This window comes from Nanorana parkeri, unplaced genomic scaffold (genome assembly GCF_000935625.1).
Source record: "Nanorana parkeri isolate BGI_ZX_2015 unplaced genomic scaffold, ASM93562v1 scaffold316, whole genome shotgun sequence".
Lineage (NCBI taxonomy): Eukaryota > Metazoa > Chordata > Amphibia > Anura > Dicroglossidae > Nanorana > Nanorana parkeri.
Genome location: NW_017306584.1, coordinates 773,018 through 844,403, shown reverse-complemented (window position 1 = coordinate 844,403; position 71,386 = coordinate 773,018). Strand labels below are relative to the sequence as shown.

The window sequence follows — 71,386 nt, the reverse complement described above, 5'->3', positions numbered from 1 at the left end:
CAGTGTGCGCTTGCGCACACTGGCCCGTCCGGCTTTTATCGTACGAACATGCTCCACACCTGCCGAACATGGTACGATGCTCGGCGGGTTTTCGAACATACCTTACGATAATCGTACGATCGCGGGATTTCCCGTGATTATCGTACGATTATCGTAAGGTATGTTCGAAAACCCGTAGTGCATCGTACGATGTTCGGCGGGTGTGTAGCATGTTCGTACAATAAAAGCCGGACGGGCCGGTGTGCGCAAGCGCACACTGCCCGTTCGGCATTGCGGCCATCGGAAGCCCGCCCCTCAGGGGGGCGGGCTTGCGATGATCGCAAGTACGATCTGCCTGTCCAAGATAGGCAGATTGTACATTTTTTTAAGTACCTTACAACCATCGCAAGACAAAAGTCTTGCGTTGGTTGTAAGGTGTGTGCCCAGCATAAGGTGGAATTTCAGTTGGACAGGTTAGAAGGGAAAGCTTTCCTGAGATTAACAGCACCAGTGTGGTCTTCCTGCTGCACACTACTTCTTATAACTCTCTTCTCCATTGACATGAACATCCATGTACAGTATATGGAATGACCTGTCTGCATGACATCATGTGACACCTGCAACATATTATAGTTTTAATCTGAAGGGTCACATTGATTATTTATGGGCAACTTTGCAGATTTTTTTGTAGAAAGCTAGATCCTCCACACATGGGAGAGAATGTGAAAGCATCAAATGAAAGAGTAGGGGGGATTGAAGAGCAAATTATTTTCCTCATCATCAAACTCCCACAGAGCAATCCATTACTGGTGGCTTTTTAATCCCTGCCTTGGCTACAGCAGTGCTAGAATATGATGCTAACCAGAATTATGCATCTAGGCAGCTGCACCTCCTCTACCTTCAAAAGGTCTACCAGTGTTTACAATGATCTTATCCTTCAAGAATGATTCTCTATAGAAATGCATGTGAAACACACCCTAACCATTTTGTATTACAGAAAATATGTCTTTCTCTTTATCAGCAAATATAGAAAGGTGAAGAATTTAAAGCTTCGAATCACACATTAATTTACTATTATAGAAGCAGCATGGAAGGGGGCAAAAACACAGGGAGAAATAGGGTCCATTTAAACTTCGGCGATTTCTGTATGTGTTTTTCAAGGTTAGGGTGTACAGAACCATATAATAAAATGCATCTAACATGGATGGATATACACGATTATTCGTGTATTTCACATGTTCCCCAGTTCATATACAGGTGAAACCTGTATATGCCAGGAAAGCTGTCACTCATTTACATCTTTAAGGCCTTATGTCAACCACACTTGACATGTGTTTGGAATGCACATCAAATGCAGATCAGCAAAATCCCACTGACTTTAAAAGGAGTATAACATATGGCAGTTCAGAGGTGTTTAACCTGTTTTGTTTTGTGCTGCATTTTTTTTAGATGTAGCATGTCCTATTGAGGTGCATTTGAACTGTAGGCAAAGCAGGTTAAATTCAGACTTTTCTTGTAAAATGCTGTATTTTCCACTCAAACACGGCTGCATGCAGGGGCGTCCCGAGGCCGGGTGTCAGATACCGGGTGACACCCCACCGCGACGTCATCGTGCATGTGCGTGACATCACCATGTGCCTGCGTGATGATGTCATCCTGCATGCGCAATCACCTTTTTTATACCTGCCGGCGGCCATCTTGGTGATGGACGCCGGCAGAGAGAGGTGGGGAAGTTCACCCGGCGGGATAAGGTATGCCGCCGGGTCCCCTCTTCTCCTGCAGCTTTTGGGCTCTCGGTCCATGACCGAGTACCTAACTTTTCAGGGGGTGACACCAAAATGAGTGTCAGTCATTTTGGTGTCACCCCTCCAATGGTGTCACCTGGGTGCGGGCCGCACCCCCCTTGTGACGCCACTGGCTGCATGCATTCAACTTTTAAAAAAAGTAGTATTTGACAAGAACGCCCATCAACTTTAACCATAGGTCTGAGGAAAAAAACCTATAATATTGTCTGGGTTTCGCAAGAGGGGATGAACAATTGACAAATTTCTTGCACAGGAGGCTCCCAGTGTCTAACTTTTTTGATATGGGGTTTGCTCAAAATGGCTTTCTTTACCTAGTTTAAAAAGTGGTACACTAAGAATATACTGTATTCCAACTTACAGCACCAAACCCCTGTGCAAATGTATGTGTGATGCTGTATAATAGATAAATAGAAACAAGTGCTTTGTTCTACAATCCCCATTCTCACATGTGTAAATGTATATGTACTAAAGTTGAAATATAATCTATGTTTATATAACAAATACATTTGTAATTAAGGATTGGGGTGTCTTCTCAAATTATTACTGCACTTGTTAGGTACTTATTTGACAGTAGTAGGCTTGTTGCATTCCATTGTGTTGTTAGTGCAATTTGAAGACAATATTTCTATAATTATGCATATTTAAATGGTGTTTATTAGGTCTCTTGCAGAGCAGCATAAATTCTATGCAAAAGAGAATTAACAGATATTGTTAATATATTATTAGATATATTGTTTGCACATATTTTTACAAATCTAGAAAAAAAAATGTTGTGCTATTCAATACTATTGCCGTACTTGTAAGTCAGCCAAGGACATTACACAGCAAAAATTAGTCCAGCAATATATTGCTTTTGTAATCATTGCAGGTCTAAATGTCCTCTTGTACTGCAAGTCCAATTGTTCCATTATACTTTGATAAATGTGATTACTAGCCATAAAAGTATTTATGTAACACTGTCATAAAATATTCTGTTGGACTTTTAAATCCAACTCAGGGTAAAGCTCTACTCCAGCCAAGTTCCTCCCCCACACACGCATTAGAATCATTTTTCAGCAGCACCAAATAGTTATTGAAGAGTGGGGGTATTTGTGTGTGTTTGACAAATACCCCCACTCTCCACTGACTCTTTGGTGCTGCTGAAAAACTAGTCTAAAAGCCCCTTTATGTACCTAAATCCATGGTCACATGACACAAAGGGTCCCAAGTTATCTCTCTTCCTTACTACAGAGTCAGTGAGTGCTTTGTTAGGGTACCCATGTTGCTGCCTGATGGATCTGAAATCTTCTTTGCTCCAGAAGACTACATGGACTACATGGATGACTTCCCAACTAGGGAACAGGTCAGCAAGCCCACAGACTGTACTGTTGAATCGATGTTCCTCGCTGCCAGAAAAGGCACCAGAAAGGGACAAGCGATGACGAACTTAAGTGAGAGAAACAATTTTGGTTTTTAAAACAATTTACCAATTTATGGGAAGGATAGGTAGGGGATGACATTTCCACAGGGATGGAATTCCTTACTCCTTCAGAGCTGTATCCTAACTAAGCACATTCGAGTTTACTGTATTTTCTGGAAACCAGCAATTTGTAATAACTTTTTTGCTTGGCTCATACAATCAATACTACAGGCATTCTAGTTTTTATTAAAAAGCATTGATGCTACCGTGTTTCCCCGAAAATAAGACACTGTCTTATATTTTTTTTGCCCCCAAAAACCACACTAGGTCTTATTGTCAGGGGATGTCTTTTTTTTAATGTGCAGCAAAATCTACAACAATCTAAAGTTATCTTTATCACTCCGCCTGTCACAGTAACTGGCGCTCTAGAGGAATATCGGCTAATGCGGCTCTGCTCCCGCCGCAGCCTTGCATTCTACAGCGCCGGCTTCCTTTGCCACCAGGGACAGCGGTACCAGCGGTGCAGCAGTGGGGACATCAGACAGTGGACAGCATGGTAAAGTACAGTACCATCTACCGGTACACATTACAGTACCATTACATTAAGCAGTGTCTTCGGGGGACAGCAGTTTGTGAAGAAAGGTACTGGAGTGCTCCCTGTCACTGCGCTGGCTGGGGGGAGTCCCTTGTCATCCCCTTAATACAGTATGTCCCTGCAGGCTGATACCATCTCTCCTGCAAGTTCCCCTTCACATGCTACCGCCGAACTAGGTCTTATTTTCAGGGTAGGTCTTATATTACAGGAATCTTGAAAAATAGTGCTAGGTCTTACTTTCAGGGTAGGTCTTATTTTCGGGGAAACAGGGTATATAAATGTATTTGCACATTTTACTGGGTATAACATTCTCCCATTAGATGTTTTTGTTTTTTGCTTTATTATCTATTAGGTCAATATATATATTTTGGCAGGATTGTGAAAAATGTATGTGTCACCTAGAATTCTCACCCACACATGGTGAGGGGGCTTCAGAATTTGTGTCTGCTAATGAGGAATCAGATGTTCTTGTTTTCTCAGATCTTCATGGTTTCAGTTTCTTGCCTCAAGTCCTTAAAGCCTCCAGTCCTAGGTCCAGATTCACATATTACCTGTTAGCTGGACCTCACTAATTTGTCAGCTGTCCACAAGTTTTTTTTATTTCTGAGCTGATTTATGCTAGAGGCTCTCTCTCTGCTGTGAGAGCCTGCTGCTGGGTGAAAAGCCTGACTGCTGACAGAACACTAAAAAAGTACATGTGCTGCCTGTTTGTCTTGGGGAACCCATTAGGGAGCATCCTGCTAGTCATTAACTGACATAAGTTACTGGCTTGGATGAGCAAGTGTTTTGTTTGTTTTACACTGTGGACGTGCTGTATAAAGATCTCCTGCATTGAGCTGTGATTTTGTACTACCTTGATAAATAAAAGTGCAGGACAAATGTTAATGGCCTGTCCTGGTCTCATCTCGTGCACGGTTTACCACTGCCAATACTTTTTGAGCCTGTCCCACACATAAATACACCACTGAGTTTTTAGTTTTTATTTAAAATGTTTTATTCCCCAATATTTAGAAGTGTTATGCCCGCATGTTTGAATGAATACATTTATAAATATAAGTACATTGGTGTGTTACCATATAGCTATTAAAAACAAGGGGTCTATTTATAAATGTTTTCACACCAGAGTCACCCAGGATTCACATATTTTTCCTACAGAATCCACTCAGAGAATGCATGAATCTTGTGTGAAAATATTTATAACTAAATCCCTAAGTGTTTTTATTTATATGTTACTGTCTATAAAAAAAAAAAAGGACCAAGTGTCATGTGAATTTATATTGAATGAGTACAGTACCTTTAATTATAATTTTTATAATTACTATACTTGAGGCCATACCATGTAATGTTACTGAGCGGTTGTGCTATTACCTGGACAGGATCGCAGCTGCAGGGGTCATTACACACGTAAACTGCTTAGGAGCAATAGTAACTCAGGAAGTCTCTCTAGTTTAGGATTACAACATAATTTCGTAAAATGCCACGCAGTGAAATTCCAGATGAAACAAATAAACATTGCCCAGCAAAGCACTGCTTTACATTTTTGCCCAAACACTTGCAATCATCATGTTTCTGAACAGCTGCTTCCAGTTCTCTCAGCTCAGCTTCCCTGAACTCACTGTCCAGTACAAGATGACAAAGGATAAAACAGACTCTAGCAGCTATCGATTACTAGCTTTGAGAAGGGAGGATGGAGGAGAGGGGGCCAGGAGGAGGGAAGTAGCTTGATTTGTTGTATCTGTGTGTTTGTGGAGACACATACAGCTCCATAGCACACACAAGGTGACTACATAGCACTCTGCTTGAGAAAGGAGTCACTCTAAAACAGGAAGTCAGGACCAGTGCTCAGGGGACCAGCTGATTCTGCAGGAAACTAAAACGTTTACACATCAAGAAGCAGCATCCATTGTAAATTATTTCATCAGCATTTGAAATAGCCTAAAATCCTTTTGACTTTAACATAACTTTTATAACTACTGAGTAATGCAAATCATCAACATCAGAAAAAAAAGTATGAACTAGATCTCACATATTTTTCCAAGAGAACCTCAAATGCACTCTTGCTTTTGTGAGTGTTTAAAAGGGAATCAGTCATCAACAGTGATTTACAATAATCTGAAACTGCACTCTTCAAATGTTAAAATAAATCAGCCTTGCTTCTCAGGGATTCTTCATTTTTTATTACTTACTTGTATTCTCTCCCCGCCAGAGCCAAAGTGTCAGGATGGTTGACTGGCTGTAATGCCATTCTATCTCCTAAATTAGCTGATCACAGCCACACAACTTTTGTAAGAGAAGTGCTGCCAGGATTGGCTGAAAGAAAACTAAAAAGTGGCTATATTGACAATAATACCCACAGGGCAGCCATCAGAAATTTCGGGGCCCCTTACACAGTTTTAGGCCTGCCCCACCCCCGCACTGCCGCCACACTGAGCCAGTCACATTAGTCTCTGCACAGAGGAGCTTACACTCTAATGTCCTCCCACAGTCACATCAGTCTCTGTACAGAGGAGCTTACACTCTAAAATGTTTGATATTGTAGTTTTTTGAGGTTATGCACACACGCAATTTTAAGGCTTAACATGTTTGCTGCCTATTTACCCAACGTGACCCCGCCTTTTATATTTAAAAATTGGGTAATAATAAATGTTCTATAGCCGCGTGATTTTTTCGAGTGCCGCCGATTTTTCGAGTGCCGCCCCCCCCCTCGCATGTGCAATTTTAAGGCTTGACATGTTTGGTGTCTTTTTACCCGACATGACCCCGTCTTTTATATTTTACCAAAAAATTGGATAATAATAAATGTTTTAGAATTTAATATATGGGAAACAGTTTTGTTTTTTTTAATTTCTGTAGTTTTTCCTTAATATATTAAAAAATTAAAACCCCAGTAGTGATTAAATACCACCAAAAGAAAGTTCTATCTGTCAACAAAAAAAGGGTATAAAATTAATTTCAGTACAGCGTTGCATGAGAGAATAAATGTCAGTCAAAGTACAGCAGCGCTGAATACTGAAAATGGCCTGAATGGGAACGGGGTTTAACACCGCGGACTTCAAGTGGTTAATATAGTAAATATTAAACACCACCAAACGAAAGCTCTATGAGTCCCCCAAAAAATGGTACGAAATTAGTTTCAGTACAGCGTTGCATGACGGAATAAATGTCATTCAAAATGGCCGGGACAGGAAGGGGGTGTAACACCGCGGACTTCAAGTGGTTAAAAAAATGTTTTTTAAATTTTTTTTGTTACTTTAATTTTTACATTTTTTTTCACACTCAGCTTTATTGCTATCACATAGGGGGCTAACAAGTCCCCTATTTAATAGCAAATATAATGTGACAGGTCCTCTTTATGGAGACATCAGGGGGTCTTGCAGACCCCTAGTGTCACCTAGGGATCCCAAAGAAGCTGATGAAGCCGATATCTGCTTCCCCAGCTTCTTCGGGCTCTAGGTGCCGGAGAATGTGCCCAGTGAAAGCAGAAGTGATGAAATGCACCTCACTTCCGATGTCCAGTGATCGGAGGAGAGATCCGTGGCTAGAAGCTGCTGATCTCTCCTCCGATCTCTGAGGGGAGACCCTCCACACCGGTCCCGGGCTCACACGAGGGACAGATGAGCCCGGGAAGCTGACGGCAGCACTGGCAGCTGCAGAGGGGGACACGGCGCCGTATTGTACAATACGCCGTATCTATACAGATGCCGGATCGCTTGTATTTAAACAGCAATCATGGTTAAAAAAAATACACACACGTAATCAAACACACATATCACACACATATCACACACATATCACACACACTCATTAAAAAACACACAATAAAACACACTCTCACAACTAATAATAGTTCATTAAAAATGTCCCCCACTCCTGCTTACCTGTTTTGCCGGAAGGGGGGGCTGCATCCCTGGGCTTCAGTGAAGAATCAGTGTGCTCTGCACTCTGTCTGGTGCACACCATACTAATAGCTCCCTGCATGTTAGCAGAGGCCCCACGAGGGAGCGATCAGTATGGTCTGCATCAGCAAGAGATGCAGATCACACTGATTCTCCACCAGGGAATGATTTTCATTTAATATATTGCCGTTTTGGCAATATATTAAATGGCATGAGGGCACTTGCCAGGTTTAAAAACCTAATGTGCAGTGGACCCAGGGGGGACAACGGAGGCTCACACAGCACCCGAGGTTACGATGTGGAGTGTGTGCGGGCCCCGGCTTCCTCCGGTGCTGCGGGGGCCCAGCCACCTTCAGTCACCTGTACGGCCGTTACCCAGGTAAAGGTTCGCAGGCCCCTGAGGCTGGCCGGGCCCCTTACTTGAGTGTCGGCCGTACCCCCTGACGGCGGCCCTGAATACCCACCACCAACATCTTGAAGTACTGTCAGTTATCAGCTTTGCACTTAGGCAGAAGAAGGTCAATCTCCATGGAGGCTTACAGCATGACACTGACTTGACATTTCCACTCTGACAGGAAAATAACACTGTATTACGGCGTACATGTATTCTTTAAAGGTTAAAGTTTTTAATTTTAAAATGTTAAGAGCAGAGATTCATATTTCAAGTGCCCATTTATGACTAGTTTTCTTTTTAACATTTTTGAAATCGTGCCGAGAAAACCATTCTCATTTATCTTGAAAAAAGAGAAAAAATGGTGCTTGTAAGTAAAAATGCAAGGAAGCTTTATGCTTAGGTAGATTTGCCACCACCAACATACAAAAGGGGCATTTATCATGGGTAGGGGCATAAGTCTACCACTGTTTCTACTGTACTGATGTGAAAGGTCCTGTTGTTAGTGGGGACCTGAAAAGCTGCCATTCACCACCAATATAAAGCAACTATTATCAGTGGTGCAGTATGAGCCTCTGGCTGCCAATGCAAAATGCTGGGTATTGGAAAATAGAGAGGTTACTGGGTGAGCATAATAACCTGGGTGGAAGGGGCATCAATATTTTTGCTATGGAGTGTTAAGATTTTTAGTTTCTGCATATAAATGCCACATAAAGTATCGGTAATATAATTCAAAAATTAAATTCTTATATAAATCTGCAGGCCCTCTTTTGCTTTTGTCCTACAAATATTTTTTTTTTAAAGCATATAATAAATGTTTTTAAAACAACAGTAATCCATAGTTAAATTACATTATTACTGATGTCTTTGTTTATGTATTAGTGAATCAGCTTTAGGGATTCAGTTAAATAAGGTAGGGCTAGCAGCTAGCAGCCTAAGGAACACCCAGTTTTACAATGGAAGGTAAAAGAAGTAAAACATGTCAGACATAATGTTTGGGAACTGTGCATACTGGGTCAACTTGCTTTAATTACAGCTGGGCTGGGAATAGAAGATGAGAGAACAATTAATTTGCTAAAAAAAAACAATAATACGTTGACTGAGATGCACAACTGTCTGATCACCTAGAGACAATGATTTTGTAAAATGAACTGCAGAAAAACAAGAATTAAGACTGTTTTCACACTTTTGAGTTTCTGGCACAGTAAAATGCACGTGAAACTGTATGCAGAATGCAAGATAATATCTGTGCCATTATAGTCATTAGCACTGGAACTGCATGAGTAAAATGCAAAAGTGAACAGTGTCATTTGTAATAATGGTATTCGTCTTACCTACATTGTGACTGCATTTTCACATGGATTTACCTGCAGAAATGCAGCCTTGTAAACAGGACTGAAGTGACTGATGGCACCTGTCTTGGCGTTTTCTACTTGGTGCTGTCCTTAGTGTATGCAAATGTTTCCATATAATGCTAGTCTTGGAGGACAGTTTAACTCCTTCTGTCTAGCTCTACAGCAACTAACATTACAATGTTCCAGGGCAAATAGTAAGATTTTACAGAAAAGAATTGTGGGGGACATCAAGCAAATTAGTGACATAATAAGTTGCATATTATGTTGCCTCTCCTTCAGAAAAGTCTCTGCATGAGGTTCCTGTGTGTCTATATTGCTGGGCAGCCATGTGCCACAGTTTGCACAGTTCTCATACAGATGTATTACTAAAGATTTTCATTCTATACAGCAACTAAACAGAAGTGGATGGGGTCAGGTTTTATTCTGCTGCAAGGCTACTTAAAAATATATATCTACTTTTGTAGTCAAAATTGAGAAACAAACCCTCTATATGTTTGGTATGTGTTCCTATTGACAGAGCTTACATAAAAAAAAAAATTTTTAAATCCTACCTTTCTTTCTATTAGCTCAGTTTCCTGTTACTGAAATTTAGAGAGAAGCTTGCAGAGGCCTGAAAAATAGACACCCCTACAATGTCTGCAGTGCTTTAACCCTTTGTGAGGACAGACATTCCTGCTCATCTAATTTAAATTGATAATGAAATCTGCCAGCATAGTATAGACAGGGTTAATTTGTTTAAATAAAACTCCCCCAAACCCCTCAAGACAGTGGGAACTAAGCAGGATTTTGCATTCCTTGAGATATCGTAAAGAACATCTAAAAAAAGTAAGCTGCAATTTTTTTATATTTATTTTTTTTAAGTTATGCTATGTGTTTGGGAACATGCAACAAATATAAAGTGGGTGCTACCCCAATTTGGCTGCAAAAGTGGAATTACACTTTAAGAGCAGCTGAGGAAGGAATGTATGACTGTATGACTATAACCTTGTAATAAATCTGTCTTACAAATTGTCTCATCACACTTAACAAGATAAAAACATACAAATGGGATCATAGACTTATGGAATAGCAGATATTCCTTGTGGCTGATCTTTGCACCATAGCCTAAAGGAAGCGCATTTCTAGTCATCACCAGTGATATATTAACATTTATGCCATATTCAATAATTAGCTCAAAGAGCAAGTTGTAACAACCCAGAGCATTCAATGTACCTTTTTTAGTTGGTCCAGTATGGATGTCCATCAAGTTCAATCCTTTACAACTACAGTTTTTTGTCAAGAGGACAGTAAGGGCCTATTCACACCTTCACATTCTGGTGTGGCGCATTAAGTTGCACTATAGAATAGGAATGTAACTTGCTGCACTCCTTACCGGATCTCCCATACAATCAAAGTTGGTGTTTGCAGTGAAAGCGGATGGCACGGAGGACAGTAAACGTAATGAAGGCGTCACCAGCACGCCAGGATATTGTGTTGAAGCAAAAGAGTGTCCATTTATTGACGCATATTGTCACTCAAAACAAGCAGTTTCGGGGTCGCACAGTGTCTCCATCAGGCTCAGAAAAGTAATTTCTGAGCCTGATGAAGGGTACTCTGCGTGGCCCTTAATACACTTGTTTTGATTAACAATATGCATCAATAAATGGACACTCTTTTGCTTTGACACAATATCCTGGTGTGCTGGTGACGAACCATGATCACACTGTTTTACTTAAATAGAATATCTGCAAACATATATCCTGAGTCCAAATGGTTTTTTTTAACACTTTCACTCTTTAGTTATTGTCATTGCCTGGTCCATAGTGTTTTAGAACTAATCAATCAAACAGCCAACAACATAAATCTATATTATATGTGCTCAATGTCCACAAAAAATCCCCTAAAAGAGTAAACCGGCACATACTGGCACATACTGGCACATACTTTTCCCTACAGTATATTTATCTTCATCGTCATTATCTTGGAAATGAAGTAAGAGAAACCCACCCTGGATTGGACAGTAAAAGAAGAAGTAGCTGGTTCAATCAGCATGCTTCTTGTATACCAGCACGTCTAATTGGGTTTTCAACAAAGCATTGTGTTTCTTAATTCTCTCATTAGTAGCCATGGTCAGGAGTAGCACTAGAAAAAATACCCTGGGACCTAATTGCTATTTATTAACACCACTTTATTGCAACATTCTATAGCAGCTTTTCTTAAACTTTTTGAGGTGCCCTTGAAATAAATTCCAGGTCTCAGGGATACCCTGCTAAAATTAATTTATCTGGGTTTAGTGGGAAGAGCGCTCCTTACATTGGTGGCCAATGGGGAAATGCTCTTCTTACACTGGTGGTCAGAATGCAACACTTACAGACAGCTACAAAGATCATTGGTGACATTCTGTTGACTCTGCTAAGTAGCGTTGGACTAAGAGCCATGCTGGCAACATCTGGGGGAACCCTAAGGTCCCTCCTGAACACTGCTTTAGAATGGCTGTTCTATAGCTTAGATGCACGTTCAAAACTTCAGGCTTAGTCAACCCTCTATCAGGTGGAGTTGATAAAGGGCTGACTAACTTTTCCAAAAAATGATCCATAGATGGTAGCATACCCCTTACAAATTATCCAAATTCTCTGCCTCCAATTCACCACTTTGCTGGAGACTGTGCGGCTGCATTGGTTCAATTTCTCACATCTTTTGGCACTGCAGGTCCCTCAGTGTGTTCTGGAATGGAGTCTTCCATATTATCTCCCATTTTTCCCCCTCACCTCTCTCTCCATCCCCAGAACTCGCCCTACTGCATATTAATATTGATATTGTCCCACCGGCAACTCGCACTATTGTTGTGCATATTTTCTATGCAGCTAAATTGTTGATTACCCGTAGATGGTTACAAACAACTCCTCCTAACATCATTGACCTGATTTCATTAGTTAACGCCCAATATTCCTATGAAAAGATGTTTGCAATGAAAAATAACTCATATCCTATATTCCTCTCAGCTTGGAGAAAATGTATCGTACATCCATACAGCATTGTTTGATCTCTAATATGGCCTGACGCATAACTGGTCCATACCTTGTCTTCCCTCCTTCCTCCCCACCTCTCTTTCCACTTGTTTTGTCATCCTCCCCTTCCTCCTAACCTCCCTATAAATATTAATTATATTGTGATATTCTCCATTGCAAAGCATACTGTATCCTGAATGTTAATTCTGACTGATTGACGTTTTCCACACCTTTAAGTTGGTTATGTTATATGCATTTTGTTATGTATGCTTCACTTGACTTCAATAAAGAACTATTGAAAGTGATAAAGGGCTGACTAAGCTAGAAACATACTGAGTGTAAGCTGTGCAATGTTCCTATACACATGTGCTGAATTTGTGGGTTTGTCCTGGGATTATCTATTCTGTATGCAATGATGTTCTAGGACAGTGGTGGCGAACATATGGCACGCGTGCCAGGGAGTTGGGGGGGGAGATTTGAGAGGACGGGAGGAGCCGGGGGACTAAGCGGCATGAGACGGCCGGAAACAGAGTGAGATCGAGGCAGAGATGAGAGGACGTGAGGAGACGAGGACGGAGCGGCATGAGACAGGGGGCTGAGACTTGGGAGATGGAAGAGGCCTGTGAAGACTGAAGCAACGGCAGAGACCGCGATGTAGGAGGCGTCGCCAAGAGGCCAGTCGAGCGGCGAAGCTGAGACGATTGGGCGCCGAGGCAGCAGTGAAGGCTGGGTTTCCCGTGTAAGAATTACCAAACTTATTTTCAGTGCTGGCACTTTGAGATAAATAAATTGATTTTGCGTCGCAGTTTGGGCACTCGGGTTCAAAAAGGTTCGCCATCACTGTTCTAGGATGTGCTACCCTTTCCGCACTATCACTATGTGACTGCAAAGTGAACTTAGAAGAAAATTGATGAGCTCATCTTGGTCACCCTGCTTGTTCCTCCTATCAGCATGCTCCTTGCACTGCAGCAAATCTGATTGACTCCTTGTGCTTGTTCTCCCTTTTCCAGTCTGAACTCTGCTGTACAGGGACTGCAAGTGGCTAATAGCAAGTCACATTCAGTGACATATAGTGTGTGTCATATTTGTGTCTTTTATATCTGCCTGGAGTTTACTCAAAAAGAATGCACACAGAATACTGGGATTTTTAAGCACCCACAAAAACCAATTAATTCAAATTACATTCATTTTTATTAAACATATACTCTGGTAATCTTTAAAACCATAGAAAGAGACAATACATCAATCAACTCAGCTCTTTCGGATAAATCCGCTTCATCAGGAGCAAAGAATGAGCTAGAAAAACATACAATTGTGTATAAGTATCATCAAATCCAATACACAGTACAATACACAAATTCTGTATATAGCATGGTGATACAAAGTATCATCTTACTTAAAAAATCGTAGTTATACTTAACTATATATATTATACAGGGTGACCGACGGGAGTCGGACGTTTTTAGAACAGGTAGTACACAGTAAGTGGTGATGGGAGGGGGACGAGCTAGGTGTCAACCCCCCCGCTGGAATGCCAATTCAGTCACAATGATGCAATGGACATTACAACATCTTTTGTTTGCTTACGACAACTTTGTGGTGAGTCTATCACAGCACCGCAGCGGCTATTTTGTGGAGAATTCAATGTTGAAATCAATCTTCAATGTTGGTTGAGCCAATCCCAGTCGCAGCACGGTCCTCAGGTTTGTTGAGCATTTTAGAATAACCGGAAACATTATGAACAAGAAGCCACCAGGCCCCGCCGGTACTGCAGGGACGCCAGAAAACATTGCACAGGTGAGAGAGGTACTGGTTGGGACTCTGCAGACAGTTGGCGACTTCTGCGCACTGTGCGCTTGTAATGCGCCTGGTTCTAGGACAGGGGAATGGATCACAGCTGCGGACTCGAAACTATGATTTAAGGCTGGGTATGGCAATCAGGCTTGAACCCCGGTCGTCTCTCTCAATCTTAACGGAGAGTGAGGGGTTCTTGCATCATTTGCCACAAATGAGGTGAAGAGGTTTAGACCATGTAGTGGTTATTTAACTCATAACCAAACGGGTCAGTATACACAGAGGTAGATTCAATGAATAGGTAACAGTCCTAATCCAGATTAATGAAATAGGCACAAGTGGTATCAGGAAATTAACAAGCAAGCCAGTATTCGCAACAAATAGTATTGGATCCTTTGCCAAAGGGGTTTTGATTGTGAGACAGTTCAAATAAGCCAAGTACCAAATCCCCCTCTAGTTACAAATACTTGCGGTTTCTAGCAGACAGGAGTGAGGTATATGGAGGTCCAGAACTGGGAGGTCCGTGAGGCTCTTGGCATGTGTAGGGCATCAAGCACAATAGTGAACGCTTCCATAGCGTTCACAGGACCTTTATATAGTCCGCGAACCCGGAAGTGACACGGACCGTGACGTCACTTCAGCGTTCTACGGTGGAGAGCAGGGAAGCTCCCCCTCCGAGAGGGAAGCGGCCTGCGTGACGCGGCCGATGCGTTCCACGCTGGAACGCAGACGGCTTGCGGCAGGCAAGGACATTACAGCGCTTCAGCATGAGCTAACTCCGCTCTGTCATTTTACGTGGCCTACCACTTTGTGGCTGAGTTGCTGTTGTTCCCAGTTGCTTCCACTTGGTTATAATACCACTAACAGTTGATTGTGGAATATTCCACTCGCCCAGAGGATAAAATTCAAAATTTTAACAGTCACTTATAAAGTCATCCACAACTCTGCCCCTGGATATATCTCAGACCTTGTCTCTAAATATCACCCTAACCGTCCACTCCGCTCTTCCCAAGACCTCCTGCTTTCCAGCTCCCTTGTCAACTCCTTCCATACTCGCCTCCAGAACATCTCAAGAGTCTCTCCCATCCTCTGGAACTCTTTACCCCAACCTGTCCGTCTATCTCCCACCTTGACTGCCTTTAGGCGTTCCCTAAAGACTCATCTCTTCAGGAAGCCTATCCCACCTCAACCTAACCACTGAACCATCACATTCTCAAATAATTCATCCCCACACAGCTACCTCCTCATGTATCATTCCCCCCTCCTCTTTTAGATTGTAAGCCCTCAGGGGCAGGGCCCTCCTTACCATCTTGTCTTGAATTGTATTGTGATTGTAATGTCCTCCTTAAATTGTAAAGCGCTATATAAATACTATGTAATAATAATAATATTTAGTAGCAAGGAAATTTCATGGAACACCTAAATCCAATGATTTGGAGCAGTGTCCCAATAATTTTGGCAATATAGTGTATATAATGTGTATATGTATATATATATATCAAAATGTATACTAACTGAAAATATTTTATAGTTTCCCTTTACATCTACATCTTAGAATAGGGCCTAACATTTTTGCCTTTCATCTATGCAAAGTCCTATTAAAGCTGGCTCTCTTTATTCTTTTTTTTCTGTTTTATTTCATCTACTTTCATTTAAATTCCATTTCAACAGATAGCAAGACCTTTGTACTGACTTCAATGAGGTATTATTTTACTTTGATTATAGAGTACCAGTATTTTACAAAGCACTATAGACTTAGTAAAATGTGAAGAATGTTGCATACCAATCTAAATTATGTCAAAGCGGATGTTCATAAAAGAAGAATTAAAAAAAAAACAAATGTAAAAGGCTTTTAAAATAAAAAAAAATGGCTTTATTATGAGATTGTTCACTTGAATCCCTCATTTATATTGCCTAACAGGTTTTTATTTATTCAGTTTTTTTTGTTTATTTTTGTCATTTTGTGCCTTTTTTCTGCTCTCTTTTGTTAACTGAAGAAAAAACAAATTTCACAAAGAACAAAGGGTTAACTTAAAAGCAGTGTTCACTTAGGCAAGGTACTCTAGGTTTAAATGCAGTCAATAGGCTGATGTCAAATACAAACTAAACAAAAGTTGTAGCATCATACACATGAAAACACTTCTATTATACAGTATGTATATGTTTTCTCTTTTAAATAATTTTTTCTTATTTTCTAATGCCAGTTTAATGTCTTTCTGTTAATGGAACTCCAATTTCTGACATAAACAAGCCCAAAGCTACTCTATGCAGTGTCACACAGCACAGTATTTTGTAAAAACGAGCTATTAAAATATACAGCCATAAATAGGAAACTCTTATATTCATTGAAATATAGAGGATGCTATGGATTCTCTTTTGCAGTTTTTACAACATAGTTGCTACCCTGATTTTTTCAACTTCCAGTCAACATTAAGAAGGAAAACTTCCTTTCCAGTACTTTATTTGAATGCCTTTTATTCCTAGTCATACCTGTAAATCTTCTAGCCATACCTGTAATAACTATTCAGGAATGATAAATTACTTTCTTGTAATATTTCCCAACTTAACTTATTTATATTTTATATTTAACCCAACATATAATTGGCAAAGCCTTTTGACTAAATTATATCTCATAAGTGTGATTGTTATGTAATATAGCTTAAAGGTAAAGTTCAATTGTTATGCTTTTTAATTTAGAAGAGCTTTTTTCTTTTCAATGCAATGCGAACAGGAAAAAATAATGTTTACATAAATTGTTAGTGCGACATTAATATAAGATCAAGTAGGGGTTGCATGCACAAAAATTGACACAGCAACAATATTTTCACAAGTTTGTGATCACTAAAATTCCAAGTGCTGTGGCACATGCTTAACTAGGTGTTTGATGTTCAGTACGCGTAGTGATTAATGAGAACTTTTTATACCTTTTTTCCTTGATGTGAGGTCTGGATAAGGCCAGGTAAGACCGTATCCATCTTTCCCCATCCATCTATGCAGCAGCAGATCACTTATAATAGTGATCTATTGCTTGCTACTATCGGCATGCACTAGATCACCTATGCAGTGATCTTTTTTCTGCAGGGGTAGGCAGGGCAGAAGATCAGCTCTGCTTTATTTAAAGATGGCAGATGATGTCAAAGCATCTCCTCTTTAAATATAATGTGATGCACTGTGATGCTTTGTGTTGCAGTGTGCTACATAGCACTTTTACTGAATGCTCTATAGCCCGATTACAAGCAGTGGAGGCAATCAATTCAGCTCCAGTGGCTTTCTCTTACAGCCAATGGTTTCAGCATTTACACCACCAGGAGTTACTGAGGCCATTTTAAAAGGGCTCTGTAACAAACAACCCTTACATTATTACTTGTGATAGCTTGAGGGTGACGGGAGGACGCTAGTTTGTGTCCTCCTGTTACCCTAAGGAGAACTATGGGGAAAAGCCTTAACCCCATAACCCCATAGTTCTCCTTTAAGTGAAAAAAAGAGGATTTTTTTTTAAAATGCAAACATGTACATGCATGCACACAAAAGTGATGATTGCACCACACATACTCGATGTTTTTGCACAGACCAGAGTGACGGCAGTAATGCTAGGGCCATTATTCACTGTTAACACTAAATTGATAAGCTGTAAAGGTTTTTAAAGCATCACCTATTGACAATTTAGAGTACCATATTTCCATTTTACAAGCACACACAATTTTGAATTTTGACACGTTTAGTAAATATTTACTTGATGCAACCACATCTTTTATATTTTACCAAAAATTGGGTGTTATATGGTGTTTGTGTGCACTAAAATTATTTTTACTGAAAATATAGATCTGATAAATGGGCAATTATCATGTGACATAAAGTGTTGTAACTGTCACCTTTTTTACTACAGGGTCTCTGCTTTCAGAAAATATATCATTTTTGAAGGTTTTTTTAGTAATCTTCAGACCTAAAAATGTGCGTTTTTACTATGTGTGCAAAAAAAAATGATTCCTGCAGCAAAAAGGTTAAAGGGACTCTGTCATAAGAGTATAATGGAGACTGCCATTGCTTGACTCTCCTGTTGAGAATTCTAGTTTCCTGGCTGTCATGCTGATGTTTTGGCTTCAATAGTGTCTGGGTCACTGGCCAGGAACAGGTAAAGAGATGAGAAATTCTGACACTTTTCTGACACTCATGTTCTATGTCAGCGGCTGAAAAGTACTTAAGTCAGACACACAGGCAAAAGGAGACCAGCAATAGCAGTTTCCGAACTTCTTGTCAGGGTTTCTTACCCTTCCTTGTCCAGTCACTTGCAGCATGGCTTGTAGTGTTTTTGACACTGCTGTTCTTCTTTGGTGCCCTCTTATGTCCAAGACCGCAAACATCATCATTCTGCTGCTACTGGCAGAACACCTGGCTCAGAGTGATGATTCAAGCACCAGGTCACTATTTAACCTTCACCTTGTCTATTCAGTCTCTGCCCTTGTGTTTATTCTGATCTACCAAGTGCTCTGCAGTTCCTGTACTCCGTGTATGACCCTGGCTCTGGCTGACTAATCTCCTGTTTCCTGACTCCAGCTATTGTCTCTGTTCATCCTGCTCTCCGTGCTCCCTGACCTGGTTTGGCTGACTGCTAGACATGTGCACGGCAAAAAAAATTGTTTACAGATTAAACAAATGAAAACGAAAAACATTGTCATTCGTTTCGTCAGAGGAAACACATTTCTATGTTGTTTTGGATTCGGGGGCTAGGAGCCTCCAAATCCGAAACCGCACACTGAAACTGCAGAACGAGTAGTGGCCATATCGGCCACTACTCCCTACTCTATGTCTATCTAATCCAGCTGTTTGTGTGTCTGACAATTATACTGCCACCACTCTGAGCCCTCAAAAGAAAGGAAGCCAAATTAAAAAAGTAAGGATGCTCTGATACCGTTTTTTGTTTTTTTAGGAATCGAGTACGAGTACTGATATTTATCTTTCGGTACTCGCCGATACCAAATACCGATACCTGTACTTCTGGGAGCCCGCTGCCCAGCTTCCTGATTGGCCGGGAAGCCGCCTTCATGGTGTTTGTCCAGCTTAATGCTGATTGGCTGGGAAGTTGGCTTCCCAGCCAATTAGCATTAAGCCGGCCAAACAGCATGGGGCCGGCTTCCTGGCCAATCAGGAAGCCAGGCTGCGGGTGATAACCTGCCGACAAACTTCCTGATTGGCCCGGAAGTCGGCTCCTTGTTCACTCGCGGCAATGTCGGTCAGAGGAAATCTCCCTCTGACCCGAAGTTCCGTTTTCATGGGTAAGTATCAGAGCATTTGGGTGAGTATGAGTACTCGCCCAAATACTTGGTATCTGTGCATCGCTAAAAAAAGTATTCACAGCTAACACCACCAGTTACCAAATGCTTGTCAAAAACATGCATGGCAAATCTGTGAACAAGTATTAAAAATTAGTTATGGATGCTGTTGTAAAACACTTGAATGCATTACACTAAGGAGGATGTTGGGCAAAACAATAATCAAAGCCTAATGTAAGAATGGTGCAAACCTATGGCAGTGAACTGCCTTATGTTAAAAAAATACCTACCTTATGTCTAATGGGCCTGAACTGGAACATTGAACCAGACAACTCCACTTGCTTACCGCTGCTCGTTACCCTGCTGGTCATGCCCCTATGGAGCAGTGTACACTTAAACTGATCACAAATGCCCATGTGCACTAACTCTTATACTATAAAAATACATATATGTTTTTTTCCTGTCAAAGTTTCTATTGGTAACTTCAAAGATGCATACTATATGCATTCCTTTTTTAAACTAAACCAATGATGCCAGTAAATGATTCTATAAACACAATGAAAGTACAAAACAAGTTCAAACTTAACTTCACTCAAAAGTTGATCAACAGTACACTGAATTTATCCTAGACACAAAAGATACAGCAGTGTTTCTCAATCAGGGTTCTTCCAGAGGTTGCTAGTACTTTACACTCAAAAATCAAATTCTACCAATGCATCTCTCTATGTACGATGATTATTAATAACATAGACAGTTGTGATTTTGAAATACTTAAATTTGCAGAGCATTCACTTCCTGCTTTGAAAGTGGAAATTACTTCAGTTTGCGCACACAATGTACACTGGGATTTCCTTGTCATCAGCAGAGCATTGCTGGGAAATCTTATGTAATCTCATAAGATCTCAAGGAAAGGCATTTTCCTCCCCTGAGATGATGTGCATGGTCACCTGTCCTAGTCACACATGTGCCATTAATCCAGGAAGTAATAGGGGAGTAAGTAATCTGCCCTTAGCAAACATGGCCACTGTCAGTAGACTGGGGAAGACAAGGAAATAAGAAATAAGGTATGCAGAGAATACAAAGCCTGCAATTATCTAGAAGTACGGTATGTGTTTGTAGATTGTCATTACTAAACATCTTTAAAGGCGTGTTTCTTGTTATTTTAAAGATATGGCTAAAGGTCCACTTTAAACAATGACCAATGTATGCCTCCAGGATAAGTTATGATAAGTTACCACTGACATCAATTAACTTTTCAGCTATCTGTCAGGAAGCAAGTGTTCCCACAAAACACCAGTGTAATGTTGCCCTTCTCCACCAACCACAAATCTACGGGGGTCTTCTCCACTGACCACCAATGTAATGGAGCACTTCAATGGCCACCAATGTAGGGGGTGTTGGAAATGCAACAGCATATACTGTTATGTCTTTTGAGCTGTAGATGGCGCTGCAGTGCAATGTTACTTTCTATGTGCATGCTCATCTATGATACACAGGAAGCTGCTTTTTCTATCTACTGTATATGTTTTCCTTACTATGCTGTATTCAGATGTAATGTCCTTCTAAGCAAGTAAAACCTAATTCAGCATTCCTTAAGATCTCAATGCTTCATCTAAATATATAACCAACAGGGGGCAACAGGGCCGGATTTACTCTCCGTGCCGCCCCAAGGCCAGATGGCAGGGCGGCGGGGTTAGTTTCAATTTTTATTACTGTTTCTTTATTTTTTTTAACTTTTTTAGCACTTTTTATTTAATTATTTCTTCTTATTTTTTAATTTTTATTTATTTCATTATTTTGTTATCAATTTAATTTTTTTTAGATTTTTATTTATCTTATTTACTTTTTTATAATTCTTTTATCTTATTGTTTATTTTTTATAATATTTTCTATTTTTTTAATAATTTGTTTCTTATTATTTTTTACTTTTTAATCACCTTTTTATTTTTTTATTTCATTAATTTTTTTCACCTAACTTTATTGATATCACACAGGAGAAAAAAATCCCATGTGTGATAGCAATTGGAGGGGACAGGTTCTCTTTATTGACCCTGTCACCTCCAATACAGGAGTTCTAGCACAGCACTGTGCTGGAACTCCTGTGACAGGTGAGAGAGGAAGCAGCAGGGTTACACGGAGCAGCAGGGTTACTTTTAACCCTGCCGCTCTGCTCACTGCAGTGAGGAGAGACTTGGTGGTGGAGCCCGGAGAACGGAACCAGAGGAGAGAGGTAAGTGGAGGGGGGTAGGCTGCAGACTTTTTACATGTGATCTCGGCAACATCGCCGAGATCACATGTAAACGAACAATCGTCTTCCTTTTGTCGTTTGTGACCAGCTTCCCGCTTCCATCCTTTATTGGGCCTATCTGCTCCTTTCTCACCTTTTTAAAGGTACACTACATTTAGTCCTGCTTGTGCAAAGCAGGACTAAGGTCTTGGTCTTGGGCAAAAATTTAAAGAAATACTTTGCTGGGCACTTTGTATTTGTTTGACCTAGATTCATTTTTCAAAAACAATTTTAAGAGTTTAATACTACTTTAATTCTGCCGATTACTTTTATTTATTCTTATGTACACAACTTACTGTTCACACTAAAGGTGCCCATACACCTTGCGATTATCATACAATAATCGCGGGAAATCCAGCGATCGTACGATAATCGCAAGGTGTATGGAAGGCGTGCGGCCGTTTTTACTGTACGGTCGCAGGTCTTTTGTCGAACCAGCATGCTAGAAAACCCGCCGAGAATTGTACGATTGTCGGCGGGTTCATAGCCTGCTTGTTCGGCAACCGCGGAACAGGCCGGTGTGCGCACGCGCACACTGCCCGTTCAGCATTGCGGTCATCGGAAACGCCCGCCCCTCAGCGGGGCAGGCTTTCGATGATCGTAAGTACGATCTGCCTGTCCAAGATGGGCAGATCATACGAGCTTTTAATAAGCTTACGACCATCGCAAGACAATAGTCTTGCGATGGTCGTAAGGTGTATGGGCACATTAAGGCTCCATTCACACCTATGGTTTAGGTGTGATTTGGTATTCCTGCATCAGGAACCTGCGAGTTCCTGCAGCAGGAATTCCAAATCTTCCATTTATAAGCGGCAGCTGTCGCCCGATTCGTTAACGATCAGGTGACAGCAGCTTCATTTCAAAGCAGCAGTACGTTAGTATACCACATGTAATCGTATGTGATACAATTACATTTGGTTAGGAATCAATCATTGTCCCTGGACGCAGCCATAGTGATTGATTCCTAACCGCACGTAATCATATTACATACATGTGGTGTGCCTGTGTTCTGCCACTTTCAAATGCGGCCGATGCCACCGGATCATTAACTTGAAGGGTGACAGCTGCCAGTTGTAAACAGCAGATTAGGGATTCCTGCTGCAGTAATCCCTAAACACACCTGAAATATAGGTGTGAATGGAACCTAATACCCAATGAGCTGTAGATATAATAATTATAAACAGGGGTTCCCTGAGACCTAAACGTTTTTTCCGAGGGTTACTTGACTATCAGTAGGTCACCATTAGCATCTGGGAGCCATTTGTGTTATTAGCTGGTCTTTCAAAAATTACAGCTGTATTTTCATTTACAAGTAAAAACAATATGTCCTTTGCAGCTGTACTGCCTGTAGCATTTTATGTGGATACATTTTTTAATGTTTTCCAAGAGATTAACACACAGCTATAAAACATGTTTTCTACTTTCTCCTCCCCCTCTCCGAAGACACAGGTATTTGCTTGGACACGCCCCAGTAAGGACTCAGCACACTGACACTGTGCACTGCAGTCGCATTACATCCAGGTCTGTTAGGACCTTTCCACTGACCCACAGGTAGGTTTTCTTTTATTAATTATTTCCATTAGAGAACTGTGTAACCTTCCGCCTAAAACATATAAAGATATTTCACAGTTTACCAATACAAAGCACATGTTTGAATGGTTCAGCTTTGTGTTGTATAACAGGTACAATGCGTAACTTGCTCTCGAACTAACTTTGCTGCTCCTTGTTCAGTTCTTGATCCTTTTACTTGATCTCAGCACTTCCAGTGTTTAGAACACTTGCTGCTTTGAATTAGCATTTCTAATGAATAGTACACTAATACACTTACACAAATAAACCTTATTGTCTTCAAAGTGACTACACAACATTCATTGTATCATCCCAGACCTGTTCCCAAACACAAATTATTTTCCGATATGTTGTGTGATAGTGACGGGAATGTAGACAAGTTATATATATATATATATATATATACACATACATATACATGCACACACCACACACAAACACATATTTATAAAAAGACACATTTATAAAAAAGCTTTGTGTGTGTGTTTATATCTTTATATAATATATATACCAAACACAACATATCTACAACATAAAATGCAAGTTTGCCCTAAAAGGAAATAAGAGATTTGTAACAGAGTTATAATAATAAAGAAGACAAGGGAGCTGAAAAATAATATATGGCTATAGAAGTCACAATATTCGGTGGAACAAGTGCCTTTCCATTGTCTCTGTCATTGTCCTTTTTAAGGACAGTTTTTTCAACGGTCATGCTTTTATCCATAATAATTGTTATTAGGTATCGTTCTTTGTGATTTGGAAATGTTGTATTTAGCCACTTATGTATGGCCAAATAATAAAATGTAGTTCTAAATGCATTTTTACATGTGCCCATTTACATCTTGTAATATTAGGCTAGATTATGTCACTGTTGGCAGATCAAAAATACCTATTTCTGTTGTTGCTTAAAAGGTATTAGGATAGCTTAAATGAATATGTAAAAATAGGGACACTATATGCTGAGAATTAACCAAACAGTAATGTTGTCAAATGTATATCCCAGCGGGGCCATTGGAATTCCCTCACAAAGTGTTTGGCAAACATGATTTACATATTCTGTAATCATGTTAAACTATGATATAAAGAGAATGTTTAGTGGTTATGTACATAATGACTTTCCTTTTATTATTTATTTATGTTCTATTCTTTTGCTTTTATCCCAAATCCTTTTGCCAAATAATTGTGCCCAGTAAACGTCCTGCAAGGTATGCAATTGCGGTAACTGAACTAATGATCCACCTTTTTGAAAAAAATCTTTTGATCAGTGCTGTTGTAGCTATGGGGTTGCTAGAAAAATACATGCATTCTGACTTTACATTGGAGGTGCTATTTCCTTAAAATTACATTTACTTGGACCAAATATCAACATTGAATGTTAAAATTAATTCAATATAGTGCTTCTGGTAATTAAATTGAATTAGATATGTGTATCCTCACTAGACAAAAACTACAAGAACCAGTGTGATGAGGTCATCTCTGTGTTCCCTCCTCCTGTAAGCATGTTGACTATTTTGGACTGACAGCAATAAACTTGGCACATTCCTTTTCACTGTTTTACTGAATACGGTCTATTCCTTTTAACTAGGGATGCACCTATACCAAGTACTGTACTCGGTACAAGTACAAGTTCAAGTACAGATACTTTTCCAGCTACAAGACTAGACTGGAGAACAATTCAAAGTTAGGAGGCAGCTGTCATTTGTAGGGAGCACACGGAGCTCCTCTCATTTGTACATCTCTGTATTAATGTATGATTTTGTTTTTATAAATATAAATAAAGGGATGCACCGATACCATTTTTGCAAGTACAAGTACTGATACTTGTCCAAGTGCTCACAGATACAAGTACTGATACATTTTTGTTTATTGTCATGTGACAGATTTTCTAAAACAATGCAGACTAATGATTTCAGGACAGTGGTGGAGTGCCAGAGCCAGGTCCTAGCTGCAACCGCTGCAACCCTGGTAGTTCTCATGAGAATGCCAAGTATCGGCACTGGTATCTGAACTGGTATCGGTGCATCCCTACTTTTAACACAAGGTTCACTTTGAAAGAGAATTAGTACACAAGATAATCATGTTAAAAAGTGGCATTCCTTTGCTGACATAAATTACTGTAGGGGCAAACAGTTCAATCTGATAGACAAGAGGTCACTTTAAAGGTCCATTCCCACATCTGTGTGCACTAGCGCATGCATGTTAGTGTATTGTGTTCTGACATCACTACTCTCCAAATAAAATAATATATAAAAGAGGATATTTTACATATGTTTGTCTCCATAGCCTAACTTTACAATGTTGCCAGGTACTGTAGGCCAGCTAAATGTCCTGACGTATGTGTACAAGTTATTAAAAAAGAGAGAGAGAGAGAGAGAGAGAGCAAGGAGAAAAAGAGAGAGGGAGAGAGAGAGAGAGAGAAAGAGAGAGGAATGCTTGCTTTAGAGAGTTTGAGTTTTGTATCCTTTTAAATGTCTCAATCTTTTTTGTGTGTGTGTGTTAAAACATGCTTATGCTTTTTTTCAGCCTCGGTATGTTTTTTTATAACATTAAATAATTAATTAACCCTATGAAACAAAAGAATGAAAGCTGAATAGAAATGTAAGGCTAACACCCATATTTGCAGTCTATAAGCGCAACTACATGAGGGTGAAAAAAAATGTGTTTACAGAATCTCAGACAACCGACATTTAATATATATTTGTGCCAAAAGTCACCTGAACATGCCAGACAAGGTATACTTTAAGTATACCTTGTATGTTTAGGAATGACTTACGTAAACATGTTGCCTTTACAGTGACAATGAACCATATAAATATTTGCCTGGGTCACGCTCTGCCTTTTTATATATTTATTTTGTTACATAATAAGAAAGGAACATTGCACCTATTAGAGGCTATTACCACTATGTCAGATATCCAGCAGTATCATAAAATTAATCTTTTTGTATTCACCCCATAATTACAAGATATAGCCAAAAGTATGTGGACTCACCTCCAAATTATTGAGTTCAGGTGTATTCACTGAGGATACTAATAATGCTACAACATACAAGGCCATTTTAGTGGACTGTGCACTTTAACTTTTGTGGGAACAATTTTGGGAAGGCCTGTTTTTGTTTCAGCATGGCTGTACTCCTGCATACAACACCAGGTCCATAAAGACTAGGTTTAATGAGTTTGGTCCTGGAGTGGCCTGCACAGGATCCTGACCTTAACCCTACTAAACACCTTTGGGATGAACTGATCATCCTGTCCAATATCTGTACCTGACCTTTCAAATGATTTTTTGGCTAAATTGGCACATATACTAAAGAAGAGTATTGGTTGTTTTAGCCGCAAATGGGGGCTAACTCCATATTAATGACAATAGCTTTCGAAGGTCTATGCTCATAAAGATGTGATGGTGTCCATAAACTATGACCATATAATGTACCTATGGAAACATTTGCATTTATCTGAATATAATTACTTCAATGTTAAAACATCCTGCCTACACATACACTAATGGTAAATACATTGAGGAGGTGCAGGAGTGTATGTGTGATACACACATCTCCTGCACTTCTTATTTGCTGTAATGCTGTTAAAAGTTATACATAGACAGGTATGTTTTGCTAATTATTTGATGTGCCAGAAATACTGCATACAGCCTGCAGTCTTTAATTAATTTTTTGTTCCTATAGCTAAACAAAAAGCAGATGAAAAGAAAGAAGCAAAAGAATACAACCAACAACCTAATGTCAATGAGGATGCTAATGGAGAATTGACCCGTTCCCCTTACCCCACCCTCATGCAATAAAACAATGCTTGATGCCCAAGCTTCCTAGCAGCAAGCCCAGACATTATCATGTGGGAGTGTGACAATTTATTTGCAAATAGCAACTTGAAGTAGTTGCTATTTGTATAACAATGTCGGGAAGCAATAGGTGGTTCCAATGTAAGACTTTCTACAGCAACAGGCATATATTGACAGACTCCTACTTTTATTAGCTTTATTGTTTTAATTAAGCCATAGATTTATTTTAAACAGCACATTCAAGACACAGCGCTTTACATAGTTGCATATTTACAACAGTCCCAGTCTCAAGGAGCTTAGAATCTAAGGTCCCCATCTCACATGCATACATACGAGGGCAAATTCAGACAGGAGCCAATTAACCTTCCAGCATGTCTTTGGAGTGTGGGAGGAAACCGGAGTACCCGGAGGAAACCCATTTAAGCACAGGGAGAACAAGCAAGCTCCTTGCAGATAGTGTCCTGACCAGGATTTGAACCCTTAGTGCTGCAAGGCAGAAGTGCTAACCTTTACACCACTGTGTAATGTTATTATATTATTATCTATTTCTATACTTGCCCTCTTCTAGATTGGATATTTATTATTATTTATTTAGTAAATCAATTATTTATTTAGTAAATCACCTCCCTTATTTGAAGAAGAAAATTACTCTGGTAATAAGGTCATGTGTACATTGTAAATTAGAATTGTGGCCAGGATATAGAATTCCAATATTTACAAATTTTAACAAACAGCTGATAAGCTTTAAAACAAGCCTTCACTGACATCTCTAGCTGCACTGTGGAGTAATTAATTCTTAAATTCATAGCTGAAGCACTGATACTGTCCAAGTTGTTATCTTAGGCAGCTCAGCTGCCCCTGCTCTCCCTCTTATATCACTCGCTCTGAGTTTACATAGGAGACTTAAAGGCTGCCGATTCATTTCTAGGAGGACGGGAGTAGGGTAAGCTGAGCTGCTGAGAGAACGACCTAAAAAAATAAATAAAGCAGCAACTTTTCATGGACCTCCTACAGGGGTGTCTCCCTTACAACTCCATCATTGGGAAACAGCCCTATAGAGGTCTAGGAGAAGCTACTTAACAGGCACAGAAGATGTTGGGGTCAGAATGTAATCAAACAGGGGACTAATCAGGACCAACCAGCCAAGCAAGATGGCTAAACACACCAAAATTGAAAGAAGATGGCAGCAGTAAAGAGGGAGCTTGTAGACATCACATCGCTAGAGGGAAGGGAGGGAAGTGTTGTGTGCTTTAGTTCCACTCTACGCCCCATGCACACCGGGCTCCTGCATGAAAAGTTATCTGGGAAGTATAAGCAACTTTTATGCTTCCCAGATCACCTTTTCCTTTGTTTAAGTGTTCCTGAGATTAGCCGTGTTTAGACACATTAACATGCCTTTACATGCATTTAGCCACAAAAAACCAAAGCTAAATGGTCCTAGGACAAATTCTTGTTTGTGTAAACACAGCTAGACTGCAGGTGAATGCACCTAGATGCTTCTGTACATCTAAGTGTGCATTCAGGGAGAGAAAACCATTACATGCTTTTAAGTGTGTTTAGAAATTAGCTTGAAATGCATCTGGAAGCATTATAATTCCGGTGTGCATGGGGCAATGAGAGTTTGTTTTACAGCTCTTTTACTGTTTGGTAAGTTTATGTAAATAAATTCAAGCCCATAGGCCTGGCTATTGCTACACTTTTAACCCCATTCACAGCTGCACATTAGGGGTGTGGTGCTTTGTATGCGTGTTATGCGTTTTACATGGTTTACCATTGAACCCTATATAATGCAATTTTTTCTGAAAAACCAGATCAAAGATGTAGCAAGAAAAACTAGTTCTCAGCACACTGGAAATAAGCAGATTTGAACGGTGCCATAGACATTCAGCTGCTCCTTACTGGAAGTCCCACTGCATTTTTTTACAACTATTTATTCTGGGAACCTTTTTTCCCTTTGTAATACTGACATTTTAAGGAAAGTTGCCTGACAAGTTTGATGAGTGAAACTCTACACCCAGATTTCTAGCTGCTGTTCTCTGGTTCACATTTTTGCCTCTCAATGAGCAAACATTTACAGCTCCACTCCACAAATGAAATGTCTCCTCACCGAGAACAGTGAGTAAAGAAATTGCAATGTTGAGACTGTCGTTTACACTGCAATGCAAGTAATGTGCTGCTTTGTGAACCATGACCACAGTAGCTGGCATGTTGTAAACATATGTTCAACTGTACATATACACCCTGGCTTTATTATTTCTCAATATTAGTGTCTATTTGTGGGAAATTTAATATAACATTATGCACAAGTGATAATACACTTAACTACACCGCACATCTAACCCACTTGTGACACTAAAACATAACTTTTATGTTACATATATACTGTATGTGTATATATATATATATATAGATATATATATATATATATCTATATATATAGTCCATATTAAATATTTCCCAATTATAATGCACACACTAAAAGATTTTCCTTCAGTAAGCATTAAAAATAATATATCTCTTTCTATCACTGTTCTTCTGTCTCTATTGCTAAGTATTTCCTTACAATTACACTTTATATTAATACTTTTCATCTAAAACATCTTGCTCACTTCAAATGTCTTTCCTCCTTATCTTCTTTCTAACACTACTCTACCAACCTTCAACCTTCTACTCTATAGATTGTTTTTTTCCTTCTCCTATCATCTACTCTTCTCAATCTATACTGATCTATACCGATCTATCACGACTTATTATCTTGCGCTCTTTCTCCTCAGACCCGCAGGCTGCATACAAGCGGCGGCTTCCTCGCTGTACATTTAGCTTTGCTTGCCAAAAGCAGGGCTAAATGTAGATAACAACTACCTGCCCGATATCCGGAACTGCATGTCCCGGGCATCTGGAGACAGGGATTCCACACCCCTGATGCCCCTCTACTCCCTGCTGCCCCGAGGCCGGGCCTTGGTTGGCCCTGTGGGAAATCCGGCCCTGACTGCATGCATGGAGATTGTAGTCCATCACTGGAGAGAGCTTGGAGCGGTGGCTACTTTACAACTAGCTTTTGTATAATATTTGCAAGCTTTTATTCCCAAATCATGCCTGATATTGCTATTTATCACTTCGAGATCCAGCCTACCTAATAAGGTATCCACACAAAATATGCATAAAAATGTATAACCTAAAAATGCTTACATTTCAATATGAAGTTAAGCTTAAAAATATAAGACTATATGGGCTTGAATGTAAATAGTGTAAAGAGAGAGGATGATGTGCAAAGTGCAGTAACACCCCAATCAGAATTAATTCTAAAGAATTAACAGTGATTGGCTGATATGGCTCCATGCATGTTGCACATTTAGCTTTTCTTAAACAACCATATAATTTCCAATGCTGTGCATACATTTGTGACAAGATGGGGCATCTTGGAGATATACAGAGAAAAGAACCTCAATGAATGCATTAACTTCCTCAATACAAAGTATATTTGCTCTTCTCACATGGCCAGTTATCATAGCTCAGGAAACTGATATATTCATAGACATTAAAAGTAATGTTATCAGATTAAATGATTTTTAAGGTCTGATTTCCTTTACTTGTTTACTGTTAGCTGGGTGTGAGGTTTATTTTTAAGTGCATGAATAAAGTATAGATACGTTCAAAATATTCTTGCTCAGCCACACCTAGTTCAGTGATAAAACACAGCAGTTTGCTTTCCACTCAAGATAAAGATAAATGTTCCATGTATAGTATTAAAGGTTTATTCAGGATGTTATCAAGATCCAGGTCTTAACTATAGCCATGTTAAACCTAAAGCTAAACTCCAAGCAAGCAGCTAAATACACAGATAAAAAACATATATTAGGAGCAGTTTTATGTGACAAAGGATTTGTTTTTCTGTCTATTCAGTCCTGAGATTAGCACAGCTCTGTAACACAGCACAATTCTGTCTGGAATGAAACCAGATTTTTTTTTTCTGCAGCTGTTAAAGGAGTACTATGGGGCAACCTTTTTTGCCCATAGTTCTCCCTAGGGTCATGGGAAGACATATACTGTGTCCTCCGTTGACTCAAAACTCAGTATATGGCCGGCTATTGCCCGCTATATGCTGAGAGCTCTGCAGCCAGGACGGATCCCGACAATACTGTGCCCGCCCGCCCCCTCCCCGTCCGTTGCTCTAGTCAGGGCTGTAGAAACTGAGTGGAGAAGGGGGAATCCTTGTGGGGAGCAGTGACTGTCATTGATCCTCAGACTGCCAGAGCCCAGAAGAGCAGAGGCTGCAGGGACTGGTCTAGCAGTTCGGAGGGAATCAGCAAGACTGAGGATCAGGTGAGTATTACATCTTTATTTGCACCCCCTAGACAAAACGAGCACTTAACCTTTGCAGTGCAGGTGTAGTTCCACTGCAAGGGTAAGTTTTTTCCTAACCTGGAGTTCTTTCATGAATACAGGGTTGCTTCAATTTGTGTTTCTAATATCTGCCTGGAGTTCATATGTATATACTGAAAGCGTTAACACACACAGCTTTTTGTACTTGTTTAAATCATGTCATTTAAATTCCTCTTTTTGTAATGTCATGACAAGTTTCAAGACCCACATAGCATGGCTCATCCTAATAAGAATGGAATGCATCCACGTGTTAAGGGTGAGTTTATGAACACACCGCCAGCTCTGCACGTGCAGGAATATTTAATTAGTACAAACAATTAGTAAATAATCTCAGATACTCAGCCGAGAACTATTGGGTCACTAGAGTACAGTGGTAAGATTACCTGGGAGACATCTGGCAGAAGCCAGAGAGGCTAAGCTTGCCATCATCAAAGAACCCATTCTGGCTCTGCAAGGGAGTCTATTATTTTTTAAGGCACAAATCCAGTCAAAACAGTTTTTCAAGACTTAGGCAGTGGGGAAGGTTAGAATTTCTGGCATCTTTTTATTTCTGTCAGAGTACCCCAGTGAGGAAATTTACCCTAATTTCCCAAACCTAAAATGGGAAAAAAAAGGAAATCGCCACAAAGTTTGGAAAAATTTCATCTCTGACTGGTGAAAATGTTAGATATTCCCTTTGAAACTTCCAAATGGGATCACTATTAAATGTTTGACTGGACTTCTTCTTTAACTTGCTACAAACATTTGCAGGTTGAATAATGCTGCAAGTTATTTGGAACAACTAAAAATGCCAGAGAGAAGATAATTATATCTTGGCAAAAAATGTCACAATTTTAAAAAATTGGACGTATCAAAGTGACCTGTTTTGCCATAAATATATGTATTTACTTTAATGTATTTACTTTAAGCAGTGGATGCACAGTATCTGTACTGCTGCCCTCATCTGGAGAGTATGAACTCAAGCTTTATTCGCAGCGCAATTACAAAACACAGCAACCAAGTAGACTTAGGTTGTGGGCTCAGCCTTTTATCAATACAAAGGATGCAGAGGAGGCACAGGGGTGCACTGCAAGGAAGGATGGAAAATGGTAAGGGGGATTCAGTGCTGGCTGTACTTCCCCCTATAAATTGGGCTTCAGCCTGGGGTGGAGCTACAGCCAGCACTGACAGAAAAAAAAAAATAGATTTTATTGACAAATGCATAGATGTTAATGGGCCCGGTGTTATTTGCACTCTGTCCCCTTTGGAATTTAACAAGCCTTTAACTTCTGGTGAGACTTCTTCTTTAAGGTCAGACCATAAAACCTATTTAGTGGTCCTCTTTACCAGCCCTTTAGGGTAAGACTGATTTTAAAAATCTGAAAAGAAAACATGGTAAAGTTAGCCAGATGCCAGCAGTAACAAAGCAGACCTAATCTTTTAAGTAAAACAATGAATTTGATTGGTTGAAAAGAGTTACTGCTGCAGTCTAACTCCAGTGTTATTTGCTTTATTTTTTGTATATATTTTCAACTTTATTATTTAAGTAATGATAACATTTATCAGAGATTACTCTAATTCATGGTCTTCGGCAGGCATTGGAGCCTGTAATTACAGAACATTGTGCTCTAGCAAGGGGCTTGAAGCTAAGAGAAAAGAGAATTTGTTGTTACAATCTCCCAAAGCACAACATTATTTTTTATGTAATATTATTATGTTTGTTAGCTGCCTTAACTGATAATTATTAGGCAACCTGCCACTAAGAATAGAATGCAAAGAAAGTGTAGTCAGTATGAGCAGCCTTCATGGAGTTATCTCCTAGTTTAGAACTGTGAACCCTCGGTCCTTTACTCTTGTCTTTGCTCCATGTCAGCATGACTCATGTTATCATATTACTAGTTATAATTTATCTCTGACATTTCCATAAAAGCAACTCTTTTACTCCTTTGGAAACTTTCACTTTTAAATTTGTTATTCTTTGAACCTTCATTCATATCATACAGTAGCTTGATTCATAGCTGTATGCAGAGGTGTATCTACCGCAAGGCAAACTAATCTGCCTTGGGCAGCACTTTCCAGGGGGTGGCAAAAAAATGCTGCCACCAAACCAGTGCGGCAATCCCCGAATTACCCGAATCCACTGACGAGCTCAGCTTTCTCTCTCCGACACTGGCAGAAGGGATACAGCGCACGCCTGTTACTATTTAAAAAGGCGCTCGCTGAATCCAGCTTTTGACAGGATAAGCAAAATGCGCAGTGGGCTTCCCCGCTACGCTAATAGCACAACCTGTCAGAAGCTGGGCACAGCATGTGCACTGTATCCAAGAGTGACAGGTTACGCATAATGTCTTAAACAGGAAAGGGTGGGGCAAATATAGATTATGGTGGGTGCCTAAGTTTACTCTTACCTAGGGCAGCACAAAAGGCTGTATGGTCTCTATATATACCATTGCTGATTAGGAAACTACCTTCATCATTGAAGAAAGAGATAATCTAAACTGAGTGGCCAGATTATTATGACCACCCCATCAGTACTTCGTTGGGCCACCTTTTGCCTTCGATACTGCGGCGATTCTTCTTGGCATTGACTCCACGAGATGTTGAAAGGTGATGTGAGGAATCTGACACCATACCTGATGAATAGCACTGTCCAGTTCTGTGAGATTTGATGGTTGTGGAACCAGCTGCCTGATAGCTCTTTCAACTTCGTCCCACAAATGCTCAATTGGATTGAGATCTGGTGATTGTGGGGGCCACCTAAGCAAGGTAAAGTCTCCCTCATGTTCTTGAAACCACTCCTGCACAATACGAGCACCGTGGCATGGCGCATTGTCTGGTTGGAAGAAGCCATCTCCATGGTATGTTGTGCTATTCAGACGTTGTTCCAAATGAATTAAAGGGCCCACATCATGCCAGGAAAACATGCCCCAAACCATAACACTGCACCCACCAGCTTGAAGGGTTGTACTCATGCATGTGGGGTGCATGCTTTCATGCTGTTCCCACCAAATTCTCACTCTGCCATCTGCATGATGCAACTGGAAATGTGATTCATCGGACCACATGACTTTTTTCCAATGCTCGACTGTCCAATCCTTGTGTCATATCTTCAGAAAAAAATCACATCTACTGTGGTGGTAAATAACCTGCTTCCCTATTTATAATGGTCTGGCCCTCTAGCAACTTCAGCACGAAATTATAGCTAATTTGCCTACAAACAGGTGGTGGTCAGGTGGTCATAATAATCTGGCCACTCAATGTATATCTCAGTGTTGTACACAGTTGTCTCAGCTATAACATGGGATCAAAACGCCACATAGAGGCAATGGCATTCATTTACTAAAGGAAAATAAGCTGTTCACTCTGTATGAGAATTTTCACTTTGCAAGGGAATGAGGTGAAGCTTTGCTGACTCCTATCGCTCAATCATGTTTTTCCTTGCACTTGATTGTGTATTCTTTGCAAAGTGAATTTTTACCACTTCAACACCAATAAATGCAATAAGTGCGCAAAATAACAGTTAAACCCAAACTCCAGCCAAGACCTTTTTTGTTAAGGCTAACTCAACATAGGCTTAAGAACTCTGTCAGTAACACAAACACGGTTATTCACAAAAGGATGAAGAGTTTGGAGAAGGCAGGGGAAATGAACAATCTAGGACAGCATAGCTGAGCTTGAAAGTGAACTGAATTGCAGAGTTTTTCCAGTTCAGCTATGTTTTCCTAGATTGTTCACTTCTCCTGCCTTCTCCAAACTCTTCACCCTTTTGTGAATAACCCTGAAAGGATGACATCTTACATGAAGTTTTAAAGGAGAACTATGAGTTGAGTGAAAATCACTCACCCTCATAGTTCGAGCCGACGTGTGACAATGAAACTGTCACACGTCGGCTCAACATATTGGGAAATGAGCGAACACATACCGTCGCTCGCTCACTTCTTGATCATCTCCCAGCAGAGAGCCGTGACTATCACTCACGGCTCCCTGCAGGGATTCCCCCCTCCCCCAGCTCTGATCCTCCACTGCTGAATGGCGGAATGTACGGGGAGGGGGCGGGTACAGCTGGCTCTGCCTCTAGATAGGCAGAGTCAGCTGTCACTCACGCAGCTGGGTGGATCTCGACCGGATCCGTCCTGGCTGCGGTGGTCTCAGTATACCGCAAGCTGTAGCTCGCGATATACTGAGATTTGGGTCACGGGAGGTTGCTAGTTTATGTCCTTCCGTGACCCTTAGGAGAATTATGGGGAAAAACACTTACCCCATAGTTCTTCTTTAAGTGTGTGGAAAACTCCCCATTCGGGAAACAGCTGGGAATAAAGAGTATTTAAAGTGATATTAAAGTCAAAAGGTTTTTTAAGCTGTTTCAAATGCTCATTAAATCACTTACAATGGATGCTGCTCCTTGATGTTTAAAAGTTTAAGTTTCATGAAAAATCAGCTGGTCACTGGCTATGATATCTTGTTTTAGGGTGGCTCCTTTCCAATGCAGGGTCCTATGGAGCCACCCTTCTGTGTGCAAGTGAAATGTTTATGCACAAGCACACAGCAACAGCAAAGCAAGACACTCTCCTGCTTACTGCTCCACCGCCCCCCCTCCTTCTCCAAGCTAGTAGATGGACGGCTGCTGGAGATGTTGATGTGCCTTGTGATCTTGTCAAAAATGTAAAAAAATACTTTGCTGGGCAATGTGTAATTATTTGATCTGGATTCATTATTGAAGAACTAATTGAGAGTTTGATACTGCTTTAACATTTCCTATTTTATTTAAAATGATTAACTGAAGTAGAGCTTTAAAACATGGTTACATTTAAATTTCCACCACTATTTCTAATGCCCCTCCAGTTCTACATCTATATCAGATCTGGCTTAAAGCAATTGTGGGAGTTTTGACCATTGTGTAAGAACATAAGGCACTCTGGAACATGCTTTTTTTTTTACCTTTAAGCAGATGAACTGAAATGCACATTGTTTGAACTCTATATAAAGTTCTAATGTACCTTTACTTATTGAGTAGTAATAGTAGCAAAAGAATATGAGTGAATTATGATTAAAGAAGACATTTTAAAAAATGAACATTTTTATTTCATACGCTAGGGAACAAGTTCTTATAGCACTTGGTCCAATTCAAATCCATCCTGATTGGATGATAAGCAGTGTCCTGTTTATAAGCAGCATGGTCAAACGCTGTTTACCCTCCTTGGTCCAACCACTCTGCAATTTTTGAGTGACAGCACTGGTCCCTGGCAGCAGGGGGTGCTCTGAAGACCAGTACTTTCATTCATTAGAGATTACTTATCACTGCAAGCTATGATCTACAGCAGACAACATATCTTCTAGATTGTATACTGTGGCGCCATCCACCAGTTGTTCCAGCACCTGTTGGATTCTGGGGTATAACGATACAGTGTGCAAAGGGGATATCACAAAGACATATGTGTGATAGAGCTACAACTGCCCTGTATGTTTACTAGCAGCTGGCAGCTCTATCACACTGCCCTGTAGTGCTGATTGCTAACTCATAATTGTAAACGAACAGTCAGCCAAGAGAGTGGGGGCTTAGTGCTGGCTGTACCTCCCCCACGGTAATGCTCATATTTTAGGCTTCAGACAGGGCTGGAGCTACAGCCAGCATTAACATAAATAAAGAGGTTATTTTATTCCATAATGGGGCCACTGATTTGAATGGGACCAAGTGCTATATTGCCAAATGCGTTTCTGACTTATTGCACAAGAAAAGAAGCTTGGAACCTTGATTGTCTTTGTCTAATCTATATCTTTGTAGAGCAATAGAAAAGTACCTCAAATTTCCCAAACTGCTCAATCATACTTCAAATGGGTGACACCTATGTAATGCAAAGGTTTTTACCTTGCACAGTCCAACTGTCACACATTACTTTACTGGCAAGGTTTGGTGTGTGGGTGGGGGTGTGCCATATGTTATACAGAGGCGTTAATAGAAATGGTAAAATCATTGCTATGCTGGGAAAATACCTTCAAGGATAACACTTCTAGTTATTACAGGAACAAAACAGGTTGAGTCTTGTTTGTTTTTTTTACTTACTATACTCTATATCTTTACTATATAAAGTTTCATATCTGATGTGTGTCAAATCAACCTTATTCAATGCCATTGTTTCCTGAGACCATCACCATATATGAATTATTAACCACTTGAGTCCCCAGGCCTTATATAGCTCTTAGTCCCAGAGCATTTATCAATTTAATTTTACCGATGTCTCTGTTCCATACATTATGTCCTTTAGCTTTTGTAGCCTACCCTAACTTATTATACATAATTTCTTCAACAAAAGAATCGATTTTTATTTCCTTGGCTTTTATTGGGAATAAATAGTTTTAAAAAAAATTCCTGTCATTTTTGTCCTAACACAATGTTTACACCCCCGTATATTTTCCCCAAAATTGTAAACAACAAAGTCCACTGAATAAAATGATATCTCTTTAGTGCAATTTTATGTAACGAAGGTGAACTGTAGAGCTTAAAGGGAATATATATACTGTATATATATTGGTTCATTTTTACACATTTTTTTAATCATGGGGGATCAGTGGAGTTCTAATCCAAAACCCCAGCCAGCAATGGATCACCACATCAGTAACAGCTCTGTCCTGGACCCGTTCTCAGAGGAACTGCCGTGAATATCTTCCAATGTACACAATAAGTGGAAGTATTCTGCTTACATTCATTTTTAAAGTGCACTCTTATTGAGTGCCGGTAGGGGCCTGCCAGAACAGCCGAGACCGGCTGCCATTTTAAAACTTAGCTATTTATTCAGCTATGAATGAACAACAGAGTGCTCAGTACTGAGTACATCCGTGTTTAGTGTTGGTGAGTGAGGTGCTCAGATTTATATATGAATGAGATCAGTAGATTGTCAGATGCTGTTTATAGCTATTAAATAATCAGCAGAATCCAGGGCACATGACATAATACAAGTTTTATTTAAGAAAACATGTGAATCCATCCTAATAAACCACTTACAGTTTTTGAGGCCCCATGGTTTTAACAGTCCTACATATGTGGAATGACTTGTGTGGATTCGGACAATGCAAATCAACAAAATTCTGTTGATTCGGACGGTTCATCCGAATTAACAAATTATTATATGCCCGAATATATGAAAACCTTATTCGGCCACATAATTCATTTGCGAACACGTAGTGGCCATATTGGTCACCGGCGTATGCTGCGCATGCGTGCCACCATCTTGGAGGCGGGATGCACAACGTCACAAACCGATATAGGCACTGCCATCTTGGTGTATACCTAGATATACACCAGAATAATGAAGCATTATGAACTTATTCTACTTAAGTTGCTTGTGTAAATCATGATAATGTTATATTGACAGTAGGCATAAAAAAAATCATAGCCCATCTAACTCTCAAAGATTTTAAAGGATAGGCAGAACAGCTAATTTGCATTTTATCGGCATTATAATGCAGAACTTAGATAAACATGTTAATAGTTTTTAAAGAATGACAACAACACTGCAGAAAAGTTTTATTTTATTTTTAAGTTTTATATTTAATTAAAATACTAATAAATGTGCCCTTCTTTTGTCTCTTCAGGGATCTAAGTCACAATGGATTGGAAGACATTCCAGGGTCTCTTAAGTGGCGTGAATAAGTACTCAACAGCTTTTGGACGTATTTGGCTATCAGTTGTCTTTGTATTCCGAGTTCTTGTGTATGTGGTTGCAGCAGAGAAAGTATGGGGAGATGAGCAAAAAGATTTTGATTGCAACACCCGGCAACCAGGCTGCACTAATGTCTGCTATGACCACTACTTCCCCATCTCTCATATTCGACTTTGGGCCCTCCAGCTGATATTTGTGACTTGCCCTTCTCTTCTGGTAATAATGCATGTTGCTTATAGAGAAGAGCGAGAAAAAAAGAACCGCGTGAAAAATGGTGAGAATTGTTCTAAGCTGTACTCCAATACTGGCAAGAAACATGGAGGTCTCTGGTGGACTTATCTTCTGAGTCTTTTCTTCAAAACTGGCATAGAGATCACCTTTCTTTACATCCTGCATAAAATGTGGGACAGCTTTGACATGCCTCGGCTCGTCAAGTGTACCAATGTCGACCCGTGCCCCAACATTGTGGATTGTTATATCGCCAGGCCAACTGAGAAGAAAGTTTTCACATACTTCATGGTAGCAGCCTCTGCAATGTGCATTGTCATCAGCATTTGTGAGATATTTTACCTGATCTTTAAAAGATTTTTAGGCTGTTTTAACAAGTTCAAAAAGTCCAGTGATCACTCGGTAACCTACAGCAAAGCTTCTACGTGCCAGTGCCATATTCACTTAGATAATACAGAGAAGAAGCCACTTAATAAGACAGTTGCATCGATAAGAGCTTCAGCACCAAATCTAACAGATTTGTAACTCTCTGTCATTGGTCCATTATATATTTTCTGCATCACAGACCTTAGCTTGCAGCATTACCGATTAAAAGAAAGTTTTTGAATTCATCTACTAGCCAGACTATGAACAATCTTTCTTTTATACAGCCATTTCGGCGAATGCCTTGGAGGGAGCTGCTGGGTAAAAAAAAAACTAAGGAAAATGAGAATATCTTCGAAAGGTTCTCCTTCTTTTGGAGCTACTAAAATCATACTAGCCATGCTGAATGTTTACAAGACATATCTATTCCTTTTATGGAACCTCAGGCAAAGCTATATGGACATAACATATCCGGATGGATTACAGGATAAATATGTAACTGCCTGCTCTTTGGGTCAAAGAGTATAAGACACGCATTACTGCATTTCATGGTTTTTATGAAAGTTGATGCCACTAAGCAATTGGGGTTGAATTTCAAAGTAAACACTGCCACAGTATACTCAACTAAACATGATTGCATATATGCTTTCTATGGTTGAAACATAGAAAGACTGAACAATAACTGCATTTTCACTAAAACAATATAGACTTGCACATGTCCAGCAGCCTATTAAAAATGCCAATATGATGGGTTACCTTTATGGAATTTAAGGCACAATTTTGCCTGCAGTCTCCTATGGCCTGGTAGACAGGTTATTCATTCAGCTCAACACTCTAAGCAGTCCCCTCTAGGGGTGCACAGAAACTGCTTGTCTACAACAAAGATGGATGCAAACAGCCAGGCCATGCTACTAGAAACTGGATTGATCTGTCCAACATATTTGCTTTGTTTTATAGACTGCAGGAACACTTTTAAATGTATCAAGTGAATTAAAGGTGCAGTTACACTTTAATAAAGTCAAGGAGAAGTCAACTAAAAGGACTTGAATGTGCCCAAACTGCCTTCTAAGGGATTTCAGAGGAATACACAATTTATAGTTGTGATTTTATCTGAAAGCCAAAGTCAGCACAGTACCGGAAGAGAAAACGAACTGCAATGATGGAAGCCTTATTACAAACAGATAGTTTTTTTATGTAACTTTTTTTACAAGCATATATTGATCTCACCTGCAGCTATGCCAGCAAGAAAAGTAACCAAGGACTAAGAGAAGAGCTTTTTGCCGCTACCCACACTACAGAGTCATCTCTACAACAGTCATATGTCTACAGACTGCAGTTTTCAATCTGAAGAATTGCTCTGCCCTCCTGTGTTAGCACGTATCATTGCCCACAGCAGATTTAACAGGAAATGTTCTCAAATGATTGACAAGCTGCAGGGAGGATAACTAAAGACCTATTATGCAATACTACCATGACAAAATGTATAGACTTGATTACAATATTCTTACTTAGTTGACTTCTTAAAGTCTTCTTCAGGTTTACTACCTTGTTTACCTTTCCTAGATCATTATAAACAGTTCAAATGTTTGTATGAATGTATTACTGTAATGTTAAGTTGATCATGTCGCTAGTTCAAAATAATACTATGTAAGCAAAACTTTGGATGCTAAATATTAACACTAAGGCCTCATTCACATGGATGTGCAGTCGTATAGCATGCACGTCTTTGCAGAAACCTGCGCCTGGGAGGGACAGTTGTTGCATGCAGCCACCTGATGACTCCGCGTGAATGAGACCTGAGCCATCGGGTGTGACAGATACTGGTGTTATCACACTGCATGGTGTGAAACACCAAAATCTCCCCTTTAAGTGGCAACTGCTAATAAAATATCCAAATCTTCATTAGATTGTTAGAACAGTGCAACTGATATGCAAATAAGAGAAAGTTCAATTTTTTTAATACATTTAGACTGTCTATGAATTCCTGGATGATGACCCTTTTTTTCTTTAAAACACACTTTGATAATAACATGCAGTTAAGTCAAATATAAATAACTATAGAGTCATTTGGTAAACAATATTAGCCGTTTATAACTTGGATATATATTTCTGCCTCTAGGGTAACAGTGCTGGGATGAAGAAAGATTTCTTCCTATAATTGTTATTGGGTATGCTAGCATACTAAGACTAGAATACTGTTAAGAAATCCTACTAATTAAAGGAACAAATTACTTAAAGGCAATAGTTCATTAAAAGAGAAGTAAAGTCAAACCTTTTTGCATCTTTACTTCGCTGGCACGGCTGGCTCTGGACCTAGAGAGGCAGAGCCAGCGATCAATTCGGTAGCTGGGTAAATCCCGACAATATTGTCGGGAACCTTCCCAGCTGCAATATTGTCGGGATTTACCCGGCTACCGAATTGATCGCTGGCTCTGCCTCTCTAGGTCCAGAGCCAGCCGTGCCCACCCCCTCCCCTGTCGGTCCCTCCAGTGAGAGGTGGAGGAACAAAGGGGGAGGAGGGAATCCTTGCGGGGAGCACTGACTGACCATTAATGCTCTCTGCATGGAGGAGACCTTTAGCTGAGTGATCAACAGTAGCATGTTCGCTTCCACACCAGAATAGAGCCGGTGCGTGACAGATGCAATGTCCCACATCGGCTCTAAGTATTGGGAAGAGTATATTTTACTCACCAAATATGTCTTCTTTAAGAATGTATACACGCCAGGTGCATGCATTCAAAAATTGGTAACCAATGTTAAGTTTCCCCCATGATTTACATACATTGTAGATGTGCTGTGAAGGACCCTATTCAACTGGCTCTACTATAAGGTCAATAGATCACTCATTTTTCTAATTTTTGGAAATTCAGTTTGGTGTTAATGAATTCTTGATTTAAAGGTTAAAGCAACAGATCTGCTTTAATGCCCCCCTTCCCAGCAGCACATAATCACCTTTCCTTTACTCCCCTGCTGTCTCATTTAGCTGCCAGAAGCAAGGAAAATACAAGTTCTTCCAGATATGGATAAGCATGTGACTCACTCCTGTGCTGTCCAATGGAGAGAGACCATAGCTCTATGGAAGTTACACCTTGAGCGACTCATAGATGGCACAGAGCAGCTCTTCCTGACATAGCAGTGGGAGGACAAAAGAACGGAAATTATATGGTGCTGTGGAGGGGCATTGGTAAAGCACAAGTTCACATTAAGAGTGGAAACTATTTAGATAGATCATTAACTAGTTTATTACGTTTCCAAGGACCTCATGAGTGAGATCTTCTCTTCCCACCATAGTTCCGAGTTATAAGCAATGCCTCTTACCTATGGGGTGTCACTACACCAAATTCATCCGTAATTTTTCCAATGCCACTGCTGCATTTTCTGTAATCTGAAACTGGTCAAAAAAAATCATTAAAGATCTACTCATTATAGCTGGGGCAGATGGGCATCTATGAAAATGCAAGTGCCCAGCCTCTGAACTCTCTATAATATAAAGCAAATTGCAATAGAAAACAGGCCTAAAGGACAAGCAAACATGTTTTTCTATAATATGATATTTTTATATTAGAAAAAGCCCTCTTTCCTATTGTATCTTCTATTTATTATTTATATAAAAGGTGTATATTTTATTAAAATTGAATTTTTTTAAAGTAAGGGACAATTGTGTGTTATTCTGAATAGTTTTTTTTTTGCATATACAGCATACAAAACATTCATCGATATGCAGAACATGGATTCAAATACAACTTCTCCTGTTATGTCTACACAGCATATCAAACCTGTCTGGTTCCCCAAAAAGCAGTTGGTCAGTGGGTGTTTGCTGCTTCCATAAACAAGAGATCTTAGCCATATGTTGCTGAAAATGTCCGCATGTCTTTTCTGTGAAGGTTCTCATTCATCCAGGTCATGGCATATCTGTAAAAAATAAGTCAAGGCAACTTGACTTGCTGTATTTCTCTGGTAGACGTTTCACTGGACATCTGACTAGCTTTCTCAATCCAGAATGACTTAAACAAAAATGTATCTGGGAATAACTATGGTGACATTCACCATATTTATTCCCAGATAATTTTTTGTACAAGTCATTCTGAATTGAGAAAGCTGGTCGGATGTCCAGTGAAATGTCTTCCAGAGAAATGCAGCAAGTCCAGTTGCCTTGACTTATGTTTTACAGATTCACTCATCTTCATCTTATGCCTATGGCCAGTCTGTAATCAAAACTTTTTTATTAAGAATAGTTTTAACCGCTTGAAGACCAGTATTTCAGTATTTCAGTATTTAGCACTGCAGTACTTTGACTGACATTTATTCAGTCATGTAACGCTGTACTGAAATTCATTTTATACCTTTTTTTGGGGACAGATAGAGCTTTCTTTTGGCGGTATTTAATCACCACTGCGAGTTTTATTTTTTACTATATTTAGTAAAAATTACTGAAAATTTTGGAAAAAAAATATGTTAGGAAACAATTATTATTACCCAATTATTTTGTTAAAATATAAAAGGCGGTGGCACATCGGGTAAATAGACACCAAACATGTCAAGCTTAAAAATTGCGCGCACCCGCGAAATCGCAAAAACTACGATACCCAAAATCGACCATAGGCGATGCTTTAAAAGCTTTTACAACTCATCAGTTTAGTGTTTTAAGTGATTAATGGCCCTATACACGGCCTGTTACATCCAGGAAGCTCAAAGCCGGCCATTTTTATACAATGGCCGGCCGGGAAGTGGTTAAAGGGTAGAGCTTACTTAAGTGTTTTTCTTTCTGTGTTACCAATAACCTGATACAAGCAGTTGGCAAAATGTCTTGATGGGTGGGTGTCTGGTAGGAGTAGACAGTACTCAGTAAGATCAGCGTAAGCGATTTCACTACAGGAGAAGGACCTGTACGACTGTGCAAGATTGAAGAAAAGGCTGGAGTTCAGCTTTAATAGGTGTCAGGCAAAAAGTAAGGGGAAATTCCCAAAGGGAAGGTAAACAACCAGAAATGCAAAAACAAATTAGTAGAAGGGAGGATCGAGTGCTTTTCTCTTATTTCCTGTACAGGTGACAGGACTTAAAATAGAAAGAAAATAGAAATGATTTCCTCAACAGACACATGGCGTTTAAACCACTGTGCCACATCCTAAAGGAGATATACAAAGGTTTTCGAAAGGAGGAGAGATAAAATAAGCCAGCAATTCTACCATCAGCTAATTCTTTGGAGCTTTTTCCTTTAACAATGTGAGAAAAATAATCTACTGAGTTTAGATTTTTAACTATTCAACGTACCATTCAAAGTAGGAATTTTTAAACAAAAAAAAACAAACAATCAGCAGCTTCTCCCTGTCTGGGTACAACATTAACCAATGGAATATGTTTTCCAGCCTCACTGGAGTGCAGGCTTTTCTGAAAAATATCATTTTGCATAGGAGCGGAATTATCAGCTTACTTAAAACATCTACTCAAAGGATGAGAACCAGCACAAAAAGAACACTCGTTATTTACAAGCAGAGGCCCATCTGCTCTCGTTGAATGCAAAGCAAACGCCTTCGCGAAGAACAGAAGTTGAAGACGAAAGAGGCGGCTGCTTAGGTAAAGCAGTCTTTTGAGGCAAAATAAGATTTAGCCATAAGCCGACGTCTTTAGGATAAACTGATATTTTTTGACAAAATGACTCGTCATAATAGAACCAACCTAAACCACCAACATTATTATAAGTCTCCAAAATAATTTCAACATTCTGAAGTAACCCGCTAAACTTATCTGGCGATTTTTCACCTAAAACACTGGCAGAAATGCAAAAAGCCTGCAACCAAAGAAGAATGAGCCACAGGCCTAAATCTATCCTCTTCACCTTTTTTCTTTATCTTGTTTACAAGTGAAATCCTTAGCAAAAGGCAAAATTGATAACAAATCAATAAATTCGCCCCTCCAGATTTTTTCTTTTAATGACAAGGATAAATGTATCCCAAAAGGTGAAATCTCACAAGGTAAAGCTTCCCTCAAGGACAGTTGAGGGATACTCTGGGCCTAATCGATTCTAAGTTATTTAAAGAATTAACATTGACAGGAGCACAAACAACTGGAGAGGCAATTGAAGAAAAAACAGGGCGAAGAGACATTGTTAAGATCAGGTACAGAAGACCAAACAGCAGCAGTAGGAGAAGAACTAGAAAGCTTATCAGCAATTTTAGACAAATAATTAATTAAATTATTACGAACAACAGTTTGAGAAAGCTCACCACTCCCATTAGAAGCTAGGCTTGATGGAGATGGAGCTGCAGCACAGACCAATGGAATCGCTTGAGCTGAGGGATGGACCAAATCAAGCACCTGATGTGTAGGCTGAGATGGAGCTGGTTAAGCAAGGAGTGCTGGAGAAGCTGCTGCTGCAGTTGTCACCGGCGGATCCAAAGAAGCTGACTCGGGTGTTGGAAAAGAAAGGCCGGCCATAATAACATTGGTACTGTGAGGGATGCCGGCGGCTCATTGCCTAGGAAATGCTTGCTGTCCAGGGGTTGAAGCACGGCATTGGGCCCACCAACCAGCTCTCCTCAATGGTGATGGAGAGAAAGTCCGTCTGCTCCTGCGCTCTCGCTTGACAGTTCCTCCCTCAGTTCTGCTGTCAGCCGGCTATGCCTCTTGCCTTCTTCCGACATTTTCTGGCTGTCGATCCACCTCACGCTACCTCTCTCCCACTGGCTGAGCCGATGGACCTTGACACTCCGGCAGATCACTGCAGTGGTGAGAAGGCACACTTCTTTTCCCCACGGCGGACAAGGTGCAAAACTTCGTCCCGGCTGTGAAGATCTTCAGCGGCTGCCAGACAGCGGTGCAGCCTCTCCACTCCTCCAGTGGCTTCAGCCCTCTCTAGGACCTGACAGACCAGGGTTCTTCATGGCTGGACTCCCAAACACAGCGAGCCCATATTATAGCTAAAGAGCTTGTTGTGCTGTGCGTCCAGCCAAGTGCCCTCTGATCCTCAGAATTCGATCTTTAATAGGGAGAGAATGAGCTCTAAGAATTTTTTAGAAGCTAAACAAGCAGCTTTCCCGCCTAAACAAGTAAGAGATTCTTAAAGGGGCCATACTCTTAAAGGGGCAACGACCCCTACAAAGTGAGATGAGGAGAAGAGAAAAGGAGCGACCACCGCAATCCCATGTAAGTGTTCACAAATAAATTGTCGCTCACTTATCTATTCTGCAAGAACAGTTGTTCCATCATAACATATCTAAATTCCAACATTTGTCTACAGCTCCTGTGGAGTGAGAAGACTTGGAGAATAGAATGGAAATAACTAGGAAACAGACAGTAGAATTTCAACAAGTCACTGAAAATTCTAGTTGTTTCAAGTGTCTGTTAATAAAACGTGACGTTAAAAATTCTTCAGAATTTTCAATCTGGGTGTGAACTGGTTCTGTCACTGTGTCAGCTTTAAAAATGACATGTTACTGCACAACACATCTGCTGATCACTGAGGTCATCATCAATACATGTGTTTAAGCAAGAGGAGTTTCTCAAAGTTCTTGTAAGGTTCTCACAGTGACTAAGAAGTGAGTAAATGGGAGAACGGGTACTTACAGATATGTAGTACGTTGATTTTAAATGCACACCTGAATTTGCCACTATTTTATCACACAGGTAGTGGGCATGGTATATGGAAAATGTGAAAAGGTCTTCCTTGACTCAGGTACCCTAAAGGCTACGTTTACCTTTCAGACCATGTTTCATGTTATACCCATATTCAAGATGTGACATGAAACATGGTGACAGTTACACCCTCTCAACCCCACCTCCATTTACCCAACTCCATTTATTTATTTTTTTAAAAGGTAGACTTTGTCTTTTTAAAAAACTGTTACCACATGCTATGTTTCAAGCTAAGTTCAAACAGAGAATTTGTATTTAGGCTCTGTCTTCTGCCCTAGTACTCTGGGTATCATTCCATCACAAGAGGATCAGCAGACGGCGGCAGAAGAGGAGATGTGGGGGGCAGCATATAGATGGAATTCAGGGGGATCACATAGAAAACCTTCTAGGCTTCTGTGTGCTCTGCTTTCAATACTATTAAATCTTCATACTCCATACTCTGCCAAGAGTGCAAACATTCCATAGGACTGAATTGATCATTCACAAGAAATTCATGGGCCCAGTTTTAAGGATTTTGACAAGCAGCAGCGCTGCATCTTTGTGGCAATATCTGGCTGGATCAGGGACAGGTGTGTATAAGACTGTCAGGGAGGGCTGTGGGCATCTCAACCTACAATACAAATGAAACTGAGTTACACTTTAGTAAGGTGATTTGTACAAATTGTATACAAGAAAACAAAACACTGCTCTACCCAAATGGGTTCAAAGAAAAACAAGTCAATGAAAATGACAACGGGAGATAAAACAAATTAACTTTGAAATGGGCAGCTATTTCAAAATGATCACAATACATTTTTGTAAATACATAAATAGTACAGTACACTTAGTAAACAGGTCAAAATGATATGTCTTCATACGGACTTCCAATACTATCTTATGTATACACCCAGGTGAAACAGCAATCCATCACGTGATGATAAGCAGAACTCCCTAGAGATTTTGACCAAGCCTCTTCCAGGACACAATTGTCCAGCCAGCTCGAGCCTTTCACCAGTGACCCATTCCGGCACCATTCAGCTGCCAGCCAATGGCTGAATGCAAACAAAGGGGCAGAGATGCTGGCTGATATCATTGACCAATTATGGCTATTGCCATATTCAGGTAATTACACCAACCAGAATCCCAGGCCCCTTTGTTTACATCAGGGGTGGGCAACTCCAGCCCTCGAGCTGTGCTTTAATTACAAATCCCAACATGCCTCTGGGAGTCAGTGAAGCTGCTGCAGCGAACTGAAGTGCTGCGGAACAGCCACTCAGTGCTTGGCTAAGGAACTGAACATGCCTCTGAACTGTCAGTCTTGCAATGCCTCATGGGACTGCTGGAGGGCCGGAGTTGCCCACCCCTGGCTTACATTAAGCTGCCAGCTGGGAAATCTCATGTGCCTGCAGCTGAATGGGGCCAGGGATGAGTCATTGGTTGCTGGGACACTGTTGGCTGCATATATAATAAGTTGAATGGGGCCAGGGATGAGCCATTGGTTGCTGGGATGCTGTTGGCTGCATATGTAATAAGTTGAATGGTGCCAGGGATGAGCCATTGGTTGCTGGGGCGCTGTTGGCTGCATATATAATAAGTTGAATGGGGCCTGGGATGAGTCATTGGTTGCTGGGACGCTGTTGGCTGCATATGTAATAAGTTGAATGGGGCCAGGGATGAGTCATTGGTTGCTGGGACGCTGTTGGCTGCATATGTAATAAGTTGAATGGGGCCAGGGATGAGTCATTGGTTGCTGGGATGCTGTTGGCTGCATATGTCTTGGAATCTTGGTAGAGGACATTCCTACCTCTACCAAGATTCATGATCAGAAATCTTTCAGGCAGCTCAGTGGCTTAGGGTTTAGAACAATTGCCCTACAGCACCTGACTCCCTGGTTCAAATCCCACATAGGACACCTTCTGCAATTGAACATGAACATTGCCCAGTACATCTGAGGACGGATGGACAGAAGGAATAGCGAGCCTCATATTGTTCATCTGTGCTAGGCCAAAATACAGATTTTCCGTTCATTGAATTATGTCTGTACAGCAACATTTCATGATTTGTAAGTCACAAACCAGAAAAAAAAAAACAGTGAGATATTTCCCCTCCTAGGAGGTGGCTCAGAAACAGTAAGCAGTTTAAACTAAAATGTCCGGTTACAATAAGCAATATATTGCCATTTTAACAATCATAATGCCATGAAATATCCTCATGAGGCAATCCTTTAAGCTGTAGCCAGGAAGTAGTGCCTAACACATAGATGATAACACGCCATCCGCGCATGTTGACAGCATTAACAGGCGTGTGCATTACCAGCATTGATTCACGCCTATTAACACGCTTTTGCGCAATAAATGCGCAAGTAAATACATGAGCTAACCATTTTTGTCTAAACTGTGATGCACTCATGTTTTTGGGACATTAATTAGGTAGTGCAAAAAATAATGAAAGTCTCTCCATAAGTGGAATGAGAAACACTTAAAAACTGCCAAGAGACATTTGCCTCTGGAGTACTGTGCTAGCATGACCCACTTGTGGTAGTTGATTCCTTTACACCATTCCAGAGCTACAACGTTTGTCAGTCATCCAACAGCCCCAGTCTGTATTGAATTTCTGTTTCCTGAGATGAGCTCTGGCAAACTAGTGTGTTAAGTGTGTCAATCATCATTGACAGGGTCGGGATGGTCTGCTGTTTCCACAGCCTAGCTATAACTGGTCTAGCTGCTATGAGTATGTGTGTCACGAGCACTCGCAATGAGGGGGGCCAGTCCAGTATACCAATCCCGAGGAGGGCCATCTGCGGGATAGGAGGGCATTTCAGATGAGTGATGTCACTAATGAGTTTAAAGACGGAGTCCCAGAATGGAGCAAGTGTAGGACTGCGCCACCTAATATGGTGAAGCGATCCTGTCCCACCACAATTACGCCAAGATAGTGGGGATGAGGTTGGAAAAAACTTGGCCAACTTTTGTGGGGTATAGTACCAATTGTGCAGCAGCTTCTGGGTGGATTCCCAATGAGATAGACATCTAGAGGCCTTTAGGGGCCAGGCCATCGTGCGATACCACTGCTCAAGAGGTACTGAGAATCCCAATCCCTTTTCCCACCATGTTATCGAGGAAAGTTTACCTTCCCATATGTATATGATCTCTGCACCACCTAGCCTTTATCAGGTCCAATCAGTTAAATCGGTAGTAAGTTAATAGTATAAATACTACCTTAAAAGGAGAACTATGAGATGAGTGATTTTCACTCACCTCATAGTTCTAGCCGACCTGTGACAATGAGACTGTCACAGGTCGGCTCAGTAGATCGGGAGGTGAGCGAACACATACCAAGTTCGCTCACCTCTCGATCCTGTCACGGCTCTCTGCCGTGACTGCAAGCGCTGACTGGCGGAACGGACGGGGGAGGGGGCGGGTACAGCTGGCTCTGCCTCTAGATAGGCAGAGCCAGCTGTCACTCACGCAGCTGGGCGGATCCCGTCATCTACGTCGGGATCCGCTCCGGCTGTGGCGTCTCAGTATACCGCGAGCTGTAGCTCGCGGTATACTGAGCTTAGGGTAACGGTAGGACGCTAGTTTGTGTCCTCCCGTTACCCTAAGGAGAACTATGGGGAAAAACACTGACCCCCATTTTAATGCCAAGATTTGTTATTATTTACTTTATCCCATGTTCTCCCCTTTCCCCTTAGAGTGTTACACCTTCCCCCCTCTTTTTTTTTCTCCTCCCCAAAGCTATATGTCGCTTACTGACCCATGTACTATCACAGCTTTGTACGCCACGTGCACAGTAACCGCTACTTTACCTAGCTGTTATGATAGGTGCCTTAATTGTACTAATTTGTATTGTCCCTAGAATTTTCAGGGCCCACTGGCTTTACATGACTGGCTTATGATACACCTATGCAAATATTGGGCCTTTGGCCATGTTATCTTCTGTTATTTTGTCCTCTGACACATTACATTGTATGGGTCTTGCAACTGAGGTTTTCATCACATGTATTGTGTAAAATGTTAAATCAAAAATATGGTTAAAAAAAAAAAAAACTGCGAAGAGGAAATAAGCTTCCAAAAACCTCTGGACAGTACAGAATGGTTGGAATAATAGTTGTGCGTGAACACGCCGCTAAAAACTATGCACCAGTCGCGCGTGTTTATTCTATTTACCAAGAAATCGTGACGAATCGGTGTGCTCGTGTTTCTGAGCATAAGAAGTGTGTGAATGGGCGTCCACACATGCGCAGTTGGCTCATGCAGAGCTGAACACGTCAATGGTGTGTAAGTTCCATATTTTAGGATATTATTTTTAGCATTTTCAAAGTGCTTTTTGGAATGTTTGTAGGCATAGAGGTGAAGCAGCATTATATATGTATCATGTGCATGATTTTTCCACATATGGCATTAGTGGAAATATGCTTTTAGAGACTTGTATGCCGCTATTAGGACAGCGTGTAGCCTATGGCGTATGCTACACGACGCGCGCGTACGTAAATACATAAAAACGCGCCATAATGGCATGAAAATGTGGCACATTGTACATCGTGCGTGCGCGTGTTTAGGTTAGTAAATCACCCCCGATGACTCACAGGACCTTAGACCGCTGCAGCGGAGGGGGAGAGACACTGGAAGGACCAATCTAAAGGTGCCCATATACTGCTCGATTCTCGTACGAGAATCGCAGGAAATCCCACGATCGTACGAGAATCGAGCAGTGTGAACGAAGACGTGCGACTGTTTCTACTGTACTGTCGCACGTCTTTTGTCTAAGGAGCACGCTAGAAAACCAACCGAAAATTGTACGATTTTCGGCTGGTTTGAACGGTGCTCGGGAGACAAATGCCGAACGGGCCGGTGTGCGCACGCGCACACTTCCCGTTCAGCATTGCGGTCATCGGAAGCCCGGCGGGCTTGCGATGATCGAGAGTACAATCTGCCTTGGCGTCTCAGTATACCGCGAGCTGTAGCTCGCGGTATACTGAGCTTAGGGTAACGGGAGGACGCTAGTTTGTGTCCTCCCGTTACCCTAAGGAGAACTATGGGGAAAAACACTGACCCCCATTTTAATGCCAAGATTTGTTATTATTTACTTTATCCCATGTTCTCCCCTTTCCCCTTAGAGTGTTACACCTTCCCCCCTCTTTTTTTTTCTCCTCCCCAAAGCTATATGTCGCTTACTGACCCATGTACTATCACAGCTTTGTACGCCACGTGCACAGTAACCGCTACTTTACCTAGCTGTTATGATAGGTGCCTTAATTGTACTAATTTGTATTGTCCCTAGAATTTTCAGGGCCCACTGGCTTTACATGACTGGCTTATGATACACCTATGCAAATATTGGGCCTTTGGCCATGTTATCTTCTGTTATTTTGTCCTCTGACACATTACATTGTATGGGTCTTGCAACTGAGGTTTTCATCACATGTATTGTGTAAAATGTTAAATCAAAAATATGGTTAAAAAAAAAAAAAACTGCGAAGAGGAAATAAGCTTCCAAAAACCTCTGGACAGTACAGAATGGTTGGAATAATAGTTGTGCGTGAACACGCCGCTAAAAACTATGCACCAGTCGCGCGTGTTTATTCTATTTACCAAGAAATCGTGACGAATCGGTGTGCTCGTGTTTCTGAGCATAAGAAGTGTGTGAATGGGCGTCCACACATGCGCAGTTGGCTCATGCAGAGCTGAACACGTCAATGGTGTGTAAGTTCCATATTTTAGGATATTATTTTTAGCATTTTCAAAGTGCTTTTTGGAATGTTTGTAGGCATAGAGGTGAAGCAGCATTATATATGTATCATGTGCATGATTTTTCCACATATGGCATTAGTGGAAATATGCTTTTAGAGACTTGTATGCCGCTATTAGGACAGCGTGTAGCCTATGGCGTATGCTACACGACGCGCGCGTACGTAAATACATAAAAACGCGCCATAATGGCATGAAAATGTGGCACATTGTACATCGTGCGTGCGCGTGTTTAGGTTAGTAAATCACCCCCGATGACTCACAGGACCTTAGACCGCTGCAGCGGAGGGGGAGAGACACTGGAAGGACCAATCTAAAGGTGCCCATATACTGCTCGATTCTCGTACGAGAATCGCAGGAAATCCCACGATCGTACGAGAATCGAGCAGTGTGAACGAAGACGTGCGACTGTTTCTACTGTACTGTCGCACGTCTTTTGTCTAAGGAGCACGCTAGAAAACCAACCGAAAATTGTACGATTTTCGGCTGGTTTGAACGGTGCTCGGGAGACAAATGCCGAACGGGCCGGTGTGCGCACGCGCACACTTCCCGTTCAGCATTGCGGTCATCGGAAGCCCGGCGGGCTTGCGATGATCGAGAGTACAATCTGCCTGTCCAAGATGGGCAGATCGTACGTTTTTTTAATTTCTTTACAACCATCACAAGACTAAGGTCTTGCGATGGTTGTACAGTGTATGGCCATCTTTAGAGCCCGCTGGGTCTGAGGATCTGGGGGGGTATAACTTTGTTATTTTTGCACCTAGACGAAAATGAGCACCGAACCCTTGCAGTGCGGGCGTAGCCCTACTTCAAGGGTTAAGAAAAAAACTTGCCTGGAAATCTGTACTGAGAAAAAAATTTAGGCTGCAACTGAAGACCTCCTTCTGAATATATTAGCTCTCTCAATGTCATGCTAATCCCACAGCTTCAGCTGAGTAAGTCCCCTGGAAAAGCATGCAAGTCAGGAGTTCTTCCTTAATTTGCTGGATGAAGCCACAGAATGGCCAGCAACTAACATTGTAAGGTGGATGTCTCCCATGAAAGGCTACCATTGCTGACTTCCTGAAAATGCTTGTTGCTTTTATGTATGTGGCTCCCATCATCTCGGAATCATTGACCCAAGCATGCAGACAGGAAGGTCAGAATGAAGTTAAAACGCCTGATATGCATTCTTGTTTCTGGTCATTGAGGCAATCCTTTCTAAACATTGATTGAGCATGCCAGCCAAGAAACTAGCATTCACATAGGGAGATCTTAGTAATGGCAACCTGCATATTTCCATAGTTTCCTGTATATATATAAAAATATATTTGCAATAACAAATCGTTGTTTATGTACACATGCATGCCCCACGCATATGGCGGGGCAGCAGTGTTGGTTGTCATTTTTTTTATTTTATTTTATTATCTTTTTTTTACTTTTTTTTTTCTCCTCCCTGAATGAATTTGCTGTGATCCCCGAGTCTCCCAGAAGAATAGGGGACCCCTAAAACTGCAGTGCAGGTTCACTTGAATGCAACTTTCTTAAGCTGGCCATACACCTATAGAGTATCTGCAGATTTTCTCTGGTCAGATGAGAAAAGTGCAACATATTCCTCCATCTATGCTAAACTGTGTGGATGGAGGAATCTCCCGCTGGGCCAAGCTTCAGTATCTTGCTAGTCGGCCCCGCTGGCCCTCAAAATATGTGAACAATCTGATTGGATACAGGCATTGTTCAGGTATTTTGAGAGCCAGCGGGGCCGACTAGCAAGATACTGAAGCATGGCCAAGTGGGAGAGTCCTCCATCCACACAGTTTGGTGTAGATGAAGGAATCTGTTGCACTTTTTCCATCTGACCATAGAGAAGCTGCAGATAATCTATAGGTGTATGGCCAGCTTTACTGTCATCCCTAGACAAAAAGGAGCACTTAACCCTTGCAGTGCGGGGGTAGCCCTAGTGCAAGGGTTAAGAATATTTCTGCCTGGAGTTCTTCTTTAAACTAGGGGAAAATGATACAAAGTCTTTCATAGTTATGCTAAAATTCCCATTACGCAAACTGTGTTGCAGTATTTCCTTCAACTTAAGAGGACAGTTTGCACACAAAAAAATACAACAGGTATATTCCATGATATGTGTATGCTTAGCAGAGACCTGAAAAAAAACAATGCATTCTGCTGATAAAAAAAAAAAGATCATCTTACCAAAAATGAAATAAAAATTTGTCTACAACGCACTTTGTTTAATTGATAGTGATATTTAACATAACCCCTGTTGTACATCTTGCCCTGAACATGTTAATAGTGGAAAAGGTTAAAGGTCCCAACAGGTGCGAGTAATGCTGATCATTACCATTATGTGAAGGCGTCAGATTTAGTTCAGTCAAGACACCATAGGTACAAACACCAGGTAAGGATATTTTTCTTTTAATAGCAAGGAAGCTGAAATATTCTCTGAATAGTAATTTTGTCAAATATGTACAGATATCTTGCTATATTAACCTAGAATATAAGTTGCTTGGAAGTCATTCTGTCGCATCCTGCAAATATTTTTGGGGGGCTGAATTGGCCATTATATATATATCATTATATCCTATATATCTAAAGCTAAAACTTTTTTTTTTCTTCTTTTTGGATGGAGTAGGGAAGGGTTAAAAATGTTGTTTTTTTTTTGTTTTTGTTTTTTTTGCTGTCTGTGTCCAATTAGAGAAATTTCCCTTCTTTTCCTGAATCTACCTTACAGGACATACACAGCATAAATAAACAATAAAAACCTGACTTTGGTTCTAACTGCTCACTACACACTAAAAATAAAGGTTTTTCCTTTTTGGTTCTACTTTATCAATCAAGCGGAATGCTTCTGCCACTGCAAACTGACATCTGAATGTTGCTTTGAGCAATAAGAACACATATTTCTTCAAACAAGTCTATGCATGAGTCAGAAATGTTGTATAGTGAATATAAGTACAAAACAGTCTACAGAAACACAAAAAAAATCTAAGTTTGGGTGTTACCTGTTCTGTGTTCAATAAAATAACAACAATATGGGTAGAGCCAGCACTTGATCCCCTAAGGCTTCTAGTATACTATATCCTTTTAGGCATGAGGACAAAAGGGTTGGCTATTCAACTAAGTATTAATTCTTGTGCGTGAAATGTAATCTATATCTGCTTTTATGTCGGCCTGTTCAGAAAGTTTCTATTATTGTGCTCCTTTTTGTTGGCTAAATACCGGTTGCTAAAATCTAAATACATCTGCTCTGCGGACTTGAAATGATACATGCAACCTATGATACATAGACGAATACATAAAACTTGGAAAACAAAGTTCTTTTTTATTTTTTGGTGCAGTTTTTTGTGCATCATGTTATGGCATGCCAAGGCAGGACATTTATTTTGATTGGACTAGAAGGGCGCCTTAATACACTAAAAAACAATTTTTTTTTTTAATGTAGCACACCACAATGCATGCTGGAGTGTGCGGCAGTGTGGGGGTGTTGCCTCACTGTTATAGTGTATTGGGTGCCCTTTATTTACAAATTGCACCAAAGTGAGTGGAAATGTACTAACATGGGTTGCAGTGGTCTGCCTAAAATTGCTGCATGCACCTTTTTGTGGTGCTTTATGTAATGCACATTAACTCAGCTGCACTAATGCAGTGCAGTAGTGTGAATGGGGCCTCAAAGATAAAATGCACCATGTGTTTGTTATGGGCAGCATGAAAGGCCTGATGATGGGGTTAGGTAGAGTTACCCTAACACCAGCCTTTGGCTGGCGAGAACTCATATTTGGCACTTTCTGGTCCATGCAAAACAAAGCACGGTTGGGGAAGTGGGTTGTAACAATGCTTTGGTGAAAAGTAAAATGTCTAAAGTAGCATTGTTTAATAAGCGTGATTAAACTACTGCAGTTTAATTGTTGTGAGCATATGAAAAGGCAAAGCCAAGTTTTTTCTTTTCAGTCATTTGCAAAAGACCACAAATATCACACATTACATTAACTGTAACCACAGAAGACAATAATATGGATTACATCTATGTGCAGATGTTCTGTGGTTTGTTTCGTTTATTGTGACAGTACCATTTTCTCGGGGGCAAAACTGTAAAATTATTTACAAATAAAGTTTAGTTTTTTTTATTTTGGCTACTTAATGCAACACTACAAAAGTAAATGAACAAAATGTACAAAAAAAGGGCTGCATAAATATGGTATAAAAAAACAATCTATATGATGAAGGGCATGTAGGAGTTAAAAGCTGTTCCTATTTAAAGTGACATTAAACCCTCAGATTTTTTAACATAAACCAATACAGTAATGTGTGCCTTACTGTAATCCATGGCAGTTGCCCTTCTCTTTGCTGCTCTTCCTTTTTAAATCTGTATCTGTTCTCATGCTTGGGGAGAACTTCCCTTTGCAGCTGAGTGCTTCTTCCTGTAGTGCTGGCTCAGGTGCAAACCTACACACAGACACCATGTATCCATTTCAGAGACCAGGCAGTCTGCTGCAAAACAGAAAAGAGAAGGGAAACTACCATGGATTACAGTAAGGCACACATTACAGTATTGTTTTATGTTAAAAAATCTGAGGGTTTAATGTCACTTTAACCCTAATTAAAGGTTGTGCATCATGTTATGGCATGCCAAGGCAGGACATTTATTTTGATTGGACTAGAAGGGCGCCTTAATACACTAAAAAACAATTTTTTTTTTTAATGTAGCACACCACAATGCATGCTGGAGTGTGCGGCAGTGTGGGGGTGTTGCCTCACTGTTATAGTGTATTGGGTGCCCTTTATTTACAAATTGCACCAAAGTGAGTGGAAATGTACTAACATGGGTTGCAGTGGTCTGCCTAAAATTGCTGCATGCACCTTTTTGTGGTGCTTTATGTAATGCACATTAACTCAGCTGCACTAATGCAGTGCAGTAGTGTGAATGGGGCCTCAAAGATAAAATGCACCATGTGTTTGTTATGGGCAGCATGAAAGGCCTGATGATGGGGTTAGGTAGAGTTACCCTAACACCAGCCTTTGGCTGGCGAGAACTCATATTTGGCACTTTCTGGTCCATGCAAAACAAAGCACGGTTGGGGAAGTGGGTTGTAACAATGCTTTGGTGAAAAGTAAAATGTCTAAAGTAGCATTGTTTAATAAGCGTGATTAAACTACTGCAGTTTAATTGTTGTGAGCATATGAAAAGGCAAAGCCAAGTTTTTTCTTTTCAGTCATTTGCAAAAGACCACAAATATCACACATTACATTAACTGTAACCACAGAAGACAATAATATGGATTACATCTATGTGCAGATGTTCTGTGGTTTGTTTCGTTTATTGTGACAGTACCATTTTCTCGGGGGCAAAACTGTAAAATTATTTACAAATAAAGTTTAGTTTTTTTTATTTTGGCTACTTAATGCAACACTACAAAAGTAAATGAACAAAATGTACAAAAAAAGGGCTGCATAAATATGGTATAAAAAAACAATCTATATGATGAAGGGCATGTAGGAGTTAAAAGCTGTTCCTATTTAAAGTGACATTAAACCCTCAGATTTTTTAACATAAACCAATACAGTAATGTGTGCCTTACTGTAATCCATGGCAGTTGCCCTTCTCTTTGCTGCTCTTCCTTTTTAAATCTGTATCTGTTCTCATGCTTGGGGAGAACTTCCCTTTGCAGCTGAGTGCTTCTTCCTGTAGTGCTGGCTCAGGTGCAAACCTACACACAGACACCATGTATCCATTTCAGAGACCAGGCAGTCTGCTGCAAAACAGAAAAGAGAAGGGAAACTACCATGGATTACAGTAAGGCACACATTACAGTATTGTTTTATGTTAAAAAATCTGAGGGTTTAATGTCACTTTAACCCTAATTAAAGGATAAGTTCACCTTTTGCAAAAAGTAAAGAAATGCATAATTATTAATATATTAAAAATATGCATTTCTTTAATATTTGCATTGAAACCTGGAAAGCATTGCAATTGTGATCAGTGCTGCAAAGCTCAGGCTTCTGCACAATTTCAAACTGAAAAGAGCTTGTACTACGGAGTTTCAGTTAGGAGAGATGGTGGGGAAGGACGGCTGGACTTGAAACTGCATTACATAGTGTCCACTTGTCCTCGCTCTAGGTAGAGCTGCCCCTATTCCCGCATTTGCCGCCCTAGAGCAAGGACGGCTTGACGCTGGAGCTGGTGGCAGCTGCTGTCAGTTAGCACAATGACATGAGATTTGGTTTTCTTTAGTGGTCAAGCCGAACACTCTGAACAGCAAATAAAAGAAACAAAAACAGGACATGAAAACTGTACTGTCCATTTCATTTGTGGATAAATAGAAGTGCTACCAGAGCCACTTATTCAGATGGTTAGGGTCAGGGCAGCCATCAGAAATTTTGGGGCCCCTTACAGAGCTTTAGGACTAAGCACCCTCCCTTTTCACAAACACTTGGGGCCCATTTACACCAATTGCGGTGTGTTCCAGAGTGGAAGCTGCTGGAACGCACAGTAATCGCTCACTAAGGCCTGGTTCACACCTGGGCGTTTTACAGCGCATAGAGACGCGCTGTAAAAGGCTCAGCATGTGAAAACCAATAATTGCCTATGGGCATGGGTCCACCTGGGCTTATTTCAGAGAAATGCCCTACGCCCGAAGAAGTACAGGAGCTTCTTTGGGGCGTATTTTCCGCGCGTATCCATTAGGATACAGCCGGATAGCCCTCGTAAACGCGTGTTTTTTACCGTGAAATCGCGGCAAACGCGCATATTCCATACGCCCACTGCGAACGCAAAAAATAGAGCACAGTTGACCGGAACGCAGGCAATGTTTTGCCAGGCTTCCAATCGCACTGCGGGGGGGGCGTGGCTGCGGTGCCATTGACTTCAATGCACACCCTCTCCCGCCCCAGAAGGAAGGGGAAACTTTAGTGAGCAATTGCTGTGCATTCCAGCAGCTGCCGCTCTGGAAAGCACTGCAATTGGTGTGACTGGGCCCTGACTGCACTCCCTTTTCACTAACAATAACTGCCCTCCCTCTTCACCAACACTAACTGCGCCTCATCTATCCACTAGCACATCTAAGCCTGTACAGGCTCCCAGGTGAGCTAAGTGGGCTGTGTGGGCTCTCGGGTGGACTGCAGGCTCTGTGCAGGCTCTCCCTCCCCACCCCCATCGTTGGACTGCTAAAACACTTACCTTACCACTCAAGCGACTCTGCTCCACTCCCTGATCGCTCTTTGGTAAAGCCCGCTACAGACCAAGCCCCGCTTCCTGAAAACCCCCCTTCCTGTACAGGAAGGTACCAAGTTACAGGGGAGGGGGGACCAGGACCGTACCAAGTGCTATACTGTACTTATTACCAACAGCAAAAAGAGTGGTGGACCCATAGAACAAACCTTTGTTTTCTCTTTACCAACAATTTTAACATTTCCAAACCACTGTTGGGGAAAAAATTAAACCACTCCGCCCACAGACTCCTGATCTACTAATCCATCATTTGGCGGTATATCCACGGTAAATGTCTGGGCAATAACCCATCTGTATTTACTGGGAAACTCCCACATACTGGGATTTTTCTATGGTTGCTACATCCCACCATAGTTTCACTTTCTTTTCCATTTTGTGTTTGAGACTAATATCCATACTCTCTATTTTTTTTATGTGTCTCTGGACAAAATACTGCATTTAAATCTACATCTCTTTGCTCCAAAAATTTGAATACATCCATACAGGCCACAAGAATAAGATCCACTTAGTAAATCTAAATGTATCCGAATTCAAAAAAACGCCAATATGTTTCCCAGCAGCAGACACTACCCGATCTAAAAAAAGCCAGTCATGAAACAAATTAATTATACGTGTGCTGCTCTATGTTTAATTAATTTGTTTCACAAATGGCTGTTAGATCAGGTAGTGTCTGCTGCTGGGAAACATATTGGTGCAAGGTGCTTTTTTGAATTAGTCCACTCATCCCTAGTGGATAAAAACACTACCTACATTTTCTAAACCTCCTGACAAAAAAACTGATGTACATATAGTTTAAAAATGAGGAACACAATCAGTGCTGCTATACCATATGCACATAGATGTACTCCATATTCTTGTCTTCTGTGGTTACAGTTAGTGTAATGTGTGATATTTGTTGTACTGAGTCAATAAAAACTGGTGCACAGAAAATTAAACATTTCCACTGTGAGCAGTTGAATAATATTCAGATGGTCACTCTTACACCAGATTCTTAGCAATAAACCTACTCAAGCTTTGCTCCAGGTTTTATAAACTTGTCTAATGTGATCTGTTCAACGTGACAAAGAATGAACAGTATTCCATAACTACAGTCATAATTATAATAAACTAATATATATATATATATCTCATATTGTTTTACAGTAAATAATGGCAGGATGGGATCTACTTAAAATATTGCTTGATGAAGTCCAAGAACATTCCACCCTTATCGGAAAGGTCTGGTTGACTGTGCTTTTCATCTTTAGAATTCTAATTCTCAGCTTGGCAGGAGACTCAGTTTGGGGAGATGAACAGTCTGATTTCATCTGCAATACAGAACAACCTGGTTGCACCAATGTCTGCTATGATAAGGCTTTTCCAATCTCGCATATAAGGTATTGGGTTCTGCAGTTCCTTTTTGTCAGCACTCCAACTTTGATTTACCTTGGACATGTAATTTACCTGTCTAGGAAAGAGGAGAAACGGAAACTCAGGAATAATGAAATGAAGGCCATTGAAGCGACAGTGTCAAAAGTAAAGAGTGACAGTAAAAATGAATCTCCTACTAAGAAGTTTAAGATTCAAGGAGCATTAATGTGTACCTACACAATTAGTGTTGTCTTCAAAAGTGTCTTCGAAGCTGGATTTGTTTTTGGTCAGTGGTACCTTTATGGCTTTGTGATGCCTCCAGTCTTTGTGTGTTCTAGGATGCCTTGTCCCCACAAGGTGGACTGTTTTGTCTCCCGTCCTATGGAAAAAACTATTTTCATCATCTTTATGCTAGTGGTGTCCCTCATCTCTTTGCTTTTGAACTTGCTGGAACTTGTCCACCTGGGCTGTAAACAGTTTCATCAAACTGTTAATACTGGAGTACCTTTCCATCCTACCAGGTGCTACACAAACACACAGTCAATCAATCTTCCTTATCTCCATCAATCTTACCATCATCCTACAGCAAGCAACCAAGAAACAGAGCTGCCAGTTTACAAGAACCCTGAAAGTACCAATTGGCCTAGTATTAACACTGAAGAGCAGGTGAACTGTCTAGAGAAAGACAAGGCATCCTCTGAGTGCTGGTCCCAAAGTGGTTTATCTGTGGTCGCTACTAATGCTCCTAGTTTAAAGGCCAACCTGGCTTCCAATTCAAGCAGTTGCCAGACATCAAGCAAACAACAGTACGTCTAATTATTTGCCAGGTTAAAAGTGTATTATTTTTCAAGGTCTGCAGATTGCAAACTATTGTGATGTCTGCTTCACAGTGTGAGCACATGAATTTCCTTCTTGATCTTTCAGTTAACCAATTCTGATGCCTAAGATGATAGTTTGCAATTCACATTATATAAGCAAAAATATGAAAACAAATAAAAAAGTTTCACTGCTTCCTAGACTGGTTTGTTTTGAGTCCTGTTGCTTTGGTTTTTTTTTTAATTTAGGTAGGTGGCAGTTAACGTTGAAATATGAGGTCAGGGCAGAGAGCAAATAGTGGGGACTAGTTTGTAACCGAAATGACAATGGTCACAGAACAAAATACAAAGGCACCAAAAAGGATCTAAAAGAAACTTAATGATATGGTTTACGGAGCAAAAATTCTGTTTGTTATGTGGTGAAACTGCAGTCATAATAGAAAGCAACAGAGGAGAGATTTTGTGCAGGAGAGACACCAGGGTGCCAGAGGCAGAGTAAAAGTCATGTGAATGGGAGGTATGCAGAGGTGTGGCATAGTTGAGGGGAAACGCTGAAGGCAGAGAAGAAGCATGCAGTACAGCATGGATGCTGGGTACCAAGAAAGGCAATAATACTTGAGTGGCAGCTGCATTGGATGTGAAGTAGAGCAGATTATACCCTATAGGTATAGGCAAAAAACAGGTGCACTGCAGGCAGTGGCAGATCCGGGATTGAAGGCAATTGCCCCCCACCCCCTCTCCCCCCGAGATTATGCCGCACCCTCCATCTGCTGCCACTCTGCCACCGGACTGCTGTTCCCGGCCAGCCCGGATCGTCTCGGTATGCCTGATGCGTAGCGGTGGCCCTCTAATCAGGCATGTTAGAAGGCCGCTCGCTGGGGCCTCTCGGGCCCTAGTGAGGAATGAGTGGCTGCCTGGGTAGAGAGCCGCATTTTCCAGCAAGACTCACCGGACCCCTGGTGAGAGCCCGCACAGGCCACCCGAGACACTGGATACAGCAGGCTGAGAACCCGGAGCAACATAGAGTATGTAGCTTCATATTATTCTGCATTGTTGTGTAGTGTATTGCTGGGATTTGTAGTCCTCTATAGCCAGTGCCATTCTGCATTGCTGTAAAATGTATTGCTGGTTTGTAGTCTTCTATAGTTGGCGGTGGTATTCAGCATTGCTGATTTGCTGTAAAATGCATTGCTGGGATTTGAAGTACTGTATAGCTAGCGATATTCTGCATTCCTGTATAATGATTTTACAGCAATGCAGAAAACCACCAACTATACAGAACTACAAATCCCAGCAATACATTACATTATACAGTAGGGATGCACCAATACCAGTATCTGTATCAATGCCAATATTGGGCATTTTCACGAGTACTCAAACTCATGAAAATGCCCCAATACTATGTGCCGATACCATCACTTTAGATTTTTTAACTGAAGCGGCTGTCTGAGGTCCCGCACTTGCTGGAGGCCAAGGTGGCAACCTTCCTGTGAACCATGTAGCACCTGTTTACAGCGCCGACTGCATATATCCTCCCCCTCTTTCCTGGGGAACCCCACTGCCTGCACAGCCCTGGGGAGACCCCCCCCCCCCCCATAGCCCTCCTGAGACCCCACACAACCCTCCAGACACCCTGCACCTAAGATCCCGCACAGCCTCTTGGCTGTTCTGTAAGCAACACCTTATTTTCTGGAAGTGCCCCTCCCGAGACCAGACTCTGGATCCACCCCTGACTGCAGGGAGAAAGTTGGCGGAGTGGAGCAGCACACTACAAATAAGATGCAAGAGTTAAAAGAGGGGCACAGTTTGGAGTGCCCCTGGAAATGGAGGACAGAGACAATACAAAGTAGGACAGGGGAATGAGAACACACAAATCAGAATTTTTGTTGTACCTCTAACCCCTCCTGTAATCATTTTAATGCTGTTTAAAGACTAAGAATACAGGTTCTTGCATAAGACCAATGGTAATAGCTTTAGTCTAAATTTGAAGGATGGTAAGACAACATAAAGGGATTGTTTTACTGAAATACATCAGTTGTACCGATTTTAGGAAGAAAAAAAGCTGCCTTGGTAGCTCATTGATAATTTGTCTGTAAAGCCAGCAGATGGTGCAATAAAACCAATTTTAAGGTTGTCTTTTTTTTTTTTCTTTCTTCAAAGTTGGTGCCAGAGCATAACGCTAAAAAAAGATGTCCATAAACAAGCACTGGTTTACTGGCAGTGAAACATACTCTGAACAGGAAATAGGTGTGTGGAAGCTGTGCGACCTCTACTACTGTAAGGTCGCACAACTTTAAACTTACGAACATGTTTCAAAACCCGGCGAGCATCGTACGATGTTCGGCGGGTGTGTAGCATGTTCGTGAGATAAAAGCCGCACGGGCCGGTGTGCGCAAGCGCACACTGCCCGTTCAGCATTGCGGTCATCGGAAGCCCGCCCCTCTGGGCGTGGCTTGCGATCATCGCAAGTACGATCTGCCTATGCAAGATAGGCAGATCGTACGTTTTTTTAAGTACCTTACAACCATCGCAAGACAAAAGTCTTGCGATGGTTGTAAGGTGTGTGCCCAGCCTTAGAACTAGGTCCCCATGTGAAGGTGCTCAGGCCTGATAACTGACCATTCTGCAAGGCAGAGGAATACATGTGCCCAATATTCAGTAGTAGTGGTATGTAGATTAGGGTGGTGCACAGAAATGGTGGATTCCTTTGAACATTTGATTCCTTATAAACCTTTTATTTTAAGTAACATATATTTCCATAATTTTCTACACATAATTCTGCAGAGGATAAAACGTTGCGGGGGAAAAATACCAAGTGCTGTATGCTATTGTATTTTTTCATACTTATACTGATGCATAACATCTGTTATGCAGGCAGCATGTTATAATCAATGCTGATGAGTGTGGCTGTGATATTATCAGACTGTAATACCAGTTGTGAACACTAGATGCCACTCAATGACCACTTTGTATTTTTAAATACTTAAATGTAGTTTATATAGTAATAAATGCCATTATTTATAATACCATTTTTATTTGATTATTTCCGTTTTATCCCAGGTATTATCCATTTTATGCTTTTTACTGCTATGAGTTTAATGTTTATTCATCCACTTTGCATCTTTAACCACTTGAAGCCTGGGGTGTTGAACCCCCCTTCCTGTCCAGGCCATTTTTCACTATTCAGGACTGCAGTACTTTGACATTTATTCAGTCATGCAGCGCCGTACCAAAATGAATTTTAGATAATTTTTTAGGGACAGATAGAGCTTTCTTTTGTGGTATTTAATCACCACTGGGTTTTTTATTTTTTACTATATAAAGATAAAAGTACAGAAAATTTTGAAATAAAACTGTTATCCATACGTTTATGTTATGAAACATTTATTATTACCCAATTTTTTGGGGTAAAATATAAAGGACGTGCTCACGTCGGGTAAATAGACACCAACATATCAAGCCTTAAAATTGCATGCGCCAAAATTGGCCATAGGTGACGCTTTAAAAGCTTTTACCGCTCAATAATTAACATTATTAAAAGTGTTAACAGTGATTAATGGCCCTAGAATTTTTGCTCACACTCTGACATTTGCGGTGATGTGTAACATGTGTACACACTGGTTTTGCACATAGGCACACCCGACACGTATTTATGTTTGTATGTACGTGAGGGCGGGGGACTTAAAACATTTTTTTGTGGGTTTTTTTTTACCTTTTTTCTTTTTACACTTAACTTCATTGCTATCACATAGGGGGCTATGAAGGCCTCTATGTGATAGCAAATATACAGTGAAAGGTCTTATTTATGGAGACATCAGGGTCTAAAGGACCTCTATTGTCACCTAGGGACCCCCAAAGAAGCTGATGAAGCAGAGATCTGCTTCATCAGCTTGTTCTCTGGCTATAGCAGCCAGAGAAATGACAGCTTAAGGCGGAAGTGATGTAATACACATCACTTTCGCATTCAGAGATCAGAGGAGAGATCAGAAAATGGAAGGGTGCTGATCTCCCTCCGATCTTAATACGGAGAGCCGTCGTGCCAGTCCCGGGCCCATACGCAGGACAGCGGAGCCAGGGTCGGCCAGCAGCGGCTGTAGAGCCGCCCAAATGCTTGAATTTAAAAAAAAAAAGCCTTACATGAACGGTGACCCTCAGGAAGGCACTTGCCTTCCATACCTACTGTTTGGTATTTGTTTAGATGTCATCAGTCTGAGACTCTTCTGAGATCATTCAGAATACATTGACAGGGGTATTTGACCCAAAATTGACCCTTCTGACTCGCTTCAAGCGGGTTATGCATTCTGAAAGACTTGTATGGGAGTTCAAAAAGCACCTGATGCAAATAAAAGCCCATCAATATAGAGGCCCTTACACAGACTAAAGGTGCCCATACACCTTGCGATCATCGGACAAATATATACGTCCGATGATCGATCCATCGTACAATTTTCGTACGGCGTCCCCATCATGCACCGACCATCGCTCAGTTCAATTAGCAGTCGTTGGCAAAATCACCTGGACAAATTTAGTTAATTGACGGCACGGATTTTCGTTTGCGCATGAGCAGTGTTAATGGTGCGATCTTTTTCCGAAAGGAAAATGCCATCAACCTATCGTATTTCGTACAATTCAACAGAAGTTTTCTAGTCTGCTGGAAAGACGAAACTCATACGATTGTACAGTATTTGCGGTTCTGACCGTTTTGTTTCTGACCTACAAATTCTAGATTAAAAAAAGGGTGGCACTGTGATCAGTACTACTCCCACATTCTCTTCACATAATTTGGGATTTGTCAGAGCTTACTTTCATCAGATATGAGACACCGTGCACTGAAAGGTTGTGACAAAATGTGTGTAATACAGAGGCATGATGCACAACCTGCAATGCACAGGTGTGAGATAGTGAGGTTGGTTTACTTAAGGAGTATAGGCTGTTCCCTTGAAAAGTAAAAGCAAAAACAAAAAGAACATATATTGCAGCTTATTAATTCTTACATGTGATGGCTGCATTATTTTACCTTTTTAGGCTTTATTCCCTTTATTTTCACCTGGTGATCTGGCCAGGAACACACATCCTGTCTTCGAGTAGCTCCACTCTATGGAGGTACAACAGACAACAGAGCCACCCTTGGACATCAGCATTGTCAACCTGTGGAGAGGGTAGTGTTAGATGCACTAGCAGATTTAGATGAATATGACTTGCAAATTAAATCTGAGCTCCAGATAACACTTTTTAGGCAGTTAGTGCAACAGGCTTTTTTTATTCCTTTTGGGATCAAACGTTTTTTAAATTAATGAATATAAGCTGACCATTGTAAGCATCCTTATCAGTGTTAAATGGTTTGTTCCAAGCCTCTATCTGTCACTTTTGCTGGACAGCTTGGTCTGTGAAAGGAAGCTGGAGGTCTGTGAAGGCCCCGTTACCCTAAAACAAACCATCTCTGCATAACCTATTACCAAGGCCCTTAGCCGCAATACACCGACTCAGGGACAACCACAGAATTGCTGCAGAGACATTTTACACATATTACTGTTAACCATGTCTGCTGACTCCGCCATCACGAGGACTGCGCACCGTACCACCACACACTACCCTCCCAGACCCCCAGACCATGCTATACAAGAAAAATTACCAAAAACTTTGATAACTAATCATAAAGGGGCGGGTGGGGGGAAAGTTTGCTCGCCGTGTGCTGACTCCAACTGACCAGGAATAATCTCTGCCCTCTGAGACCACTGTGAAGCCCCACCTGAACCACCCATAACTTGGCCAATCAGATAAGTGCCCCTTTTGTTTAAAGAAAGACCTTGACCCCTCCTTCTTGATCCCATGTCCACCTTGTCATGTAGTCCCTCCGCCTATTTCTTTCCTGTCATTAGCTCCGTGACTATCTTTAACAGCAAAAAAGTTGGTAACAAATTGATGAGTGTGTTTGCCATTTTGTTTTGCTATCTTTACTTTAAGACACACACTTATCTAATGCATGCAGGATTTCATGAATATTATACAAAGTGTTTTTCTCCTCTAGTACACACAGTGGGGGTGATGTACTAACCTAAACACACGCACGCACTAGGTGCGTGTGATTTTTACACAGCAAAACGTATTTATCAACCAAAAAGTCTCTAAAAGCATATTTCCACTAATGCCATATATGGAAAAATCATGCACATGATGCATATATAATGCTGCTTCACAGTTTAGACAAAAATGGTTAGCTCATGCATTTACATTCCTGCATTCATCAACGCAAGCAACACAACATAGAGCTAATTTACACAACATCACCTTGCAAATTCATGCTTGGCTTTGCACAAACACACCTGCTGGGTGTGTACACACTACAAAGGTGTTTAGATTCCACCCATAGATCATGCTGGGAGGGAACACACTACAGAGGTGTATACATGTTCGTGGTGTGTTTTATAAGGTTAGTAAATCAACCCCAGTGTCTCACACCTCTCTGCCACAGTGCCTCATGCCTCTGTTACATATAGTGACTTATACTTCTATTGCATTACATGCAGTGCCTTATAACACTGTCTGAAAAGCAGCGCCTCATACTTATTAAATACAAGTAGTATCTCATTACATTTGAACACTGAAATCTCTGCAAAATCTAAACTTAAGTAGGATAGGTTGTAAATAATGTTTCGTATGTTTGCTGTCTGGTACCTCAAGGGAACATTTGTGATTACTCCTCTTATGCTTTCTGCACCCCTCTTACTCTTTGTTGAAAGTCTGTGGTGTCAGATAAAAAAGACAAACAACCTATAGCTGGCAAATCTGTAGACCAGCTATACCTTATCTAAATGCTTTGTTTGTTTGATAATCATGTTTGTCTCTGTCTAGTTTATTCTGTGTCTATATTTTATTTGTTTCCTCTATATCAATAGATCGGATCCTTGTCAAATCAATTCTTACGTTTTGTATTTTCATCTTTTCTCAATATAGCATTAGCTGAGTTTTCAAGTTGTCTAGTCGAGGGCTTTTTAAAGTGTGGGTCACGACCCCATATGGGGTCGTGCAAGTGAATAGGGGGGTCGGGATCTGAATCCCTGGCCAGGGCCGCCATTGGGGTTACAGACAGTACTTGTGTGAGCGGCCCAGGTGGCTGGAGAGGGCTGGGCTCCAAGCAAGATTTTTCTATTATTGTTTAATATGTGCAGTGTAATTGTTAAGGTCATGGGTCCCCTCTGTGCACGTGGTACTTTGCTGAGCACGTGCGTGCAGGAAAGTTTTTTTTACTTTTCCAGGGGCGGGGCTTTCTTTAACCCCGCAGAAGCCGAGCACAGCTGCTGGAGGTAAAGGTAAGGGGGGGTAATTGGTGATGACAGAGACACCGACCATCTGTTCACGTTTTTTTTCCGATCGATGCTAGGAAGCGGGGAGGAGAAAGACACTGACTGATGCTGGGGGGGAGAGGGGAGAGATACCATCCGACACTGGGGTCACGTAAAAAGTTCCTCGGCCGAAAAGGGGTCACGAGTGGAAAAAGTTTAAGAAGGCCTGGTCTAGTCCATGTGTTCAAGGTCTATCTTTTTTTGTATATACTGTGCATTTAGTGTCATTAGATCAAAAGAACACATGTTTAGGATTTGTGCAAATGTATCCTTAAATTCTTTATTTGTAGTAAATTAGGTCAGTAATATCCTTACTACGGAACCCCGCAAAATCCGCTTGTGTTCTATGATATTCTGCTAATTATGTTATTGTCAATCCTGTGCCACCAGTCTCCTCAATACCTTTTCCAACTAATAAGTTTGGTTAGTGGGAAAAATGGTTGGGAAGATTCCCTGGACCCTGCTGTCTAAGTAAATATTTGTTTACCTCTTCTTTCAAGTAGGAGAAAGTTCTAGTGGCATTGTAGTCCAAGCCAGCAGCCATATAATCTTGTACACGTCCATGTGGGGCAAAATATATGATACAGCTTAGGTAAACAGCGCTCAGTCAAAGTATGTGATGCTTGTCAAAACATGACCAACCCAATAGTCCAGATATGTATAGGTACTTACACCACTTATGGTTTAGATCCTAAGTTCTCAACTGGTGGGTCGTGTCCTAAAAGTGTTCAGTGGGTTGCTGCATGCCTTTCACTTTTCTAGGTGAGAGGCTCCTCAGCCTCCCCCTAGCAAAGCACTGTCAGTTCTCATGCTGAGCGGCCATTCAAAATATGCTGCCCAACGCCAAGTGTCAGCTTGAGGTGGAGTAGGCTGGGGGTATGGCTGTGAGGAGCTCCATCCATAGATGCATTGCTTACAGCTCTCTCACGTGTCCGGTCACATTCTGGCTCCCATCACCTCTACAGGGCGTGCAGTGGAGCTGTGCAAACCATGCACATATGGATGGAGCTCAGTCTCAGCACAGAAGCCCACACTGGACAACAGGATGAGGATCCACTCCAGTTCTTGTAAGGTAGGGAGACTGGGTGCACCTTAAATAAAAATAAAAACATTTTTGGAGTGTGTATGTGTGTGAGATTGTGTCTGTGGTTGTGTATGCATGTCATTGTTTTTGAGGACCCATTTACACTAGTACAGTGCGTTAATTGCATAGTACTGTGCAATTAATGCACTGTACAACGCAATCGCACCTACTGTGCATTCTGGGGTGGGAGTGTCAGGGATACCGGCACAGGTGACCCCACACCTGCGTAGGTACCCACACAGGCAGACCAAACACGTGTGACCACACAGGACAAGGCAGAATGTATGTTACACGGACCAGGCAAGGATGTTAGATATGTATAGTTTGTTTAATATACACCCTAGACCAATAGCCACAACCAACAACAAGGCTCAGGACAGCAAACAAAAGACACATGAAACAGGACTACAAACAGGGTTCAGGACTCACAGGTATCAAGGTTCAAAAACAGGACTCACAGGTAACAAGGTTGAAAACAGGATTC

The 71,386-nt window shown here is 40.9% G+C and overlaps 2 protein-coding genes across 2 annotated transcripts; both read left to right on the top strand.

The window, feature by feature from the left end:
* Positions 1-23,220: 23,220 nt before the first annotated feature.
* LOC108788287 (gap junction beta-3 protein-like) lies at positions 23,221-39,957 on the top strand. The gene is made up of 2 exons (XM_018558031.1): positions 23,221-23,309; positions 39,075-39,957. The coding sequence occupies exon 2, from the start codon at positions 39,089-39,091 to the stop codon at positions 39,893-39,895; it is 807 nt and encodes a 268-aa protein (XP_018413533.1). The 5' UTR covers positions 23,221-23,309; positions 39,075-39,088; the 3' UTR covers positions 39,896-39,957.
* Positions 39,958-61,459: 21,502 nt separating this feature from the next.
* On the top strand, positions 61,460-62,476 carry LOC108788288 (gap junction alpha-2 protein-like). Its single transcript, XM_018558032.1, has one exon. The coding sequence runs from the start codon at positions 61,460-61,462 to the stop codon at positions 62,474-62,476; it is 1,017 nt and encodes a 338-aa protein (XP_018413534.1).
* Positions 62,477-71,386: the final 8,910 nt, after the last annotated feature.

Bases quoted from the DNA above. Each gene is read 5' to 3' on its own strand.
- LOC108788288 (XM_018558032.1), top strand. From the start codon at position 61,460: ATGGCAGGATGGGATCTACTTAAAATATTGCTTGATGAAGTCCAAGAA.
- LOC108788287 (XM_018558031.1), top strand. From the start codon at position 39,089: ATGGATTGGAAGACATTCCAGGGTCTCTTAAGTGGCGTGAATAAGTAC.